Source organism: Amphiura filiformis, chromosome 12 (assembly GCF_039555335.1).
Source record: "Amphiura filiformis chromosome 12, Afil_fr2py, whole genome shotgun sequence".
NCBI classification, from domain to species: domain Eukaryota; kingdom Metazoa; phylum Echinodermata; class Ophiuroidea; order Amphilepidida; family Amphiuridae; genus Amphiura; species Amphiura filiformis.
The window spans coordinates 32,724,066-32,796,154 of NC_092639.1; the positions used below are offsets into that span (position 1 = coordinate 32,724,066).

General features: G+C 36.0%; 1 protein-coding gene and 1 non-coding gene across 2 annotated transcripts; one reads left to right on the forward strand and one right to left on the reverse strand.

The window, feature by feature from the left end:
- The first annotated feature begins 2,108 nt into the window (after nt 1-2,108).
- On the forward strand, nt 2,109-26,479 carry LOC140166079 (tyrosine 3-monooxygenase-like). The gene is given in 15 exon segments (XM_072189461.1): nt 2,109-2,437; nt 7,839-8,081; nt 10,472-10,646; nt 11,777-11,865; nt 12,099-12,166; nt 12,547-12,597; nt 18,942-18,976; nt 18,979-19,039; nt 19,696-19,742; nt 20,522-20,657; nt 21,592-21,661; nt 22,692-22,748; nt 23,432-23,527; nt 24,070-24,203; nt 25,634-26,479. Coding segments are annotated over 15 exon segments (1,491 nt in total). The 5' UTR covers nt 2,109-2,377; the 3' UTR covers nt 25,803-26,479.
- Nucleotides 22,027-22,134, reverse strand: LOC140167053 (U6 spliceosomal RNA). Its single transcript, XR_011860915.1, has one exon. It is a non-coding gene; the product is annotated as a U6 spliceosomal RNA (small nuclear RNA).
- Nucleotides 26,480-72,089: the final 45,610 nt, after the last annotated feature.

Genomic DNA, 72,089 nt, shown 5'->3' on the forward strand with positions numbered 1-72,089 from the left:
ATATGTCAATGTTTTATCCAAACAAGAACAACAGCAAGCAAAAATCATTACTACCAGTAAGACGGTTTTGACGTAACCTAAAGATAAAATGGTATAAGTTTATGAATGACACACTCCGGGTGACACACACTTGAAATGTTCACACGTCATTCATCAATACCGGTATCTGATTGGTCAAATCTGTTTGACCTCATCACAGTCAGTAGAATACTTTGATTTATTCGTGAGATACTAAATTTATACCAATTTGCAATCTTTCACGCCCTTCCCATTGTCTCTGCTCTCACTCCCTATTTATTTATTTATTTATTTATTTATTTATTTATTTATTTATTTATTTATTTATTTATTTATTTATTTATTTATTTATTTATCTATTTATTTATTTACATTAGATAAATTTCTCAACTATAAAATATAGTAGCTAAATATATTATTTATTTATTTATTTATCTATTTATTTATTTATTTATTTATTTATTTATTTATTTATTTATTTATTTATTTTTTCATTACCTGTTCATTTATTTATTTATTTATTTATTTAATACTTATTTATTTATTTATTCATATTTCAGCTATATACATAAAATACATACAGCTGACTTAGCCCATTTAGCAAAAGCTATTACAAGGGGTGTCCCTTAAAATATACATAAACAAATTCACAAAACATTGACAAATTAGGAGAATAATAACATTGTTTCAAAAGCAAAAAAACAGGCAAAGAGTGAACAACATAGTTATATAGAAGGTGCACAGCATAAATGATGATTGCTTTTGTTTACCATCATTATAATCAAAATAAACATTTAAAACGCTTTATGTAAGTGATGTTATTTCTTGACAGACATGCGTATTTCCTAGTTCCTACATATAGGTGGCGAGAATTCAGCCGTACACGTCACTATAATTACAAAGAAATGTCTTAGTTCTTCCTGAAGTTATTCAATTTTGATCATTACTACCAGTAAGATGATTTTGACGTATAAACCTAAAGTGCTATAAGTTTATGAATGAGGAACGCGTCATTCATCAATACCGGTATCTGATTGGTCGAATCTGCTTGACCTCATCACATCACAGTCAGTAGGAATAGATTTATTCGTGAGATACTAAATTTATATCAATTTGTAAGAATCACGCCCTTCCCATTGTCTCTGCTCTCACTCCCTATTTATTTATTTATTTATTTATTTATTTATTTATTTATTTTATTTTTTTTTTCAATTTCCACATATACAGCTGAGGAAGCCCATTTAGCTAAAGCTATTGGTCATCCCGCAAAACATACGTAAACAAATTCAATAATTGGAAAAAATGTACTTGTATGTTTATGTTTGATCTATTTATTTATTTTTATTTATTTATTTATTTATTTTTGTTAATTAATTTTTTCACTTTATTCATTTATTTATTTATTTGTTATTTTATTTATTTATTTGTTATTTTATTTATTTATAAACAAATTCACAAAACATTGGCACAGTCGTAATAAATTAAAAGCATTATATACATATCAAATTATTTAAAAAGCAAAAATGCTTTAAAAACAGGTAAAGAGTGCCCAGGATACCTGTGGTTTAAATTGCACCAGGGTAATTGGTAAATGATGATTGCTTTTGTTTACCAAAATTTTAATCAAAATAAACAATTTTAAAACATTTTATGAGTAACGTAATTTCTTTAATCGAGTAGCATGCATATTTCCTAATTCCTAATACATGTAGTAGTGAGAATAAAGTCGTACATGTCACCCCGGCATGCCACTCAGTGACAATATAAAGAAAATTGTTTCGATTGAAGAAATGTCTTTAGCAAGAGCAAATTTTAGCTAGAGCAATTAAACATGATATATTTCTCCCTCAAGTTATACAACATTTGATTAATACTACTTGTATGTCAATGTTTTATCCAAACAAAAACAACAGGAAACAAAAATCATTACCAGCAGACGATTTTGACGTAACCTAAAATGGTAACTTTATGAATGACACACACTTGAAATTGTCACACGTCATTCATCGATACCGGTATCTGATTGGTCGATTTGTACCTGACGTCAGTGACTGAGCCAAATTTGCATAACTTAATAAGCTGAGTTGAAACATGTCTGGATTCACAAACTACCAAGCCTCCTGGTATCTAAGACGATCAAGAGAGTTGTATCACTTGCCTAGTGCATGATTAATTATTTCTTCATCCAACCAGCCAACCTGTTGCATGCATACTTCTCTGTTGCTCACCAAGAGCTGTTTGTAATAAAAGTATTGGGTTTTTAACCGAGTCAATCTAAGATTCCACGCGTGTCAATATTGGTTTTGCCATCATCTGTGTGAGATAACTGATTGATACAAGCAAGGAGGATCAAATCAAGATGACCACACGGGCCATAATTAAGCCTAGGCTAGTTAGACGTGCCAACACATTTGAAGGGGTAAGTAGAAATGAATTTGATCTTTTTTCGATTTTTATAAAGTACTGATCTTATTTAACTCTCTCATAGTGTGACATTTAACATGTTTAATAAAGATATTAGATAAATCATTTTGAAAACGAAAACCAGTATTGTCGATGAATAGATGAGGAAAAACATTACCCTAAAGAAAAAAAATCAGGCCTTCCTGCCAGGCCTCTTCTTTCCTATAATAATTCACCGCTCTGTTGAAATTGTTACTTTATATTATGAATTGTTCTATGGTGAAGGAAAGATGAAGAACGAATACCATACGCCTTTGATGTTGTTGATCACTTGTGATCATTTTGTAACATATCATGATTATGATGATTTGAATTTTAAATAATGTTTTTCGATTACCAACACAAAACTAATTTTCTGATATGTTATCTCAATATTCAAGAAGTCCGTAACATGAATTGACGTCTTCAACACAGAAATACTTTTTTTACACTTTCGCTGGAATCACTGAATAAATCACCTTTAAATCAAAAATTGTATACACAGTGAGTCAATAATGAGAAACACATCGTTACCAGTCACTTTCACCCCACTTAACCACGCACTTTTGTCATTTAAACATAATTTTCAAAGCATATGAAAAGCCTACTTAGACCAAGAAAATGTTGCCCGATTAAGATTTTCATGCGTGCTTTTTTTTTTTTTAATTGAAGAACCAAAAAGTAATTTGTCCACGTCGTGTAACTATATTATAACATACCAGCAAACTCCGTTTATATTTTGGGTTTTCGGTTTTGGTAAAAACGCTTTAATAACATTAAATGCCGGGTTATATAAGGTCATTAAAACGTTTTGTATGAAAACACACTGCAAAAATATTTTTTAAATGTTTTCAAAATGTTATTGAAAAATATTTTCAACAATAATTTTTTGCCAAATATTTTGTCAACACTTAAATAACGTTATGTTAGAATGTTTGCAGTAAGGTATCAAAAAATGTTTTGGAAAAATATGAAAATGTTTTATACCCTTTATATACCCTTTATATAAACCAACATTTAAACGTTTTCTGACAACCTTTTCTAACCTTTTGCGAATGATGTCGAAAACGTTTCGTGTTTGCTGGGACCGTATTAATATTATACCAATATAGGTTTAAAAGTGTTACTAAGGAAATTGTATATTAGTTTGCTATATTTAAGGCTTCTTTGTATAATTTTACAGGTGGAATAAACACGTGCGTGTGATAATTAAACGTACTTTATGGAAAAGCGCATCAAAAACACTTGAAATGCCAAAGTTGCTTTTATATTTTCAATTTCAGCCACGCAAGATAGGACAATAAGTGCATCAAAAACGCTTGAAATGCCAAAGTTGCATTTATATTTTCAATTTCAGCCACGCTAGATAGGAAAAAAGTGATATACTTTTTATTTTTAAATTTTATTTTATATTTGGATGATCATTAAAAATACAACAACATCATAACGTACATGATGAACTTTAATTTATTATTGATATAAGTTTGCTAAATTTTATTACTATATGGCATGTTGATAAGCATTTTGGCATATCTCACGCTTTCAGAGCTCAGAGACAACATGACAATAGAAGCAAATTAATCAAGTTTTTAAGGGATGGGGTATGAACATTTGGACAGTATTTATTGTGGGACATTAAAGCACATCAGACATATCGAAATGCATTCTGAATACGAAGAATGTCCTTCTGATATCAACTAATTTAGATTTTTTGAAATTCGCAATGTAATACACATTTTATGATATTTAACAGTACTCGAAGTAAACTTTATAAATCTGATGATTTATACTTAAAGTGTATATGTAGGTGGGATGAAAAGCCGACGACCAATTGAAAATTTTGACCTTTCGTATTGAAGATATGGATTTTTCCCCAAAAAACACCAACAAAATTAGGTCTTTTTGGGAAAAAATCCATATACCTTCAATATGAAAGGTCAAAATTTTCAATTGATCGTCGGCTTTTCCTCCCAGCTACATACACTTTAAGAATATATCATTAGAGTTATAAAATTTACTTCGAGGACTGTTATATATCAAAATGTGAAAAATATCAAATTTTAATAATTTGTCACAAAATTTGTATTATATCGTGAATTTCAAAAATTAAAATTATTTGATATCAGAAAGACATTCTTCGTATTCAGAATGCAATTCGATATGTCTGATGTGCTCTCATGTCCCACAAAAAAATACTGTCAAAACGCTCATTCCAGATCCCTGAAATCTTTGAAATGAACAAAAAACACATTTCAATTCAATGCATTAAATTGAAATGAAAGGATAAAAACATTTCGATTCATTAAAAATGAAAAAAAAAATCAAACATTTCGATTCAATTCGCTGAATCAATTCCTATTCCAAAATACCTAAATGCAGCAAATAATTATAGGTATAATTGGAGATAGAATTATAGTTTGCGTCTGACGTTCCTGTCAGTCAAACTTCCCACGAACGCTGATTTGGTTGGTAGCGCGTAAAAGGACTCATCTTGTGCCGATCCATATGAAAAGGTTTGGCTACAAAACGTAACGATTCTCTTATAAATGCATCTAGTTTCCACCTCGATACACCCGAGTACACAGATTTTTCCAAAGCACAGCGAATCTAGCCTCTACACAATGTTTATACTACACGGTTGAGTGCATAGCATCATAAGAGCTGTGTGAGATCATTCCGCAACATTGCGGAATGGTGCAACTTTAATTGGTCGTTACCACCGCAAATTAGACTTTTTGAAAATTATTTTTGTTTCATTGGATACGGATGAATAAATTTGCTTTGCATTCTAGTTTCAATGAAAATCAACCTTATTTTAAAATTGCAGTGGTAATAAATGATACTTTTGCGTTGCGGAATGATGCTTTTAATCGTAAAAGCGGTACTCAAACACTGCTGACGAAGCTACACGTTATAAAATATGAAAATTTCTGGTGTTTATATTTTGAATAACTTATAAACTTTATATTCACATGCATAATTTATTTCCAAAATTTTACAGTACAGAGCAGTTGCTATGTTTTTAGTTTTGCTGCTTTTAGTCAAGAATATGCAAATTTATGCAAATTAGGATGTTTTTCTAACAATGAACATCATTTCCTCAGAAAAAAGTATGTTTTCAGAAAATATAGCTTTTTAGCTACAATATGAGACCAAAATCACATACTTGACTTGATTTTTAAATTTTAACAATTTGGGCGAGGTTGCTTGGAATTGACCGAATATCCATTGATGATGTATGACTTTCGACATATCTATCAATAGTTTATCGATATCATACAAGTGTATATACAATGATATAGAGTATAGCACTCATAATCAAATATGCCATTATAAAGTTCAGAGATGATTGACTTGTAAAATTGAAAAATAATAATAATGCAGGCATTTCAGTGATTTGACGTCCGTGGTTAATTTTTTGGCACAACCCAAGCTTTCAGAGTTCAGAGATTCAAATTTTCACCACTTAAGTTTGAGGCTCTGTAGTATATAATAATAATATCTGAATAATAATTTGACAATTAGGTACAAATGTATGTCAAAGTTTCCCCGATTTTAAAACTTTCCGCACATACTTATTTGACAATCAATTTTCAGCAAAATTTATTTCAATTTTGACATCCTTAAACCAAACCTTACAGCTTTTCACAAAGTTCAATTCAAGAAGAAGTTTAACAAATATTTTTTAACTGCCCGTGACCAGGGAAACGGTGCTAAACGGCTACGGAATATACGGGGCCTACTGTTTATTCGTTACAAGACAATAACTCAAAAGCTATGCATCACATTTTAAAACTGAAATAGCAAAAAAAAGCCAATTTAGTTCTGTAAATCTTGATACCTCATTCGTCTGAATAGCTCAAAATTTGTAGCCATGGTAACTCCTTGAATACAAAAAGATTCAGAATCAAAAGTTGCACTGTCAGTGTATACTATTACATTCTCTACGTGACTGATCAAAGATGACCTGCGGTTAAGTTTCGTTTAAAAAGGTAATGGAAATGCATGGTTTGGAAATACTAACAATTTGGAAAGTAGAAAATGATCATTATGTTTACAATGGGTTTTTTTTGTAACCATAACATTTATATTAACTTGTTAAAGCATATCGTTATTGTATTATTTTATCGGAGTTAAGTTGCGTTCAAGAGTTTGTCGAATTCCTGTAAATGATACTAATGGTCCTCATCACAGTAGGGATACTTTGATTAAGTTTTGAGGAAAGAGATCAATTTGCAATCTGTCACGCCATTCTCATCTAACTTTTTATAATGCGTTCAAGAGGTAGAACACTCAGAATTAAGTAGGCTTTTGAAAGCTCGAACCGTCATGTGCTCGAAACAAGAATAGTTTGAGGTTAAGTTGCAATCGATCAACAGTCTTCAGCTTGAATAGGGTACAACGACCATCATCCAAATTTCCCCACCCAATATTGGGAAACACTTCATTTGATCATGTTGATTGACGTTATTTCATTGACGATGAATCATGGAATGCAGACTATTATATGATACATTTCAGAGGAATGGTGAATTGAATTTTTAGCAAATAATGTCAGTAACTAAAAGCCAATAAAATGAGCTTCGTCAAAAAATATATATGTCTACCGTAATTATTGTGTAAATCTTTACGTAATTATTGTTTAAATTGTGTCTTTTCTTGACATTTCGGCAATATTCCTCTTTTTATTAACAGTTTTATTGAAGTGATTTATATTTTGAAATAGCCAGATGTTAACTTTTTGTGACACTAAAGTGAATAAGAGGGTTATTTTGAATCGTCAAATTTAATAATATTATCATTTTTCATTAATTAAGTAAATGCAAAACAACAATAAATAAATACGTATTTGGCCCTCCCATCTTGTTTATCATAAATTGAAAATATGAAGGAATTTAGGAATATTATGAAGCCAACCAAGTTTAGGCATGTAAGCAAATGAAATGGAGTGTTTCGTTTGATTAAATTCCCAAGATCAATGAAGAACAGCATGATATGCTTCTTGTTCTCTTTGGCGTTCCACATGGTTCTATCTTGGGGCCTCTGCTGTTGAGTTATATGAACGATCTTCCGTGCCATATAAACAAGCTCAAGCTCAAATTTGAAGCTTAAAATTGGACATCATGATGCGTCGTGTACGCAATTAATTAACCATAACCGCCCAGGGGCTACAGATTTGTCCATCTTTTATCCCACGTGGCCGGCCATCGTACACATTCCGCGTGGGTCCGTGGTTCAAAACCCGACCGACCAAAAACGACTTTTCTCTTCATATTCCTAACCTCGACAAAATGCCTGCAGAGGGCGTTATGTTTAAGTGAACAAGAACGACAGAAAAAACGCATTTCATACGTTTTTCATTCTTCCTCTCTGTTAAGAGTACTATATATCCAACACGGAAGACCAGTTTGATAGAAGATGCAAGGAGAGACTCGGTCCGGACATCACTGGGATTTGATCTTACCATCCCACCATATGCAGGGACTCCCACAGAAAATGACGACGTGTTTGATGAGGATGAAGTACCTTCTGTGGAACAAATTAGGAAAGTCTGTCTCACATTCTCATCCAAGGATGGTGCTGGATTTGGTTCCTTAGCGCAAGCACTTAAAATTCTGGAGGTGAGTCTATCTCAACCCACTGCAAGCCGAAAACCGCCCAAGCTGGTGCCTGTTCTGCTCTCATCCGTGTCATCCAATGCCTGCATGCAAAACCTCATTATTTCAACTCTTCATCTTCTGTTTTTGCCAACATACTTCGTGACCTAGTCATCAGCCTCCACTGTTCAAAGCTTCCATCTTTTATCATTTTATCGTGACATGTGCCATACCCATCTCCACTTCTTGTTTGTGAATGAGATGTCTAATTGAACCATCGAGATCTCTAATCCATTTGCATGTTTTCCTGTATTTGCATGCATCTTTTTATACTTAGTGGTGTTTTGAGCGTCTGCTCCGTGTTTCTTGTCATGGCCCATGTCTTTGCTCCATAGGTATTGCTGGAGCATCATGCATTGGTCAAATACCCTAAATCCATTTAACAGATTGTCTTTGGAGGACCAGTTTGATGTAAACTATCATGTAATGTTTAGCACATCTCTTCCGTAAAGGAGTTTATTTCATTTATTTTTGAACAGTTCAGATATGACTTTACATTATGTAACGCTTGGAATTTTTAGTACAGGTTCTCGGCGGCCTATATTTCCTTCCTTATGTAAAAATTCCTTATGTAACATTAACCCCGATATATTGAGACCCATCCGTGATTCCGTGTAACAATTAACGTAAAAAGACTCTTTCCAAGGTGAAAATACAAAAACGTGGTACTTTCAAGAGTGATAAAAAATAAAGCTTCCAAATTTAATACGTTAATTCATCCGGATTTCTCTCAGCTCCGGCATGTCCGGGAATATGATAAACTATATACATTGCCAATTACAACCTTTTAATCATAAACATATGCATGATTGTTACGCATTCTTGACGTTTTTCAACGCAGTAGTTCATGGCTATTTACAGTTCAAAAGGTTCTAAAATGAGTAATGAGAAACATAATGTAAATGTTGCTTTGATAGTCATGACTCCTCAATAAATGGGCCAGCAATCAAGATCAATGCGGAGGGGTTTCTCATTTCCCGTGGTTTATTTAACGCGGCTGTGTACTCAAGACGTTGCTTCTTTCGCAAAATTGAGTTTTTTTGATATTTGTTACTTTGTTATGTTTTTTATAAATACAAGGAAAGAAAATCCAGATTTATAAACTCCAACTGCGCTATTTTATGGATTTTATTTCACTATTTCATTCGTGTTTGCAATTTTAAAAAGAGAAAATCTTTGTTGTATCAGCGAGGTACACGCGCGCAACAACGCATCGCGCTGCGTATCGCGCAATTTGTTAACGCACAGATACGCTACGCATACGCGACACTTATCTGCATGCGTGGCGCATCCTTTGGAAACACTAATTTCAAGTGGTCAAAATGGCTCCGTTTTAGCTGATAAAATGTGGGTTTTTTCAAGTTCTCTCCCTCGATTTGAATATCAAGTTATGAATGGATTTCGCTCAAACTTCTCAACGGGCTGTGGATTTACCCGATGTTCACGTAATATAAGGTAGAAAAACGAAAACTGCCGCATTCTCCTGTGAGATTCGATGAAAGGGCAAAATGTGACCACTTTAAACTTCAAAGGCCATTATTTCAATGTTCATTTTCTCGGTAAAATGACGATTTAGGTACACGATAACTCAATAAATACAGCATCTATAGGTAAGCAAATATGATCATCGTAAAAAGCATGATCGACTCAAGAAACGGTTTTCTCATTTTTTATATTTTGGTCTATTTCCGATTTTAGGCATCATTTTGTGCAAATAGGCGTTTGTGAATTTTAAAAAGTTCATTTTGATGCCTTATATGGTCAATATCGCAAAAACTAAGGCCAATATCAAAAAAATAAAAAACCGTTTTTGGAATGGAGCCTCAAGATTGAGCTAAAAACAAAATAAAATATTTTGGAAAGAGTGTTTTTTGTTATGATGTACCTAACAAATATTGCCAAAACTCACCTTTTGTGATTTTCTTCATAATTGTTGTTTTTACCCCAAATCTGTATTTATATTAAGATTTATTGATGTCTTGCCTTTATAAAAATGTATACTTTTATATGTCTTGCGCGAATAATTACAAAGTTATTGCACTTTTACTACATGCATGTCTGAGAGTACACAGCCACCTTAAAGGCAAACAAATGGATCCAAACATGCAAAATGACGAGGAGCTGTTACAGAAAATATTAACCTCATTTATCTAAATAAGGTAATTTTGTCTTAGGCAGGGATACCAGCCTATCATTCATATAGGCTACCATTATTCATGTAGTGTTAAACCAATACACACACATATTCCACTCTTTGTTTATAATTTTCAGAATAGTAAAAAGCCCCAAATATCAATTAAAGACCTGCACCTGTCTCTTTTAAATCAGTAGGATTATTGTTTTTTTGTTTACAGATTGGTCATATGACACTGGCTCACATTGAGTCTCGGCCATCGGATTCTCGTCAAGGGGAATTCGATTTCTTCGTCCAATGTGAAACTAAAAACGGTTCCTGTCGCAAAGTTGTGTCCAATTTAGGCAGGGTTGTCGAGTCAGTAATGGTGCAGAAAGAAGAACTGACTAAAAAAGGTAAGATAATCTGATATCTGATACGATAGCGTATCTAATGGGGAGGCAATGTGACCCGTTCACACAAAACCTGAAACATATCGGCAGACTGACCATTATACGTTTAAGATATCAAATACTAAATTTCAAATTCGGAAATTGTAATTTTGCGCGTGGTTGTGATAATAATTTATCAAAACACACACAAAAAAAAATATTTAAGAAAAAAGATAATTCTTTGATCAAAAGTTGCATGTTGTCTTAATTCCGTTAGTGACGAGCATTTAAGAAAATTTACTGCTGTATTTATTGGAATTTAGTTGAAAGATTGTACCTTATCTTCGGAACTACCGTACCCAAAAATGGTGTAATTTACTTAACTAATCAATACTTGGCGTATGCACGGATTTTTAATTTTCACAGCACGGATTTTAAATCTCACTGCACGTTAAAATAGCCTCTGATAAAGATGTTATCAAAAAAACTAATAATTATATTTGACATGTTCCGGGTTTTGTGAGAATGGGTCACACATAATGTGTAATGGAGGCATAACGGTCTTTGGTAACACGCATGGCTCATTCGTTTTCGATTACGCATACCAGACATATAGGAAGAGGAAAAGATTAGGGGAGTATGAGAGGATGTTTTAAGGGTGGGGGAAACTGGAAACCAGTTGTGAGGCCAAGATGGGAATGCCCTTCTCCTTTTTTCTGATGCTGGCGTCAATAGTTTTAGCAACAGTTACTTTTACCAAAGAAGATGCTATTACGTAAGATTTCAGCTTTAGGCTTCAAACTAATGTATAAAGAGCAAATCTAATGTGTGATGACTTTGGGGTGAGTGTCAGCTAGACGGTTAAGCTATACTATATGAGCTAGAGCAATTATTGTTGTCTTTGAAGACACATTTATCATGTTTATACTTACATCAAGTTTTCAATTCAATTCAAGAAACATTTATTTCACAACTTCAAAAATACATAGTATAAATGACAAATGCCATAATTTTCAAACCAATTACAAGAGTACAAACGAAAATACAAATACAAACAGGACAAGACAAGACATTACAAGTGTGAATTAAGATTTTAAAAATGCTTATTTTGTATAATTCATGTTCCATAAAATTTGTACCTGATTTTCTTTCAGATATGTGGTTCCCAAAGCATATATCTGATCTGGACAAATGCACACACTTAATGTCCAATTATGAACCAGACCTAGACGACGAACATCCGGTAAATATGAAGTTTTCAAAAACAGTTTTAAATTTTTATAAAAAATGTCTTTTTAATGATCAATTATATCAGTGGATCGGTGTATGTTGGTTATTATTTTATGTGACTTAGTACAGACATGGGACTGATGATCCAGTCACCTTTGAACCAGTTTTAACTATTTATTAAAATAAAATAACATAATGATAACATTGAACTTCCTTTCATGCTTATCTTCTTTAATTATTTTCCAGGGCTCAAAGGACGTAGAGTATGTAAGAAGAAGAAAAAATATAGCTGGCCTTGCTTTCAAATATAAATAGTAAGTGTTTAATCGTTAAGTAACATAGAAAATATTATAAAACCTAACACAATAATATCCAAAGAACAGTAACAGCACCTATTCTAGACGTGCTTGAAGATAAAGTGCCAATGGAATAATTATAATAATATTGTTTTAATTTGAATACAATGATGAATCTTGGTGGATGGCAAATGTTGTCAAATGCAGCTCAAAGACAGTTCCACTCAATTTTTAAATGTTATTTGAAGATCACCAAGTGTCAATTCTGATGCCTGTGGTCATTGATTGAAGCACGAGATGTGAGTAAGCTATTATAAAGCAAATCATGCATTTCCGAAAATCTCACCATATTAACATAAATAACAGCAAAAAATCTGATTTTCTTTTTCTTTAATCAGCGGTGAAACACTTCCTAGCGTAGAATACACAGATGAAGAAACTCGAACATGGTAAGTAAAATGTGATATTGTTACGACTAACTAAAACTAATTTATTTGATAGACCATCTGGCTGGTACGAGTATATACCGACATGACCAATATGACAAAAAAATCTAAAACAAGTGGCTTCACATGGAATTTGTTAACAAATTTGATACAATAGCATCAGTAAATCAAATGAGAGGCAGTGATCACAAACTATGCAAAGAAATAAGCTCTAAAACATGCTGAATGAATCCAGATTATACGTTAGAATGTCGTCTATGCTATTCTTAAACTTAAATTAAATCCTGATGGTTCAATGTAAGAACAAGCACCACAGATGATGATTTAGCCTTTGAATGAAAATAATTTCATATCAAATTTATCAAATTAATGACACAATCAATAATTGATCAAAGAATCCGCAATGCAACATCACAGAATAAGGTTGATAGTCTATTTTATTACTCAAATAAAAGTCAAATATTGCGGTGAAAGGCCACAGCCGGCACTTGGTCGTGTCACAATACGCAAACACTCCCACCTGTTAACGGATATAGCGAATGAATACACGACCAAACAACGGTAGCAATATTGCTTCCAACCCAATCAAGGATCATGTTACGCAAATATAGTCATCTTTTCTTTTGTTTCTAATTAAAGACATCAGCTATACATCTCTCGTGGTTTTGTATATTTACATTTATCATACGTCCTTGGTTAATAAACTGACGTGAGTAGAGACTATTGATTAGTTTGTAGGTATGTATACGCATGTATGCCAAGGTTTGAGTCTAATTAAAACTGGAGATCGCCACTCGGCCATCATGCTCACTAAGCCATTGGCGTTATTATTTTTTTGGACATTAACGAAAATTGTGTTCAACAGATTTATTAGCTGTTCAATTCTTCTGTATTTGTGAGGTATAAAGTTACACCACCACCCGTGTCATTTCAGAATAAGTTACTCGTTTCAATTATAAAATTATTCTCAAAATAATCATGATTATTGATAGAAACCAAACAAAATATTGCTCATTCCAGGAAAGTCCCTTAAGCGTTGCCCAATGTTTGTATAGGTAATTGCTAACTGAAATTGCTATTGGCTATTCTGATTTCAATTAGAAAAGGTTGCCTCACTGTCAGCTAACCAGATTTACTTTAACCATGAGCTTAAACCTAGTGTAGCATTGATTCATTATTATATCATTTATACTACACGGTGTTATAAGCTAAGCAAGAGCGATATGATACCGTTTACTGTTAGCAACAATGGGTGGTAATCCAGGGCGTGGAAAGCCTACACTGCTAGCGACCTTGCATGCGTGGTTATCCAGAGAATGGAAAACGCACACTGCTAGCGACTATACCATGACTACGCTGGCGACCATGAGCGGTAATCCAGGGTGTGGAAAAGCTAAACTGTTAGGGACAATGCATACTAGGAAGTAGAAAAACTGCGTAATAATAGTATAAACTTTGGTGTAAAAATATGTTTCAACATAAAATATGTTTCAACATTAGAGTCATAATATAGCCTCCTGTTAATAAAAATGTAGAACGCATTGAAGAATAACAAACAAACAAAAATCAAGAATTCAAACAAATTTTTCATCGCCTATCTGGGGCCATCGTATCGTTCACTACAGACTCGAAGAAGACAAATTACCAGGTTATCACGTAAATTACAAGAACACGAAATGTGGATCGAATGTTACCATATGCAAGATACCCTGGGGCAAATAGACATACAAAGACTAGAAAAGAAGCTGCGTCACGCACTTGGTTCCGTTTTGTTTGTCTATAGATAAAGTCTGAAAAGTTATCTAATTGTTAGGGGCTTTCTTCTGAGCTAAAACTGGGCCTGCCATTATATAAATTATATTTATTTTAAGTTCTGATCAGGATATAAATATAATTGTAATTTTTTTAATTTTTTCAAATTCAAATCCCCTCTGATAAATGCATTTATATGGTGAAGGTTAATAATTTAAATAAAAAGAAGAAAATATTATCTATCTGAAGCAGAAAAACAAATATAATTATAATTGAAAATATTGAATTTGAACCCAGTGCTGTATATCGTTTCAGGCAAAATGCACTTGCTTGCTACGAGCTGGTACCAATCAACAAAACCTGCTTGGTATTCTGTTGGTTTACATTATTATGTCTTCTTGCGCAAATCCATGCAAAGTAGTAAGTTTAGGAAAAATAGCCCACAGGAATTATGCAATTGAAGTTCTGTTTCATACATCTGGCTTCAAAAACATTTCAATGAGTTTAAAATACTAGATACGTATATAGTTAACAAGAGTTCAACGAGGTGGGAATTTTTTTCGTGTGTTTAGAGCAAATGTTTAAATCAAGAGTTCAACGAATTTGAAAATAAAGTAAGATCATTAAAAATATGAAATTATTTTGTAAAATATAAAGTGAATTGATCTGTTGTATCAAACTGTTGTTGATAATTATCTGATTATTTTCATAATGTCAAAGGCTCGTAAAAGTTAAACATATATATCAAGCTTTCGTCAGCATTGGCAAGTCGATGAGCAGTCAGCTTTGATTTATTAAATCAACGATTTTGTTCCAAGGCAAGCTTTCTTCAGGAGTAGCTCTGACTTCTGAAGTCAAATATTTTAGTTCAAAAGAAACAAACCTCAGAACTATATTAGCCTAGAGCTATGTGAATCATTAATTTGACATTATTTATAAATGACATTAAAGAAAATGTTTCTAGCGTTCAAACTCTTCCACATATCGAGAAATGCTCACTTTATGACTATATCATTGTACATGTATAATTGTAATTTAAACGACTGGGGTAGATATTATTTTTTTGTATAAATATCGATTTTTTTCCATTGTATAAAACGATAAAATTACAATATTGGACATGAAAGGAATTATCTTCTCAAAACTTCTACGTCCTTGGAAAGGCAACAGGCTCATCCGATCAATGGAATGTAATACCTAAAATTGCTCCAAGCAAAATCTTATCGATAAATTTCTCTGCAACAAGTCTTCTAAAAATATATCTGTAGAAAATTTAGATTGAAAAGTGAAGCCAGTGCCGCGCCGATCCGTGTGTGGAAATAATATTGATAAAGCGTGATATAGGCCGGTCGGGTATACGGCGGGCCACGGATATGATGTAACCCGGGGTGCTTCACCTTTACTGCCTGCGATGTATCATTAAATAATGAACCCCAAGAGGCATAATGCTGTTACCCCCGGGCTGGATAAACAAACATTCAATATCATTGTCATACATCATGTTCATATTGGTCCCTGGATCAAACACTTTTAAGTAGTTAAAAGTTTCTAGGGTAAGTGGTTGTGGGATTAAGAATATCCTTCCTATAGTCGGTAACAACGTTTTCTTCTTATTGAAAACATTTTAGCCGACTCCTGAAGCAAATATTTTTGTCTCACCTGAGCGTTATTGTTTCGGTGTACATTGCGTTGCTACATTTTGATTAATAATATATATTTATTAATTGCATATTATTCGTGTAAAACAATCAACGTTGACTGTCGACCCAATAAGTGACGATAAACAATTGTTATTCTACTAAGCTTTCTATAATTATAGTGAAGCGAAATCATACATTTAAGTCAAAGTTACTGTTAACAGTGAAAGTTTTCAGCACATTTGATTGTAACAAATAAATTATTTGTTACAATCAAATGTGCAAATTATTATAATGATGTCATTGAAAAATTTCCATACCCTGATTACTATACGCAACATACGCAAGGTCGCTATAGCAAAGTCGGTTTTCCACACCTCTAAGTTATTCCCATCTGCATTCCTTCTACTGTTATGCCTATACTGTCACATTTTTCTTTGCTCTTCTTTCTTTTTTTCTTCTGGTTTAAATACCTTCTCTGTCTCTGGCCCGAGGGAATGGAACAAACTCCCTAAAGCCATCAGGGAGTCTCCATCAATTCCAGTTTTCAGGAAGAAACTGAAAACTCACCTTTTCAGTTAGCTTCTTTCTTGTTCCACTGTGTTTCTTTTTTCCCCATCCTTTCTCTCCTTGTTCAGCGCCTTGATAAATTTTAAAGGCGCTATATAAATACCTTTATGTATGTATGTATGTATGTATGTATGCTCTGCTTCCAGTGAATTCACTTTCTAGTTTTAACTTTCTTACAATTCTTCTTCAACTCCTTTTATTCACTCCTTCTCCATTGTTTTTCCCCCTATTTTCTTTATTTAGTATTTCCGATCCCATAGTTCCTTCTTTCTCCCTCTATATAATCTGTTTCTCCTTTTTCCTTTTCATCCAATTTTACATCTAAGTTTGCTTCTTACTGTATTTTTTAACTCAAATTTTCTATTCATATCCTTTCCTTTCAAGTCATTTTTTGTCATTTGTTTCGTTTTTTTCCTGCCATTACCTTCCTTCTTTTAAGAGCATCGTTCTTCTCGTCGCAACATATGCCTTTGAAAAAGCTCGTCAATACCTTTTCTATGAATTAGAAGAGTCATTATAAGGTATTCAAATACCTTACAATTCTAGAATGAAGCAATGAATTCACGTAAGCTTTGATCATGTCAGAAACTTAATGAGACCCCTCGCACCAAAACAACCCGTGAATCAAAGTTTGCCATGAAGACGCTAAAATGCCGTAGGCTACGTCTTTTTTTACGGTAGTTTCTAAAAATAACTGACAAAAATCAATTTTCTAGCGACAACACACATATCACGGATTGGAATCCCTTCCAGGCCGGATGTATAGTTGCGAGATGATGTCCTTATTATCGGTATTAACACTTAGGTTGTGTGAAATGAAACGATTCAATAGACGCTTTGCACTTGTTGAATTATAATTAGTGGCTTATGAAAGAGGTACAACGGTTAAGTAATTGTTGATAAGCAGTTTTATTCCTATTTCTAAACAACAAACGATTGAACTTGAATCAAAGCTGCACGTGTATTCGACGTAAAAGGTAGTACTCGCGTTAAATTTCACATACCGGCCTATATATCTGGATTTAATTTTGGGTCTGAACATTCTATCTCTTTATCTCTCTCTCTTTCTCGCTGTCTCGGTAAAAGAGGACGAGGTTGTTGTTTTAAAAATACAAAAAGATTTGGTTTGTTGGGTACCGTTTCAATATTGCTCGTTAAAAAGCAAAATTGATTTATAGTAAACGTGACCTTGAAAATGTTCTGCTAAGTCTAATGACACAACTCAGAGAACATCTTCACTGCACAACAGAGAGACGGAGAGACAAACAACAAAAACACTGTGGTGGGATGGGGAGGTAGAATGAGAGACAAAGAGAGAAGCTATTATCAAAATAATAATCAACATGATCAATCAAACAATTATTAAGCATTATCTTGGGAGACAGAATACTACCATTAAGAACCAATTACGAGTATTGTTTTATGTAACTATATCCTATAATTAAGAGTCGTTATAACCAGAACTTAATGAGAATTTAATGACATGAAAGATCGTTGTTTATGTAAACACAATAATTACCTTCTCGTTTTGTTATATAACAGTTATGTGTTGTGCAAATACCTTAAAGGAACCCGGACTTCTGTTGAATGCGATTTTTAAATTTTTTATGAACATAGCTTTACATCCCATTTGAGAAATTTCGATATTAGAAAATGATTTGTAGTTTATTCTAGCAAAATTAAAAAGGTCCAATGACCTCATGATGAGAAATTCCGACATTAATGTCATTTACTTCCCCCCTTCAATTAATGGGTTGGGGAGTATTTCAAGCAAGAAACTGACGCAGGCACTTGGTAACAATATCATGTCCTCAATTATATCGTATCGATGACCGATCAATACAAATAATCATGGACCTTGCACTAGTAGCCTCAAATTTCCGACTTATTTCGTACTGGGTCACGTGATAAAGATTTAGAGGACTAGGGGCAAGATCCAGGTAGCTGTTCAGTTAAACCAGATACCAGAGAACTCTTACATAACGCGGTATATAAAAGACAGAAATGACATAAACAAGGACACAAATATTGAGTACACGAAAATAAGGTGTTTGAACACACGTAACATTATATGCGTTTTTATTGACATCATTTAACCTTGATCTAATTTCCCTAAAGTTGCTTCCCTCTATCAAATGTTCCAGATACCTCAAAGTCGATCTCCTCCTTAATTGAATCTCGATTTCAACCGAATTCTTCCGGTCATGTTGGTGATATAGTGTCATCTTACTAAACGAATTTCGAAGTAGATCTGTGGTTAACCTCAACGGTCCTTTAAAAGTATCAGTTAATCAAACATCAATTGCGACACTTTCTATCAGTGCCCCTTTAATACCAATTGCTAATCAATATTTTATTCCTCTCGATTTTCTACACCTGCTCTTACAGGACTCATGTTTTCCGCAATCTGAAACGTCTCTTCCCACGCATGCCTGCCAGCAGTTTATAGACGCGTTTGCTCAACTGGAGAAAGCGGGAATATACAGGTCAGTCTCACTCATCGCCGTTAATATTGCTTAAAGTAATACTAGAGAATAGTCGTCTATTAAAGGCACTATCGAGGATGTGGTAAAATCAGAAAATATTATTAAAGTCAACGTTGGCAGTTTCTGTAGCAGCTTCATTGTTTTCAGTACGGCTACTTTCTCCCCTTTTTTGTATATTATTCACTTCAAAGAGAATTACAATATAATCTTCAGGTTTCAGCTACTCCTACAAATTTGTAAGTTCTACGTTCTTATGGATATCACCGATATGCCTTTAAACAATGACTAATCCGACCACGGGTAACGGATCCTTTTCAGGTCAATTTTCCGCATTGCAAATAGCAATGCCTTCCAATTTCAATTAAGATGCACAAGTTAATATGTCTGACTGACAGAAAATCAGATAAATCTGAAGCAACCCAAATGTCTGCCGGGATGTCTGCATTATCTTCGGGCTTCCACAAAATCCAGTTTTGTTTATTGTTGTTGTGAACTGTCGACATTTTTGTAAACCATAGGTCGATAAATTCACCCCAAATCAGGTACATTGAACTTTCCCCGTAATCTGCATTCAAGTAGCAACCTTTTCCTACTTTTTTGTGACTTATTTGCAATGTGTTTTGAATAATGTTTTATCTATATCTTTTCTAATACAGGGAAGACCAAATACCACAACTGGAAGAAGTGTCACAATTTCTGAAAGGTATGTATTTCATATAAATTATATCGTTTTCAGAATGCTATTCGTCGTTTACTTAAATCATGTTACGCAGAGCACGATGATCAGGCATCGCCGTTAACCAACCCTGTATGTCCCCCTCTGTAGTTCACTTACCATGAAGAACAAGTATATTTCACTATTAAATAATTGCTATGCTGCCCTCTAGCTCTAATAATTCATACGTAAAGTGGTTTTAACAAACAGAGGAATAGCTATTCGGCACTTCGCAAATATAATCTACGATATGTATGTTGTTGGATTGTATTTAACTAGAACGCATTTCCTTGGCAGAGTTAAAAATTGAATGTTTCTTTACCATTGTTGATCCGGTTAGAATGAATCTGGGCAGAACATCTTAATTGGCTAATCGAAATGTAAGGCATTAGGCAATGCGTCCAATGAGGGGGCATCGATGCTTTCACATGATATTGAGTCATTTTGAGCGTCAATGACCTTGATCGCTATTGCCCACTTAAAGTGTCCTTTTAAAAATTGAATAACATAATAGAATTGAGTTATTTTTACATGACGAAAACGAAAACTGCACCGGTTGTCTGAGAAACTCCCGTACATAACAAAAAAAAGTTTTGCCTAACCTATGTCGTCTTGTCAGACGTCAGCTGCATCTACATACTTTATTAGAATTGCATGTTCAAACAGATCGATTATTGTATCAAAAAGTCGCTCGTCGTCAAGCCCCTGGTCATGTTTTTGAACATTTAAGTTTCTTTACTAACCGCAAAATATGTTTCAATTTACAGCTAAATCTGGTTTTCAATTGAGACCTGTAGCAGGATTGTTGTCAGCTCGAGATTTCTTAGCCAGTCTAGCCTTTCGTGTATTCCAAGCAACTCAGTATGTCAGACATCGTTCGGTGCCCATGCACACACCTGAACCGTAAGTTTCTATCATATTTCTCTAAATCCTCACAGCTATCCCGCAATGCATGCACACTGTTTTTGCATTTTGGCAAAAATTTGCCTTAAATATAATGTCCATTGAATATATATAACTCACAAAATGACCGGAAGAAAATCGGTAACTAGTCAAAAAATACGAACTTTTTGATATGTAAAATCATCCTTGTGTGCAAAATATTCAGTGTAACTTTTCAAAGCCAATTTGCAGCATGAAAATAACAGTTAATTCAAAATGCTTTTGGCCTACCTCACAAAAAGGGGGGTGCACGACAGATCTTCTGTGATATTACGCTTACAGACTCCTTAAGCAAATCGGTTTACAAACGTTCAGCTGCAAAATGCGGTAATAACTCATTCAACCATATGGCCAAAAATTCTTCCAGCATGACATCTGTTACCAACTGTTAACATTTGACCAACAATACATCAGGTGAATATCACTTTCTGGAAAGCTAAACCAAACAAGGTGATTTGATGTAAAATGATTCCCCATCTGTGGGCCATAGCCCTTGGCTGTATGACAAACTGTTATAAACTGTTCATTTCATGGACTAAAGCAGTCAAGAAGAATTGCTTGAAACTGGAAGGGATCTGTAGCGTATTGAATACACAGAGCGGTATTATTTATAGATGAGTTGACCTCAATGTTTATCAACAAAGGCAATGGACTGGTATATCGATATGCTTGAGCGAACTGCATGCAACCACCACACTAGCCTTATTGTGACGTGGCGGGAGTTTTATAAGCTTGGGCCCTGAAAATATGATGCGCGTGCATACTGCCAGGCAAAAAACAATGGAAATTATAATGATGCGTGCGCATACTATACCAGGCAATGACGTCAGAAGTCAACTTTATCTATACGTGGAAATAATTTTACGTTAATTTATTTTTTGTTTGTTTGTTACAGAGACACATTACATGAACTTCTTGGTCACGTGCCGATGTTAGCAGATCCTAGCTTTGCACAGTTTTCACAGGTAAGTAATTCAATTGAAGTAGTTACAGTGTGTCTCAATTAAAAAAACCACTACCCAACTTTGAACCATTTTCCCCTCAAACTTATTTATACTCAATGGGCAAAATATTTTGCATATAAAACTGTACTATCTTTGAGGAAAAAGGTGCAATTCGCACTTTGCATTTCTGAGATAGGGTACTTTAGACAATATGAGCCAAAATCAAGCTTGTCAGATACCGCGAGTCTAAAATTGGTAATCGCGGGAATTTTAAACTGGTCAATTCCAACACGTGGCCACGCGTGTTACTAACGTAATTAGAACTTGATTTATTTGGGCATCGTATATGAAGTCGTTAGAAAATGATAGTAATAAAAAAAAAGAGACAAAATATGGAACGCTTCACGATTTTGCGTGTCATCCTTAGCGCAGGGGCCATGCTAATCTTCTCTGTATCGTTCCAATTTTAGTATATGTGCTGCCGAAGCAAGCACGGTTAAATGAAGGATGGACTTGATATATATATCATCAAAACATATTGAATATATATTCATTAGTGTCGTAACGTTGTTATAACGTTTTACCATTAATAACTAACTGAGGGCACCCTACATTCACCAACAGGTATCACCTGTCACGATTCACGTATTCCGTTTAAAATACCCGCCTCTTAAAAACCATAGTATTTGGGTGCCGAATCGCACACTAGCGAAAGTTCTTTGCTCTTTGTTCACTCTATAGGCTAGTTGCAAACAAAGATGGATATTTTATGCTTCAAGAAGCACGGAATTAGTGCTAATGCACGCTGAACTTATTTGGTCAAAGGCCATTTAGGGGTCAAGTGATGAGGTCATTGTTGATTTAGGGCACCAAATTAAACATTTTTGTCATTTCTTCATGCACATGCTTTGATGGATTTCAATAGGACTGAGGTCAAACCGTTGAAGTCATTTTTCAAATATGTTAATTCTTCACAAGCTCAGCTCTTTCTGGTTCCGTAATCAAAGAGGAACACCTGTAATTAACTTATCTTCTTGTTTCTTCTTGACAGGAGATCGGATTGGCATCTCTTGGCGTGTCAGATGAAGATATCACAAAACTGTCAACGGTAAGTCAACGTATAGAAATATCACAAATGCATTCTTTGCCAAATATCTGAAAAAGTTACTTCCTCGTTTCTTGGTATATAGTTTCGTGTTGTAGTAGGCATATTCTTTTTTTTTAAATCTTTCATTCTGTTTTCAATCTGATTTACTCATCGAGTAACCATGGTAACGTGACATCGTATTTGGTAGTTTGTATTCTTGACCAAATTACACTACCATGATTGAAAATAAGCAAAAAAACGAGGATATATTGCAAAATACTTTAGAGCATTTTAATATTTACACAAACAATATGACTGTGCATTATGAATATTCAAATAATTTAATATATACGTGAACATGGAAAAAGAGCAAAAATATTTCAATTAATGATGAAAGATTCATTTTGGTATAATCAAATATATTGGGGACTGAAGATGTCCAAGAGAATACTTGATGAAAGCTTCCTCTCGGTAAGCAATTTCAAGTTTGTGGGAAATAAGAAAAGTTAAAAAAATATAATCTTTATTCAACACACCGAAAGATAAAACAATAAGATTCATTATCACAAACCTAAGGCAAGTAAGGCAATATATCTTTGAAAAATGGAATAACATCAATAAATTGAAAAAAACTATACTCATAAACTGACAGAATGTATCAGCTCTGTGCTTAGTTTTAAACAGCTTTTTGTTTTCAATTTCAGTTGTACTGGTTTACAGTTGAATTTGGTTTATGTATGCAAGATGGTGAGGTTCGAGCATGTGGTGCTGGATTGCTTTCAGCTTATGGAGAGTTGCAGGTAACGTGAAAATATATATCCCACTTTTTATGGACCCGTATATTGAACCTTCCACACAAAATGGTTCTAGATTCAAGCGCTTCCCTGAAGTTCCCTCTGAATGGTTCTATAAAAAAAAAGTAGTTCAAGTTTTCCGAGCTTTAAAGAATCCCTTTGCAAATGTCAAGAGCATTCTTTAGATTAACATTTCTTTATTTGAGAAAAGAGTTCTTTAATATAATTAACACATTAAGTAAATAATGCGTGGTTCTGAAACAGTGAGATCAAGTGACAGTGCAGATGGTATGAGGTTTTCTTTTGGAAAGAGGGTTGAGTTAGGAACCCTAGCAAATGGTTCATAAAAGCCCGAAATCTTTTTGCCTCAAATATCACTCTCAGGCCATCGTGATCTTCGCCGACATTATTTATTCAAAACTAAAGATACTGAGCTGCGAGTGGTTGATTTTTTAAAAACTGTTTTGTGAGATGTTGAACTCATTGTTAAATTAGCATTCTTGTAATTTTTGTTAGCATTGATATTTATATTCTCCATCTTTTTACAGTATGCTCTATCTGATAAACCAGAGATTCGAGAATTCGATCCAACCAAAGTAGCAGTGCAAGAATACCAAGACAAGAACTACCAACCAATATATTTTGTAGCAGAGAGTTTTGAAGACGCCAAACAGAAGTTGAGGTAAGTAAATACTCTTAACACAAGTGTTACACGTTAATGAATGAATGAATGTATTCATTCACTTAGTTAATACTACATCATCGGTTCCCTAATTCCATTATAGATTCCCCATTTCAGATTTGAAGAAAATGGATAAAAATCGGGTAAAAAGATTCCCATTTCAGATTTGAAGAAAATGGGTAAAAAAAACCAGGGTAAAATGATCATAAAAATCCAATTTGATTTTTTTTAATAGTGAAAAATTACTCTGAAATAAACATCACAAAATCTCTATTGCCGCCTGAGCACAAATACAGAAATTACAACATGCCATATTTAAGATGCAACAGACGTTGGCTGTAATGACAGTAAAATTAATTAACATCAGGAGAGACAGAATCGCCCAAGGTTCAACACCACTAATTATCTATTTATTACACGGTTTTCAATGGGAAAATGGTTAATTTCGGGCGGAATATTCTCATATTCTCGCAGTTAAACAACGCTACCAATATCAGGTAAAACTAAATGATTTAGATGCCAAATGATCAAAAACTCAACATAGATTGACCTGAGACTTTTCTTGTTTTAACGCACTGAACCCGTGAACCGTAAAGATCTTACAATGGCAGTGCGCCCACGAAGCTGAAAGTTACAATAATTATGGTAGGGCGATTATTTACTAAAAACCGATGTTGTGGGCATAACTTTGGGTAATATTACAACAAAAATGAAATGACATATAATGAGAAAAAATATACCATTTCGAAGCATCAAACCCTAAAATGTACTTTTTTGGCTATAGATAACTCATGGTCAATTTCAGTGATTTCAAAGCAGTCTTTTAAGTTACTCGTCATATTTCCATGCATCGCCCAGGCCTATATTAGTGGTATATAACCCTAAGTATTTTCATAAAGCAAAATTATATCAACAATATACCCAATCTCTTCATAATTTTACTCGTATGCCTACATATCCCTGGTTTCAAATATTATTCGAAGTGACACAGGAACAATGAAAAACAATGGAAAGTTGTGCTGTAACAACACCAAGACTTTACATTGAGTAAAATGAGCTATTCCAGTTGAAATCCATACATGACTTTAAATTCCCACACATGGGGTGTAGATTTCAAATGGAATCACCCATTCGGGTAACCCCCGTTTGAAGTTCACATTCCCTGTGTGGAAGATTAAGGTCATAGGGAGAGTGTGCGTTTCTACTGGAATAGCCTAATAAGGTTGCTGATCCATATTTTTCGATAAAAGATATTGCCACTCATTATATGCATATCACTTTCAGTCTTCAAAAATATTAATGATCTCTGTATACAAACACGTTACCACATAGAGCATTTTGTAAGAATAGGTGAAAGTTTGATGTCATTTTTGTTCGGAGTTCCCCTCTTTATTAACTGTATGTTTTTGCTGGTTTTTTTCTTTGAATAGGTCCTACGCTCTGGGGATGCCTCGTCCATGTAATGTTCGCTACGACCCATACACACAATCTGTTCAAGCCTTGGAAAAAGTAAACGATGTACGAGATGCCGTCTTGGATTTGAAGAACCAACTGGACACCGTCACATCAGCGTTAAACAAAATAACAATCAGAGCGTAACACAAAAGCAAAGTTACATTACAGACTTTATAGTATTTAAAAGAGTGGTATTTTTCTGCTCATTTCTCATTTAAAACTTTACATTTAAAAGGATGAAGAAGAGTTGCACCTTTAAAACTTTTTAAAAGAGTGTCGCGAATTCGCACCCTTGAATCTTCTTGAAGCAATACCGTATGTCGCTTCTATTATCTTCACTACTCAGCGATGTGACCTCACACATCTTCATACTGTTCAAATGAAATGCCAAGTGGAAAATTGTAATTGAAGGATAAATTGTTTCCTTATTTTGTTAGTATTATAATAAGATTGAAATAAATGTTTTTCTTTCTTTTCAAGGTAAAACTCTATTTTTATATAAGATCACTCTAACGATCAAGATTTAGTTCTGAGTAAATTCACACAAAATGCTTCAGGGACAGAAATTAATGTTTTTCAAAGCAGTTCCTCTGGGACGAATATGGTAATTGTAATGATTGTCCAAATCTTGATATGAAACGAAGACGCAATGAAACAATTAAAATCAGTAATAAGTATGAAGAAATATTGTACAAGCAACAAACATATACAAAACCATCCACCCAACCCAATCAAACACCCGATCAAACAACCAATACAACAAACAGCACTACACAAAATTATCTCCAGTTTTGGCGAATCCCAATTTAAAACCTAAGATTGTCTATAAACCTCTGCATATTTAAACTTTCATAACATACTTCTACGCCCGTTTTAGGGCATAATAATAACATTAATATCGAAACGGTTTCCAAAATGTACCAAAATCGCTTGCCCCCTCATTTTGGCCTGCCAAAATATATTTCCCCCCTATAATTCACCGTGCACTGCGGGGTACACATAATTATTGCACCACCCTTAGCATGCTTTGCGATAAGACAAACCACCCATACATATTATTGTACATTTGGAAATGAATTTGGAGAAAACCTTCTGTTAATAAAATACTATGCTGAGCCATCAGCCTGGGTGACTCACGATCCAGTAATTTCAGATGATTGAGCTCAGTAATACATCAAAGAATGTCTTCCAATTCATGAAAACAATAGATAATGAGCTTATCGGATTAAAAGCTTAGAGGAAAGGTCTTGCTGCTCAACGAGTGTTTGTAATTATCAGAAGGTTTTCTCCAAATTCATTCTCTAATGAATGAGCACAGACACACTGACACCCAGACATACATATATACACCAAGACAGACAGAGAAACAAACTAAATAGCAAACATTATACCATAGACCATGTAGACTGTAAAAAGACCTTTTAAGATAGACTTTTTACAGTCCATGATTTAATACACACCCCAACCCATTCATATAACGAGCACTATACTTACACCTATATGCGCACTAACAATATAACCACCAACCCTTTTACAAAACGCGTATTTTCGAGATAATTTTTGAGATAATTGTCCAATACTATGAAACGGGAACCACAATAAAATGATTGAAATCAACAATTAATATTAATATGAAGAAATGTTGTTGATATATTTTTCCCCACATACAAACAAACAAACAACTTACACATACAACCCATTCATATAAATTGATGAAGCACAAAACTCAGCCAATAATACGCACATCTCCACTCTTAACACCATCACACACCGTTCACAGCTACAACACACCCCACAACTTACACCCTCACTCAAGCAACCCAACATTATACCATTATATCCTTCTATAATTGTGTTTATCATATATTATTTAATATTAACTTTTGTTAAGGGTGCTACAACAACACGCCCAGCGTTTAAGTGGCATCCTTTTCATTTTCACCATATTATACAGTGTTTGTAAAATCTATTTTTGTAATTATTTGTCATGGATGGAATTTGATGAAATAAAACTGAACTGAACTGAACACTAAAGTAAATACACACATTCAACTATAACCCCCAGCCACCAATCACACACCACCACTTACAAACAAATCACTTGCCCAGACCATTGATAATATCATAATAATCTATGCCCCAACAAACACATTTCCCCGGCCCAATCATTAATACTTATTTATGGAAATGTGTTTGTTGGGGCATAGATTATAATCTATGCCCCAACAAACACATTTCCATAAACAAACGCATCCCACAAACATTTACAATACCCGTCGGTTTTATTTGAATTATTGGGCATCACTTTGTAGTTTTGCATTGCTATAAAGCTAACATTATTATTTCCTTTTCTCGGGTTTTTTCACACAATTTTTGTAATTCGATATGTTTATCTTGGTACGGGGATTCACCATGTTCACAGGTTAAGCGGTTCGGTTTAAAGGTATATTGCTTTTTCCAAGTAACAAGTGCATCGACCTTTAATAGCAATATCATTTCTTAATTGTATAGATTTTTATAATAAGTAAAGAGTTATTGTAAAACACAGGCGTTGATAGTATCTTAATATCGATTGGGAAATTGAATATTTTAATATCGATTGGATATATCATTACCGAATATACCCTTCCTATGTTTAGTATGAAATACGTGTATGTCTAGTAAAAGTTCAGAACACAATAATATATGTAATAAAATATTAATATTTTACTGTTGATATGTACATGATGTATTGTATAATAAAACACATAGCCTATGTCATGAAACCCATTGTAGTATTTTCAGTGCTTCTTTAAAAATTCACCCCATCCCTGCCTATAATTACCACCAACCACATATTAAGGATCTGTGCACCAACCAACACAATTTTTTCACTAATCATGATATGTGACATATTATTACAAAACCCAACATGCAAGTAAGCAGCAACATGCAAGGAACCTAATTTTGAGATAAAACTTTGAAAAGATACGTGCCATAATAATTGGTTCATTTTTGATTGACTTTTAAAGAATCAAATCATAAAATGTTTTTAGAACAAATAGTTGTTTCATCAATAATTGCCTCTTATTTCGGTGACAAAAGTGTGTCCATGATTGTTCCCTTCTTTGGAACAATGCAAATTGTATAAAAGTTTACGGGTAGTTGTTAAAATAGTTGTCTTCGTGCTTTCATTCAAATTAATCATTCTTTAACGTAATTTGTCCTGACTATTCAATAAGAATTTGAGAGATTTTGACAAATGCTGGAATGATTTCCCCGGGAAATGAATTATTCTTATTATTCAGTTATATAGAATCTTCATTCCGCGAATTCCGCGTGATAACACCAGTATGTTGACAAAAAATCAGTAAATAAACTTGTTGCATTAATTGCGTAACAAAATAATCAAATGCATATTGTTTTCAAACACACTCGCCAGTCTTGTATAATATTATATTGCGCACATGGTAGTATTTGAATGTAACCAGGCTTGCACTTGGTAAATATCAATAGTATCAAAGTACAATTAATGAATTAAAGGTCATATTTATTTCACGGATTGATCAATCAAAATAGGTCCGATTCCATGCAGTGCAGTCTGATTCATATGGCATACCACTTTATACTAAACTGTTTGTTTGCTTGGGGTCACTGAGCAGTCAAAAAATATTGCACGTTACCTACTGTAGAATTGAACGTAAGTAGTGGTAAGGCTACGTGAACACCAGCATGAATGAGCAATATATCCTGCATGGATATTTTTTGGTAGTATTCGTTGTTAACTACAGTATTAGCCAGATTGATACCCGGATTGATACTAGATTTTGAGCTCAACAATCACTTCAGGAACAAGAGGCGGATATACACGTTTCCCGTTTAACTCGCATTTCATGATTACAAGAATTGGTGGTATAAAAATAGGCTATTGATAATGGACTTAAAAGGAACAACTACACAGCCTACAACTATAACTACAACTACAAGTGTAACAACAATACTGGTATCAGTAATGGTGGCACTTTGATTACTTAGCCTATGTTGTCTCTGACCAAAAATATTGGTGTTCAAGACGCAATGGCAAACAAAACAGTTACTCGGTCTTTCTCACTGGTCGCTCAAGAAGAACTGATCTGTCCACTGTGCTACGAATTATTCCGTGGTCTTTGCGAGCCTAAAGAGCTAGACTGCGTCCATGTATTTTGCCAAATATGTCTTTTAAGAATGGTCGGAGTTGAAAAATCCATTACATGTCCTGAATGTCGCCGTGTTACCAATGTTCCAGTCGGTGGAGTCGCCTCCATGAAGTGTATTCTACGACTAAGAAATCTGGCGGAAAAGTACGTGAAACATAGCAAAGATATACCGATAGTACGACGATCTTCGACTCCACACCTGACTTCGAAACAAGCAGAAGCTGCTACTTGTTCCAAACACGAAGGTGAGAAGATGTACTTCTTGTGTGTTACATGCAATATCTCCATTTGCCAATTCTGTCTTGTTCGCAGTCACACACCACCAAGACATGAAATACAGGAGATTAAAACCTCACGAGAAGAATTACAAACTGACTTAGAAAATGCTATAACTGATGCGGATGAAGCGAGGAAAACGTTTGAAGCACACACTAAATCTGTGACAGATCTGCTTGCAAAAGCAGAAAGCACTCTTGATGCTGAGTTTTGTGCGGTTAATAAACAAGTGAACAAAGTTATAGATTTGGTCAAGGAAGAAGGGGAGAAAGTAAAGAATCGCTTGCGACAGGTGGAAGAATCGCGGTTAGCAAACTTTCAGCTTCAGAAAGATCGGTTGGAAGAAAGGCTGCAGACAATCAAAGTCACACAGGCACAGGCCCGTAAGACACGAGCAAATCTTCCAGATCATGTATATACAACAAGATATAAGCCACTTGTCAAGAAGCTACAAATGCTCTGCAATGATATACCAGCAGAGTTTAAAGGAAGCGCTCAAATTCCCAAATTTATACCGGATTCGTCACCTTTACAGGTTGAACTTGGGCGTGTTGAGATGATCTTGAAAGTAGAACCTGTTACCGAATTCGGAAAGTTTGAATTCGCGAAATCAATTGCTGCAATGCCAGGCGGCGAAGGTTTTGCCGTAACGGATTTTTACGGCAAACAAATCGTCTTTGTCAAAGACGGCGAAAGCTATAAAGAAAACGTTATTCTTGAACTAAAGGAACGCAAGTACGGTCCTACTGATGTCACGGTAACTTCAGAAGGAGATTATCTGCTGGCAACCTGGGTAGGGATTGAAGTCTTCTCGCCTACTGGGGTCCACAAATCAACATTAGGTTCCTACAACAGTGATCACAAAGAAGGCATCTACAGCGTAACAACAACACCAGAGGACGAAGTCCTGATAGGTAATATCGAACAGTCCATAATCACCATACATGATTATGATAGCGATTTGGTCAAACTTACCAAGACCCTTAGAGTCAATTTGCAGCCATATCACATCGCTTCAAATGGCTTTCAAGTAGCCATCAGCCACGAAGTGACTAACACCGTAGCAGTGGTGAGCCTAGAGTCTGGTGAAGAATTATTTCGAATCGCTGTCGAAGGAGTGAATGGCATCTGTTATGAGAACACTTCAAATAGTCTTCTTGTAGCGAAGACAAGCGGTGATGGAAATGGCAAGGGAAGCAATGGAAGCATCGAGCAATATTGCGCAGACACAGGCAGATGGATTGGACAATTAGTGAGTGGACTCTATTCCCCACAAGCACTAGCTTTGGATGAAAATGGAGTCTTAGCTGTTGCCGATAGGAAAACTGTAAAAGTGTTTCAGATAGTCTAGGGAGGCAGTTAGCATGGTTAGTGTCTTCAGTTTTGTGGTTTGTGTTTCATCTTGTAAAGGCAAGAAAGACGCACGTCGTTCTACTGCAGCAGACATTATGTACATGTACAATAACCTCTCAGATACTGACTTTTGCATCTTCATGTGGCTAAAAACGCCTTTTTCCGCGGATTGTCTAGGAACTCTCGGATACTTTGGCTGTGGTATAAGCCTATATTCTACCATTGTGCTGAAATGCCAGTAAGATGGGGTTCTCATTAAACAGATTTGAATGACATCAACAAATCAAGTGTATGCTTAATTCCAGCAAGTGACATGCACATTCCAGGAGTGGATAGGGCTAACCACAAGGCAATGGCGAATGCCATCAATTCCAAGTTTGTGAGCGTATCCTCCCATGTTAATCCTTTGGATCATTCTGAGCTTCCAACCTTTTTTGCCTGCTGTGAAACCTGCCCCATTCTTTATCCATGGGATGTGTATAGAGAGCTTAAGAGAGTTATAACCTCAAAATCAAGTGGCCCGGATGGAATTCCTCCCAAAATCATAAAGGAATTTGCTTATGAACTGAGTGGCCCTTTAACAGATGTGTTGAATTGTTCTTTAGAGGAGGGAATTGGGCCACACCAGTGGAAATCTGCTATTGCTCTCCCCATTCCAAAGCAACACCCGCCCAGCATTGATAAAGTAAGGCCTATATCACTTTCTGAAAGGTTTGTGGCAAATGGTTTGTTTTTTGATACTAAACCATATCAGTTCGTGGGCACTCGTAATTCACGGACGTTTCTGATTTCAAAGACGGGTCAGTGATTTCACATACGGGGGTCTGTGATATCACATACGTCGAGCTTTATTGACAGCTGGTACTCGATGCAGCACATCGGAACGAAGCTGAGTGTATTAGAATAAGCTTTCCTATGTTTAGCAAATATCTACCTGTGCAAAAATTATATCAATCTGTGCAAATTCTGACAAATGGTCCCAGAACACACTTAGATTGCAATGGCCAAAATCAAATGTTTTGAAGTAAAAGAATCCCAAGAGTACCCGAGCCTGCGCTCTAATTTATGAATTGGATAGTAAAACTAGCAGGCACTCAACTTGGGCTAGCTACAACCCTGATAAGGCCTACTCACAAAATTATTCCCACTGCGCTGGCACGTTCACCAAAATTACTAATATCGTTTGCGACTGGGTTTTGAAACTAGGGAGTATGTGATTTATGAGACGTCTCTGAAATATGATACTGTTATGTGACACGCCGCTTCAAGAGTATTTGATATCAGAGACGTCCGTGAATTATGAGTACCCCCGAACTGATATATGGATATTAATCAATTTGGGAATGTCAGTGGTATATCAACATCTCATTACCTAATCAATCTTGTGTACACACTTTTTCAAGGTTCAGCCAAACGCAACAATGTGGGAACAGTAGTCCTCACGGACGTCTCCAAGGTATTTGACCTGGTAAATCACAATATAGCTGTTGAAAGGTTAATTACTTTGGGGGTCCGGGGGTTATCGTTCCTTGGGTTTGCAGTTTCCTCAATAATCGCACTCAGTGTGTGAGATATAACCAAACCATGACTGATTATGCACCCTTGTGTTCTGGTGTTCCTCAAGGTACCAAACTTGGTCTCATTATTTTTCAGGCTGTCATCAACGACGCTGCTCAAGGTTGCAGTTTTCACTACTGGAAATATGTCGACGATTTCACATTCGTTGAGAACCGTGCATGTAGTGAGAAAGGCAACCTTCAGTCTGATCTTGATGACTTCCTTGACTGGTCTATAAGTAAGCACCTGAAACTCAACCCTGACAAATGTCAAGTCATTCAAATCTGTTTCATGATAAACCCACCATCTCATCCTAATCTTCATACAGCAAGTGTGCTAACAAACGCCTCTTCATGATCCGTTCTCTGAAACGTTTTGGTTTAACGTTTCTGAGCTGACCACAGTTTATGGTTACATACGTCCCCTTTTGGCATACTCTGTGATTTGGTATTCATCGCTCACTGTTAAGAAATCCAGTACAATTGAGCGTGTCCAAAAAAGGGCATGCAGAATCATTTTGGGCGCTTATTATATTTCTTATGATAATGCAGTTAGTGTGTGTAAGCTAGACTCTCTCTCTCTCTCTGCCAGGAGGGAACAACACTCGCTAAAGTTGCTAAATCAGAGCGTACCAACATGTTGCTCCCTCCTAGTAGAAGTGAAATCCATGGAAGACAACTGAGAAGTGCATCCCAGATCTCTGAATTGCGTGCGCGCACAAGCAGATTTGCCGAAAGCCTCATTCCCTACTTCATTAATCTGCTGAATAAGAGTTAGCTTGCGTGTTGGTGGCTTCCCTTCGTACCCTTTTGTATCTCTCGGCTGTTCTCCATTCCAAATTGCCTTTTTTTCATAATTTTGCTTTTTATGTGTATTTTGTTTCTTTCATAATATTTGTTGTGTTTTTATGTATAATGCAATTCGGCCGTTTGGCTGCGATGTAGATCAGATTATGTTTCACCCAGGCAGTAGACTTTCATAAATCTCTACTTTTGTGTGTACACAGAAAAAACAATATGTGTAAGAAAATTATGCATTCTTTTGTTTGGTAAAAATTACATAATATTAGGTAAAAAAAGTGAACATAACTTTTGCGCAAATTTAAACTATACGTTTGTTATATGTAATCCTCGCATTTTGCAAACTTTTAGCGTTTTTTATACATTGTTTTGTTAAAAATACACAATTTTTGAAGTAAAAATAAAAATACCGAAAAGTTATGTAAACTCGGTACATGTCAAAACTGGGCTTTGCATAGTTATTGTGTAGTTAAATCTGGACTCTTTTCTCGTGGCTTCATTAGGAATTTATAAATGAATATATTAATATCTGAATGAATGAATGAATGAATGAATGAATGAATGAATGAATGAAAGAATGAATGAATGAATGAACGAATGAACGAATGAATGAATGCAAGAATGATTGAATGAATGTATGAATGAATGATTGAATGAATAAATGAATAAATGAATAAACGAATGAATAAGTGAATGAAGCAGGATTCAAGTCTGGACGTAAGTCATGACGAGTCATTATGAATGAAAGAATGAATGAATGAACAAACGAATGAACGAGTTGCATGAATGAATAATGCACGAACTAATGAATGAATGAATAAGTGCATGAAGCAGGACTCCGTTCTAGACTAAGTCTTGCCGCTTCATTATGAATGGATGAATGCAAGAATGAATGAATGTATGAATGAATAAGTGAATGAAGCAGGACTCTTGTCTGGAGGTAAGTCTTGACGAGTCCTTATGAATGAATAAATGAATGAATGAATGAATGAATGAATGAATGAATGAATGAATGAATGAATGAATGAATGAATGGATGAATGCAAGAATGATTGAATGAATGTATGAATGAATGATTGAATGAATAAATGAATAAACGAATGAATAAGTGAATGAAGCAGGACTCAAGTCTGGACGTAAGTCTTGACGAGTCGTTATGAATGAATGAATGAATGAATGAACGAACGAATGAATGATTGGCAGAATGAATAATGCATGAACGAACAAATGAAGGAATAAATAAGTGAATGAAGCAGGACTCAAGTCTGGACGTAAGTTATGACGAGTCATTATGAATGAAAGAATGAATGAATGAACGAACGAACGAACGAACGAACGAACGAACGAACGAACGAACGAACGAACGAACGAACGAACGAACGAACGAGTGGCAGAATGAATAATGCATGAACGAACGAATGAAGAAATGAATAAGTGAATGAAGCAGGACTCAAGTCTGGACGTAAGTCATGACGAGTCATTATGAATGAAAGAATGAATGAATGAACAAACGAATGAACGAGTTGCATGAATGAATAATGCACGAACTAATGAATGAATGAATAAGTGCATGAAGCAGGACTCCGTTCTAGACTAAGTCTTGCCGCTTCATTATGAATGGATGAATGCAAGAATGATTGAATGAATGTATGAATGAATGATTGAATGAATAAATGAATAAACGAATGAATAAGTGAATGAAGCAGGATTCAAGTCTGGACGTAAGTCATGACGAGTCATTATGAATGAAAGAATGAATGAATGAACAAACGAATGAACGAGTTTCATGAATGAATAATGCATGCACTAATGAATGAATAAGTGCATGAAGCAGGACTCCGTTCTAGACTAAGTCTTGCCGCTTCATTATGAATGGATGAATGCAAGAATGATTGAATGTATGAATGAATTAGTGAATGAAGCAGGACTCTTGTCTGGAGGTAAGTCTTGACGAGTCGTTATGAATGAATAAATGAATGAATGAATGAATAAACGAATGAATGAACGAACGAATGAATGATTGGCACAAATGAATAATGCATGAACGAACAAATGAAGGAATGAATAAGTGAATGAAGCAGGACTCAAGTCTGGACGTAAGTCTTGACGAGTCGTTATGAATGAATGAATGAATGAATGAAGGAATGAATAAGTGCATGAAACAGGACTCAAGTCTGGACGTAAGTCATGACGAGTCATTATGAATGAAAGAATGAATGAATGAATGAATGAACAAACGAATGAACGAGTGGCATGGATGAATGAATGAATGAATGAATGAATGAATGTGAACGAATGAATGAATGAATGAATGAATGAATGAATGAATGAATGAATGAAGCATGACTCTAGTCTGGACGTAAGTCGTGACGAGTCATTATGAATAAAAGAATGAATGAACGAACGAATGTATGTATGAGTGGCAGAATGAATAATGCATGAACTAATGAATGAATGAATAAGTGCATGAAGCAGGACTCCGTTCTAGACTAAGTCTTGCCGCTTCATTGTGAATGGATGAATGCAAGAATGATTGAATGAATGTATAAATGAATAAGTGAATGAAGCAGGACTCTAGTCTAGACGTAAGTCAAGACGAGTCATTATGAATAAAAGAATGAATGAACGAACGAATGTATGTATGAGTGGCAGAATGAATAATGCATGAACTAATGAATGAATGAATAAGTGCATGAAGCAGGACTCCGTTCTAGACTAAGTCTTGCCGCTTCATTGTGAATGGATGAACGCAAGAATGATTGAATGAATGTATAAATGAATAAGTGAATGAAGCAGGACTCTAGTCTAGACGTAAGTCAAGACGAGTCATTATGAATAAAAGAATGAATGAACGAACGAATGTATGAATGAGTGGCAGAATGAATAATGCATGAACTAATGAATGAATGAATAAGTGCATGAAGCAGGACTCCGTTCTAGACTAAGTCTTGCCGCTTCATTATGAATGGATGAATGCAAGAATGATTGAATGAATGTATGAATGAATAAGTGAATGAAGCAGGACTCTAGTCTAGACGTAAGTCTTGACGAGTCGTTATGAATGAATGAATGAATGAATGAATGAATAAGTGCATGAAGCAGGACTCCGTTCTAGACTAAGTCTTGCCGCTTCATTATGAATGGATGAATGCAAGAATGATTGAATGAATGTATGAACGAATAAGTGAATGAAGCAGGACTCTAGTCTAGACGTAAGTCATGACTAGTCATTATGAATGGATGAATGCAAGAATGATTGAATGAATGAATAAGTGAATGAAGCAGGACTCTAGTCTAGACGTAAGTCTTGACGAGTCGTTATGAATGAAAGAATGAATGAATGAACAAACGAATGAACAAGTGGCATGAATGAATAATGCACGAACTAATGAATGAATGAATAAGTGCATGAAGCAGGACTCCGTTCTAGACTAAGTCTTGCCGCTTCATTATGAATGGATGAATGCAAGAATGATTGAATGAATGTATATATGAATGAATGAATGAATGAATGAAGCAGGACTCTAGTCTGGACCTAAGTCTTGACGAGTCGTCATGAATGAATGAATGAAAGAATGAATGAATGAATGAATGAATAAACGAAAGGAATGAATAAGTGCATGAAACAGGACTCAAGTCTGGACGTAAGTCATGACGAGTCATTATGAATGAAAGAATGAACAAACGAATGAACGAATGGCATGAATGAATAATGCACATTAAATGAATGAATGAATGAAATGAATGAATGAATAAGTGCATGAAGCAGGACTCCGTTCTAGACTAAGTCTTGCCGCTTCATTATGAATGGATGAATGCAAGAATGATTGAATGAATGTGAACGAATGAATGAATGAATAAGTGAATGAAGCATGACTTTAGTCTGGACGTCAGTCATGGCGAGGCATTATGAATAAAAGAATGAATGAATGAACGAACGAATGTATGAGTGACAGAATGAATAATGCATGAACTAATGAATGAATGAATGAATAAGTGCATGAAGCAGGACTCTAGTCTAGACGTAAGTCTTGACGAGTCGTTATGAATGAAAGAATGAATGAATGAACAAACGAATGAACGAGTGGCATGAATGTATAATGCACGAACTAATGAATGAATGAATGAAATGAATGAATGAATGAATGAAATGAATGAAATGAATGAAATGAATGAAATGAATGAAATGAATGAAATGAATGAATGAATAAGTGCATGAAGCAGGACTCCGTTCTAGACTAAGTCTTGCCGCTTCATTATGAATGGATGAATGCAAGAATGATTGAATGAATGTATGAATGAATAAGTGAATGAAGCAGGACTCTAGTCTGGACCTAAGTCTTGACGAGTCGTTATGAATGAATGAATGAATGAATAAGTGCATGAAGCAGGACTCCGTTCTAGACTAAGTCTTGCCGCTTCATTATGAATGGATGAATGCAAGAATGATTGAATGAATGTATGAATGAATAAGTGAATGAAGCAGGACTCTAGTCTAGACGTAAGTCTTGACGAGTAGTTATGAATGAAAGAATGAATGAATGAACGAACGAATGAACGAGTGGCATGAATGAATAATGCACGAACTAATGAATGAATGAATGAATGAATGAATGAATAAGTGCATGAAGCAGGACTCCGTTCTAGACTAAGTCTTGCCGCTTCATTATGAATGGAAGAATGGAAGAATGATTGAATGAATGTATATATGAATGAATGAATAAGTGAATGAAGCAGGACTCTAGTCTGGACCTAAGTCTTGACGAGTCGTTATGAATGAATGAATGAATGAATGAATGAATGAATGAATGAATGAATGAATGAATGAATGAATGAAAGAATGAATGAATGAATAAACGAAAGGAATGAATAAGTGCATGAAACAGGACTCAAGTCTGGACGTAAGTCATGACGAGTCATTATGAATGAAAGAATGAACAAACGAATGAACGAGTGGCATGAATGAATAATGCACATTAAATGAATGAATGAATGAATGAAATGAATGAATTAGTGCATGAAGCAGGACTCCGTTCTAGACTAAGTCTTGCCGCTTCATTATGAATGGATGAATACAAGAATGATTGAATGAATGTGAACGAATGAATGAATGAATAAGTGAATGAAGCATGACTTTAGTCTGGACGTCAGTCATGGCGAGGCATTATGAATAAAAGAATGAATGAATGAACGAACGAATGTATGAGTGACAGAATGAATAATGCATGAAATAATGAATGAATGAATGAATGAATAAGTGCATGAAGCAGGACTCCGTTCTAGACTAAGTCTTGCCGCTTCATTATGAATGAATGAATTAATTAATGAATGAATGAATGAATAAATCAACGAACGAATGACCAAATAGAAACGAATGAATGAATAAGTGAACGAAGCAGGACTCAAGTCTTGACGTAAGTCATGACGAGTCATTATGAATGAAAGAATGAATGAATGAATAATGCATTAAAGGAGGATTTCGTGATCGTAGCATCCTCTTTTTATGACATTCAGTAGATATCCACGAAAAAAGCTTATTTCCAATATTTCAGTTGATTCCGATTTTGCGTTTGCTCCATAGACAATGTAGTTGTAATTTCGTTCTGGTGCACCAGAACGAAATTCAAATTTGGCGATATTTTTGCTAAACGAATTAATCTGCAAGAAATATTTGGTACATAAACATTATGTAGCCAGAGGTATCCAGTGGTGTAAAAATCTCAACCGTGTTTGGGAAAAGTGGGGGATGAGGCTGTGGATCACGAAATGCCCCTTTAATAAATGAATGAACGAACGAAAGAATGAATGGATGAATGAATGAATGAATGAATGATGAACATTGATATCAGCTTGCTATAAATGGGTATGAATCAATAGAAGATAGTATACTAATACTAGAAACCAAGCATAACTAGCTCTGGAATATATTACTTAGCCTTGTGATATTTATTTATATGATAATTTTATATAATAATGATCAGATTTCGTGCTTTCTTACACGAATGATAAGCCAATCTGCTTAGTGCTTACGTTATCTATCCAATGTATAAATTAATTATACTTCCTCGGCAACAGATAATTTACCTATCAGCAACTCAATAGTTCTTAAGCACTGATAATTGCTTACAACCAAATAAATGGATACCAGTAACAATACATAAAATTAATTATCTTTGTAAGAACTTAATCAACATCGATATCAGCAGTAGTTTAGCAAATAAATATTTTTGATCTCATTATCAAATGTATGGATAGTAACATCAATAATTATCCGCCATGAATAGTTTACTTTATATACTTCATTAATATATTCTTGTTCATTGATTGGTTAAAAGTGGATCACATGACCAAAAATAGTTCTACTATCGGTACTCCTATCCGTAAATAGTACCTCTAAGCCGTAAATAGTACTTTTGACCATGCCTTCCGCGTGCGCGCATTCGATGCGACGGAACAGTTCACGCACGCGAAACTGCCATAGCGTGATTTCGCGCTGCTGTAATTGGTTAGCCTGATTTTAGCCTATTCGATTTTTTTGAAGGGCAAAATATAGGTTGTGCTTAAATTGGTCGTGCTGTTCACTCAGGATAGAAGCTGGAGAGCAACGTCAAATAACCAATCTTTTAACCAATCAATGAACAAAGAACATATTAATGAAGTATATAAAACAAATATATACTGCCTTTATTCGAAGTTCTGGTTAAAACTATGGTCCCTCGTTGAGATCAATTAATACTATTTTCTTTCGGGGCTGCGCCCCTCAGGAAAATAGTACTATTGATCTCACCTCGGGCCCATAGTTTTAACCAGAACCTCTCATGGCAGTATATATTTGTATATTAAATAGGCCCGCCGTTAACTAGCTCATCTAATATGTTTGGATAACTATACTTTTGACAACATCGTGTCAGCTTAGCCCACAGAGGAGTAAGATAAAACAGAGCGCGTACCACCAGTCAAAGTCTCCGCCTCATCCGATAATGAGGGCCGATTGTTCCGTGAAATGCGACAGGCGAGACTGCTACGCAATTACCGCGTATTTTCATGGTCTATCGCGTAATCGCGAAAGCACGCAACGCTCTATCGCGTATACGCGAAGGCACGCAGCGCTCGCGAGATTGTTAGACACGACACGATCGAACAATCGGCCCTCATGAATATGCGAGAACTTACACCATACAATACACGGGGACTTTGACTGGTGGTACGCGCTCTGTTTTATCTTACTCCTCTGTGGCTTAGCCGATTTATTTTACTGCAAAATTCCTGGCGACAGAGTGACTACATCGCACTGGAACTCTGAAGTCACTACCGACGTCACTCCAGAATAACCTACCCTATGGTGGCCGACAGAGTCACTACAGGAGAGTGACTACATCGGAAACAAGGCAGTAGGGTACTATGCAGCAGTGTCATCACGTAGTGACTACAACTGCTAGCCTCCGATGTGTTACCTGCTCGATGCCGCATCGGCGACTCATGATGTACACCACCGACTAGATTCCGACAGTGGTCCACATCTTGTAGTCACATCAAAGTGACTTTCGTAGCCAGTGTCCCATGCGTCGCCTGCTCGGTGCCCAGTCGGTGAACTTCAAGGTGACTACGCTGCCGAAAGGTCGTTGACCGAACCCTGTTATGAGTTCGAACACTCTGGGGACGCGCGCGTATATCTACCAAATACGCGCTGATGATGACAAATACGCGTATCATGCTTGTTTACTGCTTGTATACGCTCATGAATGGAATGAGTTGGTTTTATAATTAATTGATTGATGCATGCTGTACAGTGGGTCCGTGGCTGTAGGCTACTGCCGTCTTTGTGTGTTTTTTATCGTGCTTTTGCATTCTTTATCATTTATATTTCAACTGTGAGACTTCCGATTCATTTTGTTTCATTTATTTATTGTTCTCTTTTATAATATTTTAATTCTTTTCGTGCTGCCTGTTTAATAATCTCATCAACTGTGTGTGTTATTTGCAGTTCTTGTTCTTGGTTTATTTGTTTGTTTCATTTCAAACGTTTTTATTTTGTTTATTTGTTTGCTTGTTTTCCCACAAAACTTATATCATTGCTTTGTTTACTTCAGTGGTTAGGCCTAGATGGCATGTTTTGCAATCAAAGTAGGCCTATTTTTTCATATTTTGCATGATAACGTTATATAGGCCTATTGAAACTTTTTTTATTTAAAACGAATTGTGTTTTTAAATGTTTTAAAAGAGATTTTCAGCCGAAGTTCGCAAAGTATGCCTATTATAGGCCTAGCATTTTCAATGTATACATTTTGATTTGCCAAAACTTTACAGTAAAATAAATTGATTTATAGGCCTAGCATGCATTTTGTTTTACTTCTTGTCACTTTCCTGAAAGGTCTATACTGCAAAGTTATACTTTTTTTTGCAAAACTTTGGCTTGTGCTATTTTCATTTTCCGTTTTTCAAAATGGTGTTTTATAGGCCTATTAGTTTGATTTTTTTTTCATGTTGATTTTTTACGTTATCAAATTATGCCTATAAATCGGTGTCACATCAATATAGGCCTATTGCATTGTTTGTTTGAAATTGTGTCTTATTTTTTTATCACACAAATATTAATGCTTGTTATGAATTATTATTGTTATAATTATTTATTTTACACATTTAATATTTTAATTCATCAATAGGCCTACATGCTTCTTATAATATTCCTACTTTTAACTTCTTTATTTGCAATTTTTCTCAAGTTGTTTTCTTTCAAAGTGTTTCTTTGTTTCTTCCATTCTTCTTTTATTGGTTTCTTCCTGCTTATTTATTTCTTAATTTGTTATTTATTTAGTTATTCAAATAGCCACCAATTAACAAAAATGTATTTTATTCATCATATTAGTTTATTGAATTATACTTTGTTTACTGATCATGTTTATTTCTTTTATTAACAAATTTATTTTATTCATCTAATATTTCACTTATTTTTAAAGTCCAGTTTGCAATTTCCCCTCCCTAATCCCCTAAAAAAAGCAAGAAATAAAGAATATTAATTGAATAAATCAAGAGAATATAACAAATATGGCAATAAAATCAAAACCGGCAACCCAAAACGTGAGCACCCAGGCCCAGTCGCGCTCGCGTAGTCACACCAGTGTGACTCTCCTGCGGAGTCACCGCGCCGCGAAGTCACTCTGTAGAAACCTAGGAGGCTGGCTACCCGGCTATTTCGGACCGGCGATATGGAAAACCGAGGTGTAGTTTCCGATGCAGTGACATTGATGTGACATCGGCGTCACACAGATGAGAATCTTGCAGTGTACTTCATTAACGGCGATATCAGCAGTAGATGGCTAATCTTATGATCAATCGAATAGTTCTTCAACACCGATGCGATATCAACATAACTGAGTTATCAAATGACAACGCCGATATCAGCTTTAGACAGCTTTATTTATAATCAATCAAATAGTTTTTCAATGCCGATATCAGCCCAGCCGATTTATGGAATGAAAACTACACTGCAAAATTCCTGGCGACAGAGTGACTACATCACACTGGAACTCTGAAGTCACTACCGCCGTCACTCCCGAATAACCTACCCTATGGTGGCCGACAGAGTCACTACAGGAGAGTGACTACATCGGAAACAAGGCAGTAGGGTACTATGCAGCAGTGTCATCACGTAGTGACTACAACTGCTAGCCTCCGATGTGTTACCTGCTCGATGCCGCATCGGCAACTCATGATGTACACCACCGACTAGATTCCGACAGTGGTCCACATCTTGTAGTCACATCAAAGTGACTTCCGTAGCCAGTGCCCCATGCGTCGCCTGCTCGGTGCCCAGTCGGCGAACTTCAAGGTGACTACGCTGCCGATAGGTCGTTGACCGAACCCTGTTATGAGTTCGAACACTCTGGGGACGCGCGCGTATACCTACCAAATACGCGCTGATGATGACAAATACGCGTATCATGCTTGTTTACTGCTTGTATACGCTCATGAATGGAAGGAGTTGGTTTTATAATTAATTGATTGATGCATGCTGTACAGTGGGTCTGTGGTTCTACTGCCGTCTTTGTTTTTGTTTTGTTTTTATCGTGCTTTTGCATTCTTTATCATTTATATTTCAACTGTGAGACTTCCGATTCATTTTGTTTCATTTATTTATTGTTCTCTTTTATAATATTTTAATTCTTTTCGTGCTGCCTGCTTTAATAACCTCATCAACTGTGTGTTTTATTTGCAGTTCTTGTTCTTGGTTTATTTGTTTGTTTGTTTCACTTCAAACATTTTTATTTTGTTTATTTGTTTGCTTGTTTTCCCACAAAACTTATATCATTGCTTCAGTGGTTAGATGACATGTTTTGCTATCAAATTATGCCTATTTTTTCATATTTTGCATGATAACGTTATATAGGCCTATTGAAACTTTTTTATATTTAAGACGAATTGTGTTTTTTAAAGTTTTAAAAGAGATATTAATTTTCAGCCGAAGCAAAGTAGGCCTATGCCTATTATAGGCCTAGCATTTTCAATTTATACATTTTGATTTGCCAAAACTTTACTTATTTTGAAGCAAGAATTTTTCTGTTATATTTAAAATTGATTTATAGGCCTAGCATGCATTTTGTTTTACTTCTTGTCACTTTCCTGAAAGGTCTACTGCAAATACTTTTACTGCCGTAAGTTTATGCAAAACTTTGGCTTGTGCTATTTTCTTTTTCCGTTTTTCAAAATGGTGTTTTTATAGGCCTATATTAGTTTGATTTGTTTTTCATGTTGATATTTTTTACGTTATCAAAGTAGGTCTATGCCTATAAATCGGTGTCACATCAATTGGCCTGTTGCAATGTTTGTTTGAAATTGTCTTATTTTTTATCACGCAAATATTAATGCTTGTTATGAATTATTATTGTTATAATTATTTATTTATTTTACACATTTAATATTTTAATTCATCAATAGGCCTACATGCTACTTATAATATTCCTCTTTTTAACTTCTTTATTTGCAATTTTTTTGAAAAAGTTGTTTTCTTTCGAAGTGTTTCTTTGTTTCTTCCATTCTTCGTTTATTGGTTTCTTCCTGTTTATTTATTTCTTAACTTTTTATTTATTTAGTTATTCAAATAACCACCAATTAACAAAAATGTATTTTATTCATCATTTAGTTTATTGAATTATACTTTGTTTACTGATCATGTTTATTTCTTTTACTAACACATTTATTTTATTCATCTAATATTTCCCTTATTTTTAAAGTCCAGTTTGCAATTTCCTCCCTAATCCCCTAAAAAAGCAAGAAATTAAGAATATTATTTGAATAAATCAAGAGAATATAAAAAATATGGCAATAAAAGCAAAACCGGCAACCCAAAACGCCGATACTGAGCACCCAGGCCCATTCGCGTAGTCACACCGTTGTGACTCTCCTGCGAAGTCACCGCGCCGCGAAGTCACTCTGGAGAAACCTAGGAGGCTGGCTACCCGGCTATTTCGGACCGGCGATATGGAAAACCGAGGTGTAGTTTCCGATGGAGTGACATTGTGGTGACATCGGCGTCACACAGATGAGAATCTTGCAGTGTACCTAATCAACACGAATATCGACTTAAGGTGATCTATCAAATGAAAACTACTTCATCAAAGCTGATATCAGCAGTAGATAGCTTAACTATAATTAACCAAATAGTTTTGTAACACGGATATCAGCCTAACTAATTTATCAAATGAAAGCTACTTCATCAACACCGATATCAGCCAAGCTGATTTATAATCAATCAAGTACACTGCAAAATTCCTGGCGACAGAGTGACTACATCGCACTGGAACTCTGAAGTCACTACCGACGTCACTCCAGAATAACCTACCCTATGGTGGCCGACAGAGTCACTACAGGAGAGTGACTACATCGGAAACAAGGCAGTAGGGTACTATGCAGCAGTGTCATCACGTAGTGACTACAACTGCTAGCCTCCGATGTGTTACCTGCTCGATGCCGCATCGGCGACTCATGATGTACACCACCGACTAGATTCCGACAGTGGTCCACATCTTGTAGTCACATCAAAGTGACTTTCGTAGCCAGTGTCCCATGCGTCGCCTGCTCGGTGCCCAGTCGGTGAACTTCAGGTGACTACGCTGCCGAAAGGTCGTTGACCGAACCCTGTTATGAGTTCGAACAATCTGGGGACGCGCGCGTATATCTACCAAATACGCGCTGATGATGACAAATACGCGTATCATGCTTGTTTACTGCTTGTATACGCTCATGAATGGAATGAGTTGGTTTTATAATTAATTGATTGATGCATGCTGTACAGTGGGTCCGTGGCTGTAGGCTACTGCCGTCTTTGTGTGTTTTATATCGTGCTTTTGCATTCTTTATCATTTATATTTCAACTGTGAGACTTCCGATTCATTTTGTTTCATTTATTTATTGTTCTCTTTTATAATATTTTAATTCTTTTCGTGCTGCCTGTTTAATAATCTCATCAACTGTGTGTGTTATTTGCAGTTCTTGTTCTTGGTTTATTTGTTTGTTTCATTTCAAACGTTTTTATTTTGTTTATTTGTTTGATTGTTTTCCCACAAAACCGTTGCTTTGTTTACTTCAGTGGTTAGGCCTAGATGGCATGTTTTGCAATCAAATTAGGCCTATTGTTTCATATTTTGCATGATAACGTTATATAGGCCTATTGAAACTTTTTTTTATCTAAAACGAATTGTGTTTTTAAATGTTTTAAAAGAGATTTTCAGCCGAAGTTCGCAAAGTATGCCTATCAGTATAGGCCTAGCATTTTCAATGTATACATTTTGATTTGCCAAAACTTTACTTATTTGAAGCAAGAATTTTTCTGTTATATTTTAAAATTGATTTATAGGCCTAGCATGCATTTTGTTTTACTTCTTGTCACTTTCCTGAAAGGTCTACTGCAAAGTTATACTTTTGCTGCCGTAAGTTTTTGCAAAACTTTGGCTTGTGCTATTTTCTTTTCCGTTTTTCAAAATGGTGTTTTATAGGCCTATTAGTTTGATTTGTTTTTCATGTTGATTTTTTTACGTTATCAAATTATGCCTATAAATCGGTGTCACATCAATATAGGCCTATTGCATTGTTTGTTTGAAATTGTGTCTTATTTTTTATCACGCAAATATTAATGCTTGTTATGAATTATTATTGTTATAATTATTTATTTTACACATTTAATATTTTAATTCATCAATAGGCCTACATGCTTCTTATAATATTCCTACTTTTAACTTCTTTATTTGCAATTTTTCTCAAGTTGTTTTCTTTCAAAGTGTTTCTTTGTTTCTTCCATTCTTCTTTTATTGTTTTCTTCCTGCTTATTTATTTCTTAATTTGTTATTTATTTAGTTATTCAAATAGCCACCAATTAACAAAAATGTATTTTATTCATCATATTAGTTTATTGAATTATACTTTGTTTACTGATCATGTTTATTTCTTTTACTAACAAATTTATTTTATTCATCTAATATTTCCCTTATTTTTAAAGTCCAGTTTGCAATTTCCCCTCCCTAATCCCCTAAAAAAGCAAGAAATAAAGAATATTAATTGAATAAATCAAGAGAATATAACAAATATGGCAATAAAATCAAAACCGGCAACCCAAAACGTGAGCACCCAGGCCCAGTCGCGCTCGCGTAGTCACACCAGTGTGACTCTCCTGCGGAGTCACCGCGCCGCGAAGTCACTCTGTAGAAACCTAGGAGGCTGGCTACCCGGCTATTTCGGACCGGCGATATGGAAAACCGAGGTGTAGTTTCCGATGCAGTGACATTGATGTGACATCGGCGTCACACAGATGAGAATCTTGCAGTGTAGTTATTCAACGCCATTTTCATCCTAGCTTATTCATCAAATGGAAACTATTTCATCAACGCCGATATTAGCAGCAAATAGCTTATTTATAATTAACAAGTATTTTTTCAATGATATCATCCTGACTGATTTAGTGATCTATTGATTTATCAAATGAAAACTACTTCATCAACGCCGATATTAGCAGTAGATAGCTTATTTACAATCAAATAAATGGTTCTAGAATAGAGTTTATAGATTGCAAGCAAAATTCAAATTCAACGCTGACGCTTAACAAAATGATTTGTTCATCAGAAAAGGGAAAATTATTTATTTGTTTAGGAGTTGATACCACGAAATTTATTCACAGATCACTCGCATTCATTACAAAAGATTGTGCCCCGAGCCAGCGCTCTAATTGGATAGTAAAATTACCCGACATTCAACTTGGGCTACCTACTACTCACGTTTCAACTGATTTTGCATGCCGCATAATTATACCCGCATGCGAAGCATGAACGGGTATATTGTTATCGTGTGGTTTCTCCTCCTCCTCCTCCTCCTCCTCCGTGTTCTCCTTTTTCATTAAACACATCATAGTGCAGTTTTGTCCACGGCAAATTCACCGTAACCTTTTCAGCCATAAACCCGCTTAGTGAAGATTACACCGAAATCTGCAGTACTAAACCATTATAGTAATCGATTGCACATTTCTTACCACATGATAATATTAATCCAATGAGCGATCGAATTGTCCGCTACGGTCGACTAATCCAATCGATAATGACGCTATTGACATGTACGGGTGGAGCTCCACTGACTGAGTTTTGGGGATTTTTCACTGGTTTGCTATCATTTACTCATCAAGGCGCTCCACCGTTATTATAAGGACTATGCTAATAATTTAAATATTGACATGTAGAAAATAAACCATACTTGATTGACAGAAAGTACTAAATTTGTACCTTTTACGGTTTGGTGGCACTCCTCTTCCAAACGCGACCAAGTCAGGGCGGTCCGGTGAAGCAAAATGTGCATTGGATTAACACGGGAGTTTGGATAAGATGGTAGATTTCCTTACTCATACAAATGCATGCTCCCCCGTTATTAAAGCTTGTACCGGATTAAAAATTCCGATATTTTGAAAAGAATAAGTAATTGAAACATAGAGCAAGTACTAAAATCAGAGCTTTTATACTTTTTGATATATGACGCTAACTACACTGCAAGATTCTCATCTGTGTGACGCCGATGTCATCACAATGTCACTCCATCGGAAACTACACCTCGGTTTTCCATATCGCCGGTCCGAAATAGCCGGGTAGCCAGCCTCCTAGGTTTCTACATAGTGACTTCGCGGCGCGGTGACTTCGCAGGAGAGTCACACCGGTGTGACTACGCGACTGTGCCTGGGTGCTCAGTACCGGGGTTTTGGGTTGCCGGTTTTGCTTTTATTGCCATATTTTTTATATTCTCTTGATTTATTCAATTAATATTCTTTATTTCTTGCTTTTTTAAGGGATTAGGGAGGGGAAATTACAAACTGCACTTTAAAAATAAGGGAAATATTAAATGAATAAAATAAATTTGCTAGTAAAAGAAATAAACATGATAAGTAAACAAAGTATAATTCAATAAACTAAAATGATGAATAAGATACATTTTTATTAATTGGTGGTCAAGTTATTTGAATAACTAAATAAATTAAAAAAATAAGAAATAAATAAACATGAAGAAACCAATAAACATGCAAAGAATGGAAGAAACAAAGAAACACTTCGAAAGAAAACAACTTGAGGAAAAGTGCAATTAAAGAAGTTAAAAGTAGGAATATTATAAGAAGCATGTAGGCCTATTGATGAATTAAAATATTAAATGTGTAAAATAAATTAATAATAATAATTATAACAATAATAATTTATAACAAGCATTAATATTTGCGTGATAAAAAATAAGACACAGTTTCAAACAAACACTGCAATAGGCCTATATTGATGTGAATAAATAAAAACAAAATTTAGTGAAATAAGTGAATATCAAACTCAAGCAACAAAAACAAGTTACCGTAGCTATTTTTAAAAGGTGCACGCATCAAGTTTACAAAAATACACAGCAAACAAAAGTTTACCTACGAGTCGCCAGTCGACGACAATAGCAACAAAATACAAATAAAAAATTCCCCGATTTATAGGCATAATTTGATAACGTAAAAAAATCAACATGAAAAAGAAATCAAACTAATAGGCCTATAAAAAACACCATTTTGAAAAACGGAAAAAGAAAATAGCACAAGCCAAAGTTTTGCATAAACTTACGGCAGCAAAAGTATAAATTGTAGTAGGCATATATGCAGGAAAGTGACAAGAAGTAAAACAAAATGCATGCTAGGCCTATAAATCAATTAACAGAAAAATTCTTGCTTCAACATAAGTGAAGCTTTGGCAAATCAAAATGTATAAATTGAAAATGCTAGGCCTATAGGCATAGGCCTACTTTGCGAACTTCGGCTGAAAATAAAATTAATATCGCTTTTAACACAATTTATTTTAAATAAAAAAGTGTCAATAGGCCTATAACGTTATCATGCAAAAATATGAAAAATAGGCCTAATTTGATTGCAAAACATGCCATCTAACCACTGAAGTAAACAAAGCAATGATATAAATTTTGTGGGAAAACAAACAAACAAATAAAGAAAATAAAAACGTTTGAAATGAAACAAACAAATAAACCAAGAACAAGAACTGCAAATAAAACACACACAGTTGATGAGATTATTAAACATGCAGCACGAAAAGAATTAAAATATATAAAAGAGAACAATAAATAAACGAAACAAAATTAATCGGAAGTCTCACAGTTGAAATATAAATGATAAAGAATGCAAAAGCACGATAAAAAACACAAAGACGGCAGTACAGCTAGCCGCGGACCCAGTGTACAGCATGCATCAATCAATTAATTATAAAACCAACTCATTCCATTCATGAGCGTATGCAAGCAGTAAACAAGCATGATACGCGTATTTTGTCATCATCAACGCGTATTTTGTAGATATACGCGCGCGTCCCCAGAGTGTTCGAACTCATAACAGGGCTCGGTCAACGACCTTTTGGCAGTGTAGTCACCTTGAAGTTCGCCGACTGGGCACCGAGCAGGCGACGCATGGGGGCACTGGCTACGGAAGTCACTTTGATGTGACTACAAGATGTGGACCACTGTCGGAATCTACTCAGTGGTGTACATCATGAGTCGCCGATGCGGCATCGAGCAGGTAACACATCGGAGGCTAGCAGCTGTAGTCACTGCGTGATGACACTGCTGCATAATACCCTACTGCCTTGTTTCCGATGTAGTCACTCTCCTGTAGTGACTCCGTCGGCCACCATAAGGTAGGTTATTCTGGAGTGACGGCGGTAGTGACTTTAGAGTTCCAGTGCGATATAGTCACTATGTCGCCAGGAATTTTGCAGTGTAGTTCATCTCCTATACCCACAGCACAGCGCTACTAGTACGGGTCAATTACCTATGTGAGTGCCCCTTTGTTGTGTGCAATAACTGCATGATATCATTCTGTCAAGGCTAGCGCTAAAAAATACAAAAACTACAAAGGGTCAGGGCCCATATGTGGTACACTTATGGGCCCTACCCCATAGATTTATCCTTTCCCATCTTGGCCCCAGAGGTCAAAGGTCACGGGCCCCAGGGGCCAAAATGTAAAAATACAAAGCATGCCATTTTCTCATCATATGAAATGAAGCAGCTTCGGGGCCCTGAGTTGGTACACTGATAGCCCCATGTGTACTCTATGTACGGTATACAAGTATACATAAACCCCATATGTCATATATTATGGATCCCCGGGGCCCCAAATGTTAAAATAAGGTGCAGCAGATTGATAAGGCTAGCTCTTAAACTACAACTGCACTAGGGCTGATATGTGTCACATGTATGAGCCATAAGTTGTAGATGTGCCTTTTGCCTAGTTTGGCCCCAGATGTTCAAGGCTTAGGGCCCCAGAGGCCCAAATGTAAAAAAAAAGGGCCAGCCGTTTCTCAGCAGATAAAGTAGCTACAGGTTTCAGATTTGATACACTAATAGGTCTTCAGCATTTTACTGTTATATGTATATAAGCGTTCCATGTGTCACATAATATGGGCCCAGGGCCCGAAACGCTAAACATAGGACCGGCTGTTACTCAGTTAAAGCCTTAATGTACGATCTTTTTAAATTTTTAGATTTTTCTTTTTTCTTCCAAAATGATAATAATTAATATGCAATCATTATGAAAGTTCCCAAAACATTTGGACGCGAAAAACATTGGGAATTTGCAAAGAAACAACATCATAAACTTCACCTCTATCACTCGAAACATCTCGCACTATTTGGATTAGGACAGCGAGTGCGGCTCAGAGTTAGTCTCCTACGCGGCCAGTTTGGTTACGCTCCCTCCACATGTGGAGGGAGCGTAACCAAACTAGTTTTGTAGGAGACTACGGTTTGCGATCGTGGCCGACATAAAGTCATAATCTAAAAAATTATGACTTTATGTCGGACCAACAGAAAATCGTCCCGTTTTACTACAAATAGGACGAATTTGACAGTTTGCTCATAGATTTAAGTTAAAACATGTGTAAGTATTACAAATATGCCAAAAAATCGGTTTTGAAAAAAATAAAGGTAAATTCTGAAAAAAGATCGTACATTATGACTTTAATAAAGCAGCTACAATGCCCAGCTTGAGCCTTGAGTGTACTGATAGCACTTGAGAATTATACTTCGACATATGTCCATGAGTCCCATAAGGGTATTACAACAGAGTCCCGGCCGTTTCTCATCAAATAAAGCAGCTTCAGGGCTCAGAGTTTGTACACAGATTGCACCTGAGAATTATATTGTTATACATACATTATGAGCCCCATATGTCACATATATGGTGAACAAAAAATAGTGTAGTGATGAAGTTAAAACTTTAATCAACCTGAAAGAGATACTGGTTTTCAATAAATCAATGTGTTACTATAATGCATAGAAACTATATGTGAAAGCAAGGAAATTGTAACAATACCTTCCAATTTGCTCATAAGTAGCTTCAAGCAGATGTTTGATGTTATGTTGCTTGCGGTTGCCCAGTAGCTTGCAATGTTGAGCCGAAATCTTGTTGATTGTAGCCATAATGCTCTTTAATTGTTTGGGTCGTCCCCCCCCCTCTTTAGGTATTCAGCCAACGATGACATGATGTTCTCTAAGATGATAGAATAGAAAGAGACAATTGCAAATGGTGGTTAAAGCTTGACACAACTTTTTGGCAATACACAATATTTTATACTCCGACACTTAAGGGATCTAGAATGAGCGTTTATGGCATTTCGACAGTATTTTTTGTGGGACATGAGAGCACCTCAGACGTATCAAATTGCATTCTGAATACGAAGCATGTCTTTCTGATATCAAATAATTTTCATTTTTGAAATTCACGATATAATACAAATTTTATGACAAATTATTAAAATTTGATATTTTTCAAATTTTTGATATATAACAGTCATCAAAGTAAATTTTATCAATCTAATGATATATTCTTAAAGTGTATGTAGCTGGGAGGAAAAGCCGACGATCAATTGAAAATTTTGACCTTTTATATTGAAGATATGGACTTTTTCCCAAAAGACCTATTTTTTTTTTGGTGTTTTGGGAAAAAAATCCATATCTTCAATACGAAAAGTCAAAATTTTCAATTGATCGTCGGCTTTTCATCCCACCTACATACACTTTAAGTATAAATCATCAGATTTATAAAGTTTACTTCGAGTACTGTTAAATATCAAAAATATCAATTTTAATGATTTGCCATAAAATGTGTATTACATTGCGAATTTCAAAAATCAAAATTATTTGATATCAGAAGGACATTCTTCGTATTCAGAATGCAATTCGATATGCCTGATGTGCTCTAATGTCCCACAATAAATACTGTCCAAACGTTCATACCCCTTCCTTAATCAGATGATTTAGGAAAAACAGTTGGTGATTTTGATGATGTAGGATATATCAATCATGTAACTGCCAGATACCAGAATGCAATAACTTACCATGTGTTGCATTGCCTTTGCTTTCCGTTGGCTTGTAATTGGTTGTTGGATTGCTTTTTTGTTTTCCATTTATTATACTCTTATAGATCTCATCTGTAGGCTGAAATAAAAAATAAAAACAGGACAATTATCCACACAGTGCATTTACTGGGATAATTTGATGGAAAGAAAAATTGTTGGACAACTCATTTTTTTTATACAAACAGGGAATTTTATTTGTTATATGAAATACATTTCACGTCTTCCTAGCAAACACAAAAACGTTTTTAAAACGTTTTAAATAAGTTATATTTTGGCTTTTGGTTTAGGTAAAAACGTTTTAATAACATTAAAATGTCGGGTTATATAAAGGTCATGAAATCGTTTTAAAACGTTTTGTATGAAAAGACACTACAACAATATTTTTAAAATGTTTTCGAAATGTCATTGTAAACTATTTTTGCAAACATTTTTGGCCAAATATTTTGTCCACACCTAAATAACATTATGTTAAAATATTTGCACCCAGCAAACACAGAAATGTTCTTAAAATGTTCTTTACAAAACGTTTTAATAACATTTAAATGTCGGGTTATATAAAGGTCGTGAAAACATTTTAAAAACGTTAGTGTAAATATTTTGGGCAAACATTTTTTGCAAAATATTTTTTCAACCCCAAAATAACATTTTGTTTAGAATGATTTGTACCAAGTTTTCAAAAATGTTTTTGGAATGTTATTAAAACGTTTTTATACCCTTTATATAACCCGACATTTAAACGTTTTCTGTAAAACATTTGTGTTTGCTGTGCAGTAAATTACCAACAAATGTTATTTAATGTCATGAAAACGTTTTATACCATTAATGTACCCTTTATATAACCCGACATTTAAACGTTTTCTGACAACCTTTTATAACCTTTCGCGAATGATGTCGAAAACGTTTTGTGTTTGCTGGGTTTATGAGCCCCATGTGTCACATAATATGGCCCCAGGGCCCCAAACGATAAAACATAAGGCCGACCGTTACTCAGTAAATAAAGCAGCTACAGTGCCCAGCTTGAGTCTACTGATAGCAGTATAGCACTTGAGAATTATACTTCAACATTATAGGCCTATCTACATGAGCCTCATAAGTTAAATATTATGGGCTCCAGGGCCCAAATGTTAAAAGAAAGGGCCGGCCATTTCTCATCAAATAAAGCAGCTTCAGGGCTAGAGTATGTTACACAGATTGCACCTGAGAATTATATTGTTACTAACAGTTAACACCCACCACATACACGTAGGACTTAAACAGACAGCTCCACAGAGAATAGCGTAATTATAATATAGATGACATAAACGTTAAGGCTGTTCCAGTTAAATTACATACCCATTGCCTGTTCCATTTAATTTGCATACTTCCTCTGAAATGGCTGTTCCATTTAATTTACATACTCCTCTGGAATAGCTTTCCCCTAATCAAATTGCATATTGTGAATTTCAATCTATCAAGTTGCATAGATTCACTTAGACTGGCCCCCAGTCTCGGTTCGGTTCCATCTCTGGATAATGTAACAATAAATAATTACGTAATCCCCTATGAAAAAAAATGCCATCTCCCCCCCCCCCTTATTTTCTTCAATGCCAAAAACCCATTCCTCTTCATCTACAAATCGACGCCACTAATTACACACAGTCAACCATGCAGCAATATAAATATACTCGTATAAAGTGAACGCGAAAGTCCATTGAACGCTGATTCCGAGACTGGTGCAATCTGTTAGAGATCTCCCTTCCAAATATTCGTTCAACGAAGCACGTTGTTTCCTATGTCAATTACGAAAGCCCCGCCCCAGTTTCAATTCAAATATGGTAGCACAAAGCTATGCCGCGGGATGTGACGCAAGATCGGATGGGACCAACGCACTGAAGGATCTATTGTTCTATTGTTTCCGATTTGAGCGCTGACATATTAGAAAATGTTGCCAATCAATATTCATGAAGTCGTGCGATCAACACCTACAGCTGTTCAATTGGGCGACTTTATTGTCAGGTGCTTTTATTCATACATTGGGCGTATCGAGCATTCGAGCTGCATCGGTTGATCCGCAATTATATTTAATAGGAAGATTAAACGAGAACTTACCTTAGTTCGAAGTTTGATCCTTATTTTATGAAGATATGGTGAGTGGAGGAATAAAATGAGAATAGAAACACCGCGTGCGAATCAGCCTTGAAAGTAATGAGGCTAGCTTGATAATAATAATGTAAAAACCAAATAGGTAACCTCACAGACTCAGACTTGGGTATGGGAGGGAGGGCATTTTATTCCTCCACTCACCATATCTTCATAAAATAAGGATCAAACTTCGAACTAAGGTAAGTTCTCGTTTAATCTTCCTATTTTATTTCGATATACGTGTCGAAATAAAAGGAGACTTTAAAGCAAGTCTAGCCTCATAGCACAACAACAAACTGAAAACAATGGTAAGTTTTCACCAACAACAAGTCTTTAATCATACATGCAAAAGTACATCAGAGTATTGTCCTTCTTGGACAACTTGTAATATCAACCATTACCAATTTTTTGCTTGTTTATACACAATACATGTTTACTTTTTAATAAACATAGTAAGAGCCTTGGGCTACTTGTAGAATGCAGAGTTTCTTTGTTTTCTTTACGTGTCTTACTCCAACACAGCATTAGCAAATTCACTTTGTTTCACAACAGGCTTATTGTAATGTTGCTGGAAAGTTTTTCCCCAGACCATCCTGCTGCAGCTAGTATATCTGTAATAGGTACATGTCTAGAGTTTGCCGCAGAACAAGATGCTGCTCGTGTTGAATGCGACTTGAATACCTCTATATTGACACCTGCTGCTTTCATAGTACGTTTTATCCAGCCTGAAATAGTGTCCTTAGTAACTTTACCATGTGGCTTTCTAAAACTAATCAGCAATTGCTGCTCATCTCCTCTTAAACTTTTAGTAACCTTAATATAGTGCTGTAGCACTGAAAGCACACATACACGTTTATCTACATTATATGATTTGAACTCAATTTTCATTCCTACATTACCAGGCCTAGATTGTTTAAGCAATTTTGAGCAATAAAATGTTATGTCGTTACTGTGAACCACCATGTCTTCTAAATTTAACATGTGAAGTGTCTGTACTCTTTGCCCTGTAGTCAATGCCATCAGCATTGTAAGTTTGAATGTCAAATCTCTCAAACGCAATTGATTGGTTGGATGTAGAGATTTCAAATAATTCAACACAATTGTGACATCCCAAACTTCACTGTATCTTGGTAATGTAGGACGAATTTGAAATACACCCTTAATAAATCTTGTTATTAAGGGATGAGTACCAGCTGTGTGAGCTCCTGGTATAATAAGAAATGTAGATAGTGCACACCTACATGTATTCATAGCACTATAACTTAAATTGAAATTGCTGAACTGTTCAGTAAGAAAACGGAGAACAGGGCCTACATCCGATTGCATAGGATTAGTGCCCCATCTACTGCAAAAGTCAAGCCATCTTGTAATATACACATGGTACTGTTTAGCTGTCGAGGGTCGCCATGATTGCTCAATAATGAGCAACGCCTCCTGCGGAACTCCTTGCTCTTGCAGTGATCTCCGGACAATCTGCAACACAAAAGGCGTAATTTATGAGTGAGTGGGTGTTTTACCCCTGATATGGGCTGAGAGATGACACCTTTGGGCAAGAGAATGGGCTGGGCAACCAGCATGTGCAATACTTTCGCAAACCATGGCTGAGTAGGCCATTTAGGGAGTATAATAATGCCTTCTGCTTTTTCCATTTCTATTTTCTGGAGGCAAGTATAGATCAAACAGAATGGAGGGAAAGCATAAAAGAAAAAATTTCCCCAATTGACTGTAAATGCATCAGTCGCTTCAGCATCTGGGTCAGGTTTCCATGATATGTACTTGGTTACCTGCTTGTTCAGTCTAGATGCAAATAGGTCAATATCTGGCTGACCTAGCCGACTGCACAGTTCATCAAACACACCCTTGTCCAGCATCCATTCCGTTTGATCTTGGAATTTGCGGGACCTTTGATCTGCGATTACATTATACTCTCCGGGTAAATAAGATGCGGACAGCCACAAATCATGCTCAATGCACCACTGCCATAACTCCTTTGCCAAAGCATTGCACCCAGTTGAACGAGTACCCCCCATATTATTGATGTAAGTCACCGCTGTTTGGTTGTCACATTTAACATGAACATGTTTGTTTTTCATTTGTTTACAAAATGCTCGCACCGTAAAAAATGCAGCTAGCAACTCCATGGTGTTAATGCCTGATGACTCAAACAACTGCTGTTCCTGGGCATTCCATTTACCACCAATCTCATCAATACCATTTGTACCACCCCATCCTAAGCCACTGGCATCACTTTCAATCTGTATATCTGCATTAGGTACCTGAACCTGTGCCCTAGTTGTTTCCTGATCAATGTTGCAAATCCACCAATCCAGATCATTTCTAGCAGATTGTCCCAAAACAGTTTTTGCCTCAAAATTACCAGCATTATGCTTGAGAGATACAATTTTGTAATTTCCAAAGCTCTGTAATGCAGTTGGGCATATTGAACTGCAGGGGATGCTGCGACTATTTTCCCAACAACTTCAGCTATTTGTCTAATACTTGGTTTTTGTTTACGCAAGAGTTCAATACACCTGTTCTTAATATCAAGTCTCTTGTCTCCTGTTAATGACACTGTCATGTCACTTGAGTTTATCACAAAGCCCAGGAATTTAATTTGTTGTGTTGGCTCAAATATTGATTTTCTTGGGTGAATAATAAACCCCAGATTAGACAAGACATTGGCTGTGTGGTGCACTGCCTGTTCTGCTTCCTGTTTTGATGGAGCAATAATGAGGGTATCATCTATGTACCCAACAATACAGTAACCTAGGCTCCTCAATTTGGAAAAAGGTGGTTTTAACACCTTGGTAAATAGCCTTGGAGCTGAGGAAAGTCCATTTGGTAGAGCTTTATACTGATATAAAACACCATTCCAAAGAAATTTCAGGTATTTCCTATGCTGTTTTGATATGGGTACTGAATAATAGGCATCTTTGAGGTCGATTGAAGCCATGTAGCAATCATGAGAAATTAGCTTTCTTGCAACTTCAAATGTATCCATTTTAAAGTGCTGATAGGACAAGTATTTATTTAATTGGGATAGATCTAGTATCATACGTCTACCTCCGTCCTTTTTGGGACGTGAAAAAATATTTGACCAAAAATCACCCTCTTCTGGTTGAGTACGTTCAATCACATCCTTCCGTAATAAGGATTTCACTTCCTCATCAATTGCATTTGTTTCCATTTCTGACAAATTATATGGATGTGGCTTAACAGTTTGATAAGGGGGCAATTCTTTAAAATCTAATCTATAGCCTTTAACTGCCTCTATAATCGAAGGATCCGATGTATATTTATACCATTCAGATACACATGACTTCAATCGACCACCTACTATATTTGCATCACTGCACTCACCTACCTCTGCAGGTTTTACTACTGGCTTGGTCTGGTTTGAGTAGAGGGTGCTTTCCCTCTGTTGTACAGTTTCTGGGGAGGCAATGTTTGCCGCCACTGCGGTTGCTGATATCCCTGACGGTACAGCGGTTGCTGGCGGTAGGGTGCCTGCATCTGGGGTGATCTGTTCCCTAAAAAAGGTCCAGGGCGATACTGTCCCCTTCTCTGATGAAAGTTGGATTGGTGCATGCCTTGCGTAGAATAGGGGTGGAACCTTGGGTTCTTCCTGAAAGCCTTATATGGCTTCCCTGTTTTGTGCACATCATGACAGCTTTTTTCTCCTCTGTAATATCTTTCACATTACGTTGGAGATCATCTCCAAACAGGAAATCTGACCCAGTTTGAGTCTGGCACAAATGGCCATAGGCCGGGTTTAACTGAGGTTTAATGTGGTCCTTCCGAGCATTGCTCAGTTCATAGTTGGCGTTGCACAGCAGTGCAACCACCTCTTCCAGCTCTGATGTAAGCTTGTCATCTCCAATGGAGCGCATAAGAGCACACATTCCACCAGTTAAAGAATTCTGGATTCTTTGTAAGCGTATGTCAAATGCACGTGTCTTAGGAGTCATTGATGCCCAAATGGGCGGGTTTACCTTGGGCGATTTAAGCCGAGACAGGTTGGAGGGTGCAATATGTTTTGCAAGTAACTCTGCGATCTTGTTTTCTTTCAGTTTCATCTCCAACATGGTATTGATCTCTGTTGTCAATTCCCCATTAAGAGGGGGCCCCACCTCCGCATCAGCGGCAAATTTCCTTGCAAAGCCCGTGGGCTTTGCTGCTGGAGTGGGTGTATCTTTAGACACGTTTTGTTTCTCAGACTCTTTCACCAAGTCACTAATAGTGCTCAGCACCTGCTCATTTAGTTCCTCTGGGGCAGCAATAGCACCAGTGCTATCATCATAAGCATGAGTTTCACTCATAGCGTCACTAGTCATATCCATGACATCATGTTCCCCCCCGCCATAATATCCATAATTTGGATAAGCATTTTCACACTGTTCACCGCTCATTGAGTCGGAGTCATGGTACATATACTGCATATTACTATTGCTAGCATATTCTTTCTCTAGCTTGTCAATTCTGGCTGTAAATTCAGCCTTTTGCTCACGTGAATCTCTATGCATCTGGATCAAGAGTTTCTCAATTGAACCCAGTCTATCAGATTCAGTATCACCAGTCTTATTAGAACTAGTATTGCCCTGGGGCTGCTGTTTGCCTGGCTTCTTTTTAGGTACAGCCGAAGGAGCTGGCAAATCTTTTTTGCTTGTTTTGCCCTCACCACGTGTAGAGCTATGCTTGTTGGCAGCTGCCGATTGTATCGACGCTGACTTAGGCGACATACCTGTCGAATTCTGCTCCGCCATTCTCACGTGCGATAAAAGTGGATGAAAATGATCCTATTTCGCCGTGATAGCGTAAACTATATAAATATCGCCTCTCCGACAATGTCAAATAAAACGACAAAACTGTTTTTGTCAAAGAAATGTGATTTTGGACCGCAAAAATCGTCAAATTATTCGGAGCTCACAGCTTCCGATGCGATCCCAATGCACAGCAAATGTTTCTCTGATTCGCACGCGGTGTTTCTATTCTCCTTTTATTTCGACACGTATATCGAAATAAAATATAGTATTATAGGCCTACAAGTATGATTTGCTTTGATTTATTGATTGATTCAGAAATAGTATGGCTATATGCTTCAGCAAATATATCACATTTGAGGTCCAGGGTAGACTCCTATATACGCGATGCTCATGTAAAATACTATGGTAGGCCTATACATAATAAAACACGATGTGGACCGCGGCTAATGTCTTTAAAAATACTACAGTAGGAGTGATATCATAATTACTTCAAATCCTTATATGTAGACCTATTGGCAAACAATGTAGACAACTTTACTTGTGTAGATTCTTATATCCGCCATACAGAGCGCACACTTTGCCTATCATGCTGCTGAACTGTCCGTAGCGAAATGGTAGAGCAAAGCGTGTTCACCGAGTATAATCAAATGAGCGCCCAAACCAATTTGGGCGCTGCAATAGGTTTTTATTGTAGGTGAACCTCTGTTTTGTGTGCATGCGACAACTCACGCACACCCTTGGGATGGACTAGTACAAAAGGTACCTCTCGTACGTATAGGCGCTTTTACATGACTTTCGTTTCATCACTTATTGACAGAAGCCTGCATATTATAGCGTTAATACGCTGGTCAGGTCAGTTACCGATTTAATGGCGGAAGCCCTTTATCTCGAACAAAAGGTACCTCTCGATGAATAGCGTGTCGGGAACTCCAATTGGCACAAAGGAACAATAAGCGTTACATAATCTATTTCTTCTCCTTCCTATATAAACTCCTTGCATGGGACACTTGTCAACAACTGAGAGGTATTGAGCTCAAGTGGCACGCGTCTGATAGACCCATGGTACGCGCAATAATAAAAGGCAACCACTCGACTCGGACTTAGGCCTATTGTCCATATTGCGTATATTATCGCGTGCGGTTTGCAAATGTTTGCACATTATTTAGCTAGGGAAGCCTTTTCAAATATCCCCGCGCTGCCAAGCTGCGTTGATTGGTCGGATACAATATCGTTGTTTAGTCGCTTACACAAACGTTAATGTAGTGAAAACATGGACGTGGTATATAGAAAGATTGCGTGACTCCAAATCCGTAAAAGTGAACTCCCAGCATTTTGTGGGAGCTGGAAGGCAAATTGCTTACAGACTGGGAGGGTCCATGTATTGGGTTGATTTTTAATGCTATGTAATCTACATTACCAGTCGTTCTCCATGGACCCGAGGGAGGGTCTAAGATTCACTGTGAATAAGAGAGACTGACAACAGCAACCTATGGAGAGTAAGAGAGACGACTCCCCTGGGAGGGGGCCCTGGGGTCGGATGATTTAACGAACATAAACTTGGACAGAACTACACCCACCCACCGAGTTTGAACCCCGTACAACCTACGACGGCCTCAGACAAACAGACAAATCTACAAACCTACAGACAGATCTACAGAGAAAAGCGTATTATTATATAGATATGTACATATAATTAATATGAGTCCTATATGTAGCATATTATGGCCCCCAGTTTCACCATTTACACATTTTACGCCCAATTTGGCGACTTTTTAGAATTTCTTTATTTTATGTGGTATGAGAGTGCAACTTAGAAAAGCTTGTGAATTGGACTTTCAGTTTTACATCAAACACATCATTCTGTCAAGGCTAGTGCTAAAACTACAAAGGCCCCAGGGCCCATATGTGGTACAGGTATGGGCCCTACCCCGTAGATTTATCCTTTGCCCATCTTGGCCCCAGAGGTCATAGATCACGGGCCCCAGGGGCCCAAATGTGAAAATACAAAGCATGCCATTTCTCATCATATGAAGCAGCCTCAGGGCCCAGAGTTGGTACACTGATAGCCCCAGGTGTATTATATACAAGTATTACATGAGCCCCATATGTCATATATTATGGGCCCCCGGGCCCCAAATGTTAAAATAAGGGGCAACAGATTGATAAGGCTAGCTCTAAAATCACAACGGCACTAGGGCTGATATGTGGCACATGTATGAGCCCTAAGTTGTAGATGTGCCTTTTGCCCATTTTGGCCCCAGATGTTCAAGGCTTAGGGCCCAAATGTTAAAATAAAGGGCCGGCCGTTTCGCAGCAGATAAAGTAGCTACAGGGTTCAGATTTGGTACACTAATAGGTCTTCAGCATTATACTTTTATATGTATATAAGCGCTCCATGTGTCACATAATATGGGCCCCAGGGCCCCAAATGCGAAAACGTAGGGCCGGCCGTTACTCAGTTAATAAAGCAGCTACAATGCCCAGATTGAGTCTACTGATATCACTTGAGAATTATTTCGACATAAACTGAGCTCAAAAAGAAACTTATAATTTTTCACAAGGTCATAGCCCCCCCCTATCTTGAAATCCTGTCCATCAAATTGAACCAAAATTACACACAGGTTTACTTCAATACTCTACTCTTAACACATGTCAGTAACCAAGCAGTTATCCAACTGACACAACTGCAAAATGCACTGACATGGAACAACTTCCTGGACCACATTCACAGCCCAGCCCTGTTTCATGAAAAAAGTGTATGAAAAGCAGAAAGCAGCACCGTTTTATCATCTGTGCAAGGATCTTGTGTGCATTCTCACAGATTTTTTGTGCTGTGTGTCAAATGTTGGGCTGTGAAAGTGGAGGAAGTCCAGGAAGCTGTCCCATGACAGTGCATTTTGCTGTTGTGTCAGTTGGACAACTGCTTGGTTACTGACATGTGTTTTGAGTAGAGTATTAAAGTAATCCTGTGTGTAATTTTGGTTCATTTTGATTGACAGTATTTTAAGATATGACCTTGTGATTCACAAGTTGTAAAAAAATATAAGTTTCTTTTTGAGCTCAGTTTATGTACATGAGCCCCATAAGTCAAATATTATGGGTCCCAGGGCCCGAAACGTTAAAACAAGGTCCCGGCCGTTTCTCATCAAATAAAGCAGCTTCAGGGCTCAGAGTTTGTACACAGATTGCACCTGAGAATTATATTGTTATTTTATACATATGAGCCCCATATGTCACATAATATGGGCCCAGGGCCCAAACGCTAAAACATAAGGCCGACCGTTACTCAGTAAATAAAGCAGCTACAGTTCCCAGCTTGAGTCTACTGATAGCAGTATAGCACTTGAGAGAGACGACTCCCCTGGGAGGGGGCCCTGGGGTCGGATGACTTAACGAACATAAACTAGGACAAAAAACACCCACCCACCGAGTTTGAGCCCCGTACAACCTACGACGACCTCAGACAAACAAACAGACAAATCTACAGACAAATCTACAAACCTACAGACAGATCTACAGAGAAAAGCGTATTATTATAGATATGTGCATATGAGTCCCATATGTAGCATTATTATGGCCCCCAGTTTCACTATTTACACATTTTACGCCCAATTTGGCGACTTTTTAGAATTTCTTTATTTTAGTGGTATGAGAGTGCAACATACATTAAAATAATGCTTGTGAATTAGACTTTCAGATTTGCCACATTTTTCGCCCAATTTGGCGACTTTTTACAATTTCTTTATTTTAAGTGCTTCGAGGGTGCAACCAACATTAAATTAAAGCTTGTGATTTGGACTTTCACTTTTTACACATTTTCCACCCAATTGGGCTACTTTTTACAATTTCTTTATTTTAAGTCCTCAGCAAATAAGGACTATAAGTTTGTGTACACCGATAACATGCGGGTATAGCCGTATTTGTGTAAGGCCCTCTAGTTCTTTTTACCATTCGTACGATATGAGCACCAAACTGCCTAAAAAACTACTCCGGATTAGGCCAATCGCCCCATTATAAATATTGGCCTAAACATGTAAAGATTAATCATAGGCCTACTACCTTAATAGCTTGTACCTTAATAAGGTATAGACCTAAAGTTAACCTAATTAAAAGTAGGCATATAAATGTAGGGCCTATAGGCATGGCCGGATTTAATGGACCAGGCCCAGGGCTCCGAATTTTGAAAAGGGTTCCAAAATGAAGACATTCTCTATTTTATTGTTAATATTGAAATGCTTGGATATATGGTGTATTCAATTGTAATTTCTATCACAGTATGGGTGACACTGTTTCTGCATCTCATCTACGAACATCCCCACTGATTGAAGTAAAATGTTGCAGTGATTTTTAAAATAAATAGGCCTAAAAAGATGAAAAAACCCTCATCAACAGATGTTTTCTCATTTTAGACAACTACGCATGCATAATAAAAAACGATGCAACACTCAGCATGCTCAGTTTGCTTTTAGTTTTAGTCTGCTATCTACGGATACAACACCCAGGTATCACGCGGAGCTGACCGTAGGCCTACATTTTTCTGACATCACCATCAGCTGCTCTTTTGAGAATCTACAACTTAAAAGTTGTAGAATCTTGCAATACACGTAGGCCTAGACGCAAGGCTAATGAAATGAAATTATTTCCGTCACATTTTTTCAGTGAAATGAGGTCATGATTTCATTATTCATTATTTTGGAAAATTTGATTATTGTCAAAATTTTCATTTATATGGCTAGGCCTATTACCTATATTGTTGATGAAAGACCATCTCAAAACAGGTATTTTAATAAGCATTAAAATGCTTAGATCATCATTACAGACATTTTGCAACAGATTGAGAAAAGATTTGAATTTGTTTTTATTAAAATGAAAAGAAATTTGCAATTTTTGTAATCACTAGAAACATACTAAGTTATCTTTAAATTTTCATTATTTACCACATCCTCTACTCCTACAACTAAGAAAACTGTTTAATATGATCAGCAGGGGATGTTTGAGAGTTTCAATTTGGATTATTTCCATCTCAATTTTCAGATTATTGACTTTTTTATGAAAATAATGAAAGTTTTGGTCAAATTGAAAAGGCAATGCGGGCGGGTGACGGGAAACTAATCATTTCATTTCATTAGTGTTTTACGCAAAGCGTTTACAAAAAGGTCCACCAAAATTCAACTTGGAAACGACTTGAAAATGGCTTGTCAAAAGGTTACTCTCAGTAATGTTGGCAGCTGAATGCACGGGAAAAGATATAAAAGATAATAGGCACACTACAGTCTTTCTTTTGAAAAAAAAATCTGAAATAGAAAAAAAAGTCCTATAAACAATATTTTCTTTTATTAATTTCTGATTGCATAATTGCATAAGAACATTTTAGGCCTATCCCTATTTCAGTAGCATAGCCAGGAAATTTCCTGGGGTGCGACTGTCAGGAAGGATAACATTTGACGAAAATGGTCACATCTTAAATAACACGGCAGCAAGCATCTTCATAATATCTCACAAAGGGACAAAGGATGAAATATCGAAGATGTTCCACACTGGGGTAAGTTCCACCTGCATGGCTACGCCTATTTTAATTCAGAGGCATGCCACTAGAGCGAATCTTTGCGAGCTCCGTGCATTTTAACGGTCAACATTTTTTTTTACCCATGCAGGGTTTTTACCCGTTTTTTACAAAGTGCAAAAGTTTTAGACATTTCAACATTTCAAAATTTGCGTCACGGCTGGGAGAAAATAATTGAAACAATACTTACTGAATACAACCCGGGGCCTAAAGCAAATTTCAAGCAATAATTAGTAAAATAATTTATCAACAATTTGTATGTCGTGTTTATTTACGCAAGTTAGCCAGGTCAGTATTGTACAATTGTACATTGGAGCGTAGCCGTAGCGTAGGGCCCTCGGCCCCGGAAGCTCTCGGGTATGTTGTAACCTCAAATGCATAAGGGCCTAAACCTCTACAATTTCAAAACCATTGAACAAAAAATACTTACGTTTTGTACCACATCTTCTCCATTGTCTAGCTTGTTGTTTCCCGTGATATGTTCTTGATAGAGTAACGTTCACAACGTTTTTAGAATAGAAATTACAAAACACGGAAGACACTTTTTAACAAGCAGCCGATTCGGATAACAAAACTTCGTGAATGGTTGCTTTGCAATTGCGACCGCATTACTTCGTGTCGTCTGCTGCGCGGAGTGATTCAGACATGATGAACAGAAATCGTTAAACAAGAATCCATCAACACTTAAAGCACAATTTAAAGTAAAAGATTCTTCTTATTATTTGCTGCGATATTTACCACTTGTCATAGGTGGACAAGAATGGCTTTTAATTCAAACCTCATATCCAACATTTCAATAGCACTTTTATTCGTGTGCAATAACACGAATATAATAAAGTTTCACTTTGGTGAGCCGCCCAGGACGCCGACAGAGAATGGCATGCGGGGAATGCGGTAGAGCGTGCACATGCACCTGTTGTTTAATACATAATTAATGTGCAATGTCTATACATGGTTAGGGTTATAGGCCCTAGTTTTGGTATAGGAATGCAGGTTTTGCATATACGCTTTTTTGAACGATCAGATGATTAATATTAAACTAGTGACGTTTCAAAAAATAAAACAAAATGATATTCAGCTATTGATTTGACATTTGTAAACTATTATTTGTGAAATTGCTAAAGAACAAAACAAGCAAAAACAAAAAAAAACCATAAGCAAAGTCACAACTAAATCGGTGAGCGAGCAAGCAAACAATCAATCAACCAATCAACAAACCAACTTATCAATCAATCAATCAATCATCCTGGAGAGTAGTTATGGGAGACATCAAATCAAATATCAATCAATCAATCAATTAATCAATCAATTAATCAATCACTTAATCAATCAATCGATCGATCGATCAACTAATCAATCAATCATCCTGGACAGCAGTTATGGGAGACATCAAATCAAATATCAATCAATCAATCAATCAATCAGTCAATCAACCAATCAATCAATCAATCAATCAATTATTAATTTTACTTCATAGGGATATCATAAACAAAGAAATCAAAGCACCTCATCTTGTGGTGCAACTAAAGCGTTACAATAGGTGCGTAAATATCCAGTATTAATGCCGACTTTCCAGCTTACGGTGATACTCAAATTATACAAGAATCAAAAACACCACGAGACTATGTATGCCAGTAATCTTTAAATACGGTGCATTACGCCTAAAAATGTTGTTTGATTAGCGTAACCCGACCGACGTTAAAAGTAGATCTGACCACGATTATTTTTAATTAAAAAATTTAATTAAGTTAATTCAAAAAGAAAAGAAAAGAAGAAAAACATTTCCAAGGCCTTTATCAAACACAATAAATTTACAGCTTTAAAAGTAAAAAAAACTACATACCTACCCTATTTTTTTATGTTAAGCAATTTTAGGCCTTGAGATGTCAAGACTTATTAAACGCTTTGAATCCCTGAAGATTTAACCATTGTGTACAACATAAAAATTTTCTCGAAATGTTTGAAAAGAAATTAAATACATAAATGAATAATAATGATATCACATAGCGATTGGCAGAGGAACGAACTATTTTAAACAGCTGACTTAGAATGGAAAAAAATCGTAAAAGTTGAGGCAAATTGTTTGCCTGGTTAAGAGATTTCAGAAAAAGAATAGTTTGCACTATCTGCGATGTCTAGTTAGCAGGTTACACAGCGAAGAGTCAAACGATATGTATGATTCCACAGGATTCAATGGAATTTGTATTTATTTTGCATCTATCTTCTGAACTTGATATCGCAGATAGTAAAAACTATTCTTTTTCTGAATCCCCTGAACTTGAGGAAATGTTTGCATTCATTTTTACGAAAATTGCAGAAACATTTGAACTTTTCACCTCTGTATAACATACAAATTGACCTTGGACCTGTTGAGCCTCATAACTATTCAGAGGGTACGGTGGCTCAGTGGTTACGGCCTTGGACTCATAATCTGAGAGCTTGCTCGACGTGCGTGGGTTCGATTCCCCGTTCCACCACCGTGTTGCGTCCTTGGGCAAGGCGCTTTATCTCGCTTGCCCCACCCCACCCAGGTGCAATGGGAAGCTGTTAGGGGTAGTCACAGTCGTTGTACTGATGGACCCTGCGCCATGTAGGCTACAAACGTGGTTCCAACATATTCTAATGACGGTGGAATAAATGTAAAGCGCTTTGAGGCTGTTTACGGCATAAAAGCGCTATATAAATATCTACATTTATTTTAAATATCTACATTTTAACTATTATGTCCTACGCGCAAATTTGTGTGATCTTTAGACCTAGACGAATAATAATACACGTGTTTTAGTGAATTTGGGGCATTTTTAACTTTGTGGTCTTTTTTAGGGTCACAGAGTTCCAATATAGCTTGGCAGACAATTTTTTTTTTTAAAACTCAGCATACCCGAATTAACCAAAATAATTTGGTTGTCAGCTTTTACGCGAATTTGCCGCTTGATGCTTAAATAAACACATTTCAAACATAGAACCAGTCTAATCATGCTAATGGCGTGTGGTAAATCAAATGCTTCCAGCAAAATAAATTTTGGTTTCACTTTAAAAGATCTTGTAATAATGTATAATATATCTCATACAGATTCCTGTCATCTGATTGGTTAAAAGTGGGGGCATTGTTTTAAATATGCCCTGTATTTGAGAGAAATTCATCAAAACTATATTAGTTTGAGACGCTAAAAAAAAAAAAAAAAAAAAAGCTCGCGGGCGAACTAAAGGCCTATAAAAATCAAAAATATCACACTAAAAGACAAAATTTCATGCTTAATTTTAACACTAGGATTTTTTTAAATGTATATCTAAGCACTCTGTTTTTAACTGACATTACTGAAGAAAAAAAAAATTGCTCTATACAGGGTGTATCAAAATGATTGGTACCGAAGACTTCTCGTTTTTTGCCGAATTTTTTTACTATTTTTTGTGCCAGTTTGGGGTTAATTGTTTAAATATTTGTAATTATAGTAGTTTTATCTTCTCTAAGAATTTTAGATCATAAAGATAGCACATTTTATTCAGAAGTTACATGATTCTAAAGGAAAGTAGGTGTTTTTACACTTTTAATCGTAACGCTGGATCAGTAGCGCACCATTTTCAAAGCTCTATTTTACTGCAAATACCTTGTGAAGATGATATGTTGAAAATCATGAAAATGTTTAATATTTTCCTTGATTCATAATATATACTGATGTAATAATTAATATTTATTGCTTGAGAGTAATATTATTGACTTGAATATTTTAGGTGGGGTGAAAGAAGTTTGTGTATCAACACCATCCAGGGCGGAAATTTAAATTGTATTTTTGAGATTACTAAGTAGATGGTGTGGTAGAATGGCTATAGACTGTAGACAGTGTAGGTTAGTTTAGACCTGGTAAAAGTTATTGGAATGGCTCCACAGTATTCCACACTTCAGCGTGCATTCATAGTTAAGAATCACTGGTCGACACTAAGCTATGGAGAAGTGCAGAGAAGATTTAGGAGACAGTTTCTAAGAGCAAGGCGTATCCCATGCAAACATGCTATAACTTGCCATGCTTCAAAATTTGATATGGGCAGTTACAGAATGGACCCATCCCAGTTGTTAAGTTCTTTCAAGATAGGGCTTCACCTCACACTGCCAGAGTCGTAAGGCATGTAAGGCAGGGACTTCAGAAATTATCTTTCTAAAAGCATGTGTAAAGCAATTTTATGTTATGTATACTGAGGTGAGATATTGAAGAGTATGTATGCAATAAATGGTTCAAGGAGTGAACCTATTCATCTTGTGTTGTGTAAGTAAAATCATGATTACGTCGATCTTCGTTTAAATGACAATAGCTCCCAGATGCACCAACCTATCAACTTCAGATTAATAGATAAAGTAAGTTAATATATGCCCCTTTCTATTTATATTATAAAAACTATAATAATTAGCAATTTTATATTTTTGATATATTTTTGAAAATGTCACATAGCCCGGTACCAATCATTTTGATACACCCTGTATTTGACCGAGAAAATTAATTTCATAGCAAAAAGGTGTATCTCTGAATTGTGCTAATTTTAACATGTATCGATCGACTTTTAGCGCGACTATATGCATAACAAAAGAATCGGTTGACCAGCATTCAGAGTGGTAACACTGTACTACACCTTTATCTTGACAGTTCCTCATTTGCTCGCCCTATTCCTTTTAAAAGGAATATTTGTTTAGCTTCATAAATTGACTTGTACAAAATGTCGAATAACAATTTACTACAAGCCATGTAACGCATGTTTTTGCCCACTTGTTAGGTGAATTTTTACAACCATGATGCAGTCATGTCTACAGTAGAATTCATCTCGACCTTTGCAGGACTTAACCCCATTAAAAGCTATTAAACCAAGATAACACTCATTGAAACAGCTCAACTGATTAAATCGGATCTTCTCTGGTTGTGCACAAGTGTCTGTTTTCATGTGCGATATCGCAATAAAGCTGGTATTCATAGCTTCAGTTGGGTAACCGATTATAAAGGAAACGAAAGGAAACAATGGTATGTGTAGCTTTGTTCACGAAATGAGACAATGGCGTGCTTTTTGTAAACCAGCATTCTTGAAAATGAGCAACATAATGATTGTTGACTTAACACGGTTTGGAAATAATTTCTTCATATTTTTGGTGTTATCTGTCGTTTACATGTCCTTCCTAAAACACAAAAGTGCGACCCTCTCCAAACACCTAAATTAGCTAAAAATTTAGGACATGTTACAAAACTATATTGTCTAGAATTTTAGAAGAGTACTTTTAATATTGGCCGGTTATTTTTCACACAGCGACGTTAACTAGGCAATGTACTATTACCTATAACATTAACTAAAACACCAAAGTACGAATATTTCCAAACATCTAAATTAGCTAAAAATTTAGGACATGTTAAAAACTATATTTTCTAGAACTTTAGAAGAGTACTTTTTTTATTTTTTTGTTATTTTTCACACAGCGACGTTAACTAGTCATATCCCCATACTTTTAACGTAGGGCTATTTGTAGAGGTCACGCGTCAATGGGAAAGAGCACTGTGTATTTTGTATAGGAAAACGGACATTAACTGCAGTATGCAACAGTCTGAGGTAAAGAACAGAGATCATCTTGCATCGTCAATTCATTCACATGTCTCCCTCTAACTCTATATTTCCTTGAGGAGAAGTTGTGAAATTAATTTCAGTGCCAACATAAATCGACTGTGTCGCCCTCTATAGCACTCCTCGTTTTAGCCCCATAAACATGGTAAGATATCATCCCTTCGAATACAATAAGCTCTAATCTGTTATTATATAACAGCCATAGATTAAAGAGGCACAGATAGTGCATCAACAGGCCAAGTCTCCGTGCTTTGTATGCAATGAGAATTTCGCATTATTCATGAGTAAAGGGCGCCGGCCAATCGAAATAGGCCTATT